Source organism: Elgaria multicarinata, chromosome 9, assembly GCF_023053635.1.
Source record: "Elgaria multicarinata webbii isolate HBS135686 ecotype San Diego chromosome 9, rElgMul1.1.pri, whole genome shotgun sequence".
In the NCBI taxonomy this organism is placed as follows: Eukaryota; Metazoa; Chordata; class Lepidosauria; order Squamata; family Anguidae; genus Elgaria; species Elgaria multicarinata.
The window spans coordinates 4,932,843-4,997,795 of NC_086179.1; the positions used below are offsets into that span (position 1 = coordinate 4,932,843).

The 64,953-nt window shown below is 47.2% G+C and overlaps 1 protein-coding gene across 1 annotated transcript; it reads right to left on the minus strand.

Moving 5' to 3' along the window:
* Positions 1-3,456: 3,456 nt before the first annotated feature.
* IL15RA (interleukin 15 receptor subunit alpha) lies at positions 3,457-48,744 on the minus strand. Its single transcript, XM_063134633.1, has 7 exons — positions 48,710-48,744; positions 34,434-34,619; positions 32,256-32,312; positions 18,399-18,434; positions 17,687-17,741; positions 14,060-14,741; positions 3,457-4,043 (listed from the first exon to the last, which is right to left on the minus strand). Exons 2-6 carry the CDS (start codon positions 34,576-34,578, stop codon positions 14,570-14,572), a joined length of 465 nt encoding a protein of 154 aa, XP_062990703.1. The 5' UTR covers positions 34,579-34,619; positions 48,710-48,744; the 3' UTR covers positions 3,457-4,043; positions 14,060-14,569.
* Between the last annotated feature and the right edge of the window lie 16,209 nt (positions 48,745-64,953).

Genomic DNA, 64,953 nt, shown 5'->3' on the forward strand with positions numbered 1-64,953 from the left:
GGTGCCCTGCGCTCTTTTAAATCTGGTCACTCTAGTATAGCTCCTGCAGCTTTAACTGGTGATGAAGAGGAAATTTCACCAGCTTCTCCATATATACAAATGACACCTGCTGAAATTCTCTTTTCTCTGCAACTGTTAAAGATACAAGACCCCTGTCCTCCTTTTCATAGGGTCACCCTATGCAAGGTTTTACATCAAAAGCAGGGGACAGTGCCTGGGCTGAAACACAGGGCTCAGGCAATTGCCGGGCAGGGGCTGAGGAAGGAGAAACTAAGAAAGCCATGTTCTCTTCCCCCCTTCCTTCCCCTCGTAACTCACAAGACATTTGAGTCGACTTCATGAATCACACACTCTCTCACATGTAACACATTTCATCTTATTTTTCTCTATGCCGGCAAAATAAACTTAACTGCAACATTACATTATAACTCAAACTCCTCGTTTCTGGCCAAACTTCTTCACATTCAAGTTTCATTACTGTGGTTATACTCTAGAACACAGGAATTCCATTTGACATTTTGGACATTTGGGTCACTTCCAATCTAGACCAATTTCTTAAAATGCACTTCAATGGGGTTGGGGTTGAAAGAGGAATTCTTCTTGACCAACTAACTCCCATTTGCAGCTTACACATTAAAGCGAATCTCCTTGGTTTTGCTTTTCCCTTTGATCCAATGCTCTCCAAGGCAACTCACAGGACTGGAACCTGTTCTTGATGCCTGTTGCAAGTGGATCTTTTCACAGCTGCCTCCTTACTACTTTCAGACACTTTGTCTGATTTTTAACCCAGGGTAAAAAGAAAAAACTTACCAGTCTCAGAAGAATTCCTTTCTCCTTGTTGGATTTCAGGCGTGCCCCACCACGCCTGGCTGGATTAAGCTAATTCTCCTGCATACGCCTTTTGTACCCCTTGCTAGCACCAGCGCAGAAATGGACTGATGGATTAACCTCTGATTAAACATTCCAGTGCGCGCTGGCTTTTCACGTCTTCCCAAAACGACACAGGAGCTAGCAAGGTGGACCGGGGGAGGCTACGCGGAACTCAGCGAAGCCGTCCCTTCGTGTTGGTTGCCAAATTGTTGTCCCTTAACCTGGGATTTAAAGGCCCGCTTCCCCGGCGCGTTAATAGCTAATCAAACACATGAGGCTGGAGAATACACTTAATCCATTTACTTCTGATACTGCAGTATGGGGGAGCTCTCCAGTTCCATAAAATGAAGGCGCCCCGAACAAAGGAATCTCACAGTATATATAGGCCCTGACTACAAGAGGGTGTTAGTCTCTTTCTAACCCTTCTGTTGGTCAGTTCTGGATTAGCAAGTTAAATTACATTCAATTTTCAAGTTATGGTGCACAATCTCAACGAGTCCTAGGTTACATTGGATGCTCTGTTGGTTGAAAGTTTTTCCCTTTGTCTGATGTCCACCATTAAGGAATGCAAATCTGGCATATAGCCACATGTAGCCACCCTCTGGCAGAGATGCCATCTTTAACCCTTGGCACATTACATTCATTAGAGAGATGAAACCTCTCCCTGGGGCCATCAATATCATAGTTTAATATGTTTTAATCAGTAAGAATAAAAGAGAATTATTTTAAAATTATATGGAGGTGGTACCTAACCCCGGTTAGATTAAACAAGATTAATAATCAGCATTCAGCAAATTGTTGGAGAGGTTGTGGGGAAAAAGGAACGTATTTACATATGTGGTGGGAATGCAAATATGTACAAAAATTGTGGAAGATGGTGTTTTTGGAGATTGAAGAAATTGTGGGAATGAAGATAGGACGAACACCAAAAGTTGCATTACTGTCACTATTTGAAGATTTAAAATGTAAAAAAGAAAATAAGGAATTAATAACGAATTTGCTGACAGCAGCAAGATTGATTGTAGCTAGGAACTGGAAGATTCAAGGGGAATATTCTATTGAAGAATGGAGCTATTAATTATAAATTGACTTGTAATTTTAAATGGAGAAGAGGTATAGCTAAAACAAGTGATTTTGAAGGAATTTGGAAACAGTTCCTAATATTTGTGTTTTCTAAGGGAAGTGGGAAACCACCAGCAGAAGAAAGTATGAGATTTTGGAATCAGGAATGAGATCCCGAAGTGGGGGGTGCACTTGTATATTAAGTTTATGTTATATAGAGATGATACTGATGTTATTCAACATTTAGATATGATATTATGTATTCAACATTTATTCAACGTTTATGTAGTTGTTATTTCTTTTTTCATTGTAATGCTGTATGTTTAAGTATTGTAGAAAATAAAAAATATATGTTTTAATCAGTTTTATTATCGTATAATATTTTAATGTATTTTATAATATTTTGCATTCTATGTTGTTCCCCGCCGCAATCCAGATGGACAGGTGGGTAAGAAATAAATATATTATTATTTTTTATTATTATTTTGCCACCGGAGGAAAAGGGCGAGATGACCTCGCTGCGTCCGTTCATTCAGGTGTAGGACGTCCTGGGACTGGCAGTTGAATCTTCCTTCTAAAAATAACATTTTTAGATGCATTCACATATTTTAGATTTTTCAATTCGAAATTTCATTATAGCCCCTCTTGAGGTGGATAACCCTCGAAGGTGGGCCTATAAATGAGTAACTAAACAGATACACCAGAACTCTTCGGTCAATATTTCCCCCATTTTTTTGTCCACAGTTTGGTTTTCAGCAGGCCCAAAGCCTGAGCTAGATTTTCATGTTTGTTGATGGTGACAGAAATTTTTGTGATGGTTTTAATTTTTGTGAACCGCCCAGAGAGCTTCAGCTATTGGGTGGTATAAAAATGTAATAAATAAATAAAAATAAATAACACATTTTACGATATTTAAGAGAGCTTCAGCTATTGGGTGGCATACAAATATAATAAATAAATAAATAAATAAATAAATAAATAAATTTCTTCCTTTCTTGCAAGGATTGGCAGCGTTAAATTTGTATATTTTGCGGAAACTGACCCTCTTCACCAGAAAAGGCACATTTAAAAAGACTCTGCAACATACTTAAGTGTAATCAATTTTAGGAATAACTTAAAGACAGTGTGGTGTAGTGGTTGGAGCGTTGGACTGGGAGTCGGGAGATCCGGGTTTTAGTTCCCACTCAGCCGTGGAAACCCACTGGGTGACTTTGGGCCAGTCAAAGACTCTCAGCCCAGCCTACCTCACAGGGTTGTTGTTGTGAGGATAAAATGGAGAGGAGGGATATAAAGGCAATAATAAAAATGCTAGACTGTTCATGGATTTTAAGTCTTTTATTGGTTGACAGGTCTCAAAACAGACTTTCACAAAGATACGGAGATCCCCATGTTGCTTCCTGTAATAAAAAAAAGTAGCCTGAGCCGGATCTACATTATTGCTTTAAAGTGCTTTATAACAGTTTTATAGCACTTTAAAGCAGTAGTGTAGATCCGGCCCTGGTTTTTCCTCCACTGCACTTCGATTCACAGTTGTGTGTAATATATAACTATATATATTGCCCACCTCCTTCCTGGCCTAATTCATGTTTCTGTTGTATCTCATGAAATCTCACACTACACTAAAGCTGATTCGTCTTTAAGGTGCCAAAAGGCTTTTTGGGCACAGCCCGCCGTGATCTTCTTCCCTGGAAGCCCTTTCAACTAAAGGGCTCCTTGGACACGATCGTTTGCAAGCCCGGTGAAGGGCCGAAGGAAGAGGCCAGCTGGCTCAGACCAGCGGCCTGGCCTGTCTGGCATCCTCTTTCTCACAGTCGCCAACCAGATGCCTCCGAGAAGCGGGGCATGAGGACGACAGCCCACTCTTGCTGTCCGTGGTTCCCCGGGGACTGGTATTCAGAGGCATGCTGCGGTCTGGTTCTGGCAATGGCAGGTAGCCATCATGGTAGACTGCAGCCATTTGCTGCTTGACCCGGGACATCTGTTCTGGTCCAGGGGGACGATCACCCCGATGCAGCACGGCTGGTTCATCAGCACCTGTGGTCTCGACACCGCTTCAGACCACGACGTGTCCTTTTATTGCCACCGGACGATGCCCTTCTTACTCATTCCACCTGAAAGAGACCAGACAATGGAGGTCGTAACGCCAAACAGGAGAAACCTTCTGTGGTAGATGGCACCACAGACAACGATGACTTTGCAACGGGGTGGACTTCCGGTTCAGCCCTACGTATATAACCTCAGAAACAAGCCCAGTCTTCCCCAACCTGGTGCCCTCCTGATGTCCCGGACTGCAACTCTCATCATTCGCAGCCAGGGGAATGGTGGGAGTAGTAGGCCAACACATCGGAAGGGCACCAGTTTTGGAAAGGCTGAACGAGACTTGACACCCAGGGAAGTGTGCACGGGACGGCAGCTTTCCGCCTTTACTGAAATCCAAACTCCAATTTTAATTCTATGGTTAAGAATATGGGTCTACTACAGCTGCTTTCATGCAGGGATCTCTATTCGTGTTTCTAATGGTTTCTATCTTTCAAAAGGAACTGAACAAGGTTGTCTCCTATCGACTTTAAGAACATGAGAACATAAGAAGAGCCGTGCTGGAGCCAGGACCGGCCCTACCATAAAGCGGTAGGAAGCGGATGCCGCAGGCGGCAGAGTATGGGAAGGACGGTGCTCTTCCCCTCCAAATGGTCTGCAGTTTCTTGCCTGCCCTGTCTCCCAAACTCGTGCACCTCCCAACACAGCTGACGCTGCCCACCTGGCTGCTGGGCCAGACGGCTTACTTTTCCTGGCACGGACATGTGTGCCTACCTTGCCTGTAAGGACTTTCCAGCCTCAAGAGCCACATGGCGCCTGTGTGAGGTCGGGCAGTCACAAGAAGTGACAGAAGTTCTGGGATCTTTTGCAAAACTTTGCCGGACGTGCAACGCAGCTCCTGAAAGCAGAATGGGCAGGATGCTGGCAAGATTAGGCCTCATCTAGAGTATTGCGTCCAGTTCTGGGCTCCACAATTCAAGAAGGATGCAGACAAGCTGGAGCGTGTTCAGAGGAGGGCAACCAGGATGATCAGGGGTCTGGAAACAAAGCCCTATGAAGAGAGACGGAAAGAACTGGGCATGTTTAGCCTGGAGAAGAGAAGATGGAGGGGAGACATGATAGCACTCTTCAAATCCTTAAAAGGTTGTCACACAGAGGAGGGCCAGGATCTCTTCTCGATCCTCCCAGAGTGCAGGACGCGGAATAACGGGCTCAAGTTAAAGGAAGCCAGATTCCAGCTGGACATCAGGAAAAAACTTCCTGACCGTTAGAGCAGTATGACAATGGAATCAGTTGCCTGGTGAGGTTGTGGCCTCTCCCACACTAGAGGCATTCAAGAGGCAGCTGGACAACCATCTGTCAGGGATGCTTTAGGGTGGATTCCTGCATTGAGCAGGGGGTTGGACTCGATGGCCTTGTAGGCCCCTTCCAACTCTGCTTTTCTATGATTCTATGAAGGTGGGCGCACCTGGCCACGCCAGGAAAAGTAAGCTACCTGGCGGTGGGCAGGCACACAGATCGGAGGGAAGGATGTGCTGGGGGGTGCTGGGCTACACTGGACTCAATTCTTTTGTATACAATATATAACTGGCATTAAAAGACAGATTTTCAAACAACAACATCAGAAAGGATGTTACCAATTTCACTCCACATTTTACAGAGGGGTTATGCCAAACACTCTCCAGTTGTGTCTAAACGACGATAGGCATTTCATTTTTTAAAAAATGACACCGTTTTTAAATACCACTTTTAAACCATGCAACATCGGTGAAGCTCCATTTCGAATGGCGTATCTTCCTCATAGATTTAACTCGTTATAGTTTTATATACATTTTTTTCACAAGCTGATAGGTGCTGGAAGGACAATTTAACATTCTTAGACAGCTGTGTCCTCAGTCACCTGCTCAACCATAAAGACGTAATAGCTTGTTTTTAATGGGACAGAGGTGAGATAAATCCTCTTATCTCTTCAGCTCACCTTTTGCAGGAGGTTAATACTCCTGCTGCCAATTCCTCTGGCTCAGCAGTCAAAATAGCCCTCACTTGTGGCATGTTTTCGTAGAATCATAGAAAAGTAGAGTTGGAAGGGGCCTCCAAGGCCATCGAGTCCAACCCCCTGCTCAATGCAGGACTCCACCCTAAAGCATCCCTGACAGATGGCTGTTCAGCTGCCTCTTGAAGGCCTCTAGTGTGGGACAGGTCACCACCTCCCTAGGTAACTGGTACCATTGTCGTACTGCTCTAACAGTCAGGATGTTTTTCCTGATGTCCAGCCGGAACCTGGCTTCTTGTAACTTGAGCCCGTTATTCCTTGTCCTGCACTCTGGGAGGTTCGAGAAGAGATCTTGGTCCTCCTTTGTGTGACAACCTTTCAAGTATTTGAAGAGTGCTCTCATGTCTCCCCTCCATCTTCTCTTCTCCAGACTAAACATGGTCAGATCATAGAATCATAGAATAGTAGAGTTGGAAGGGGCCTACAAGGCCATTGAGTCCAACCCCCTGCTCAGTGCAGGAATCCACCTCAAATCCTTCCTGACAGATGGTTGTCCAGCTTGGGTAATTATGCAAACACTAGGTGCATGCCCGCAGAGTCAGGGGGAGAATCATAGAATAGCAGAGTTGGAAGGGGCCTACAAGGCCATCGAGTCCAACCCCCTGCTCAATGCAGGAATCCACCCTAAAGCATCCCTGACAGATGGTTGTCCAGCTGCCTCTTGAAGGCCTCTAGTGTGGGAGAGCCCACGGCCTCCCTAGGTAACTGGTTCCATTGTCATACTGCTCTAACAGTGAGGAAGATTTTCCTGATGTCCAGCCAGAATCTGGCTTCCTGTCACTTGAGTCCTTTATTCTGTGTCCTGCACTCTGGGAGGATCAAGAAGAGATCCTGGCCCTCCTCTGTGTGTCAACCTTTCAAATATTTGAAGAGTGCTATCATGTCTTCCCTCAATCTTCTCTTCTCCAGGCTAAACATTTTGCCCGAGGGCACAATCCTAGGTAGACAAAAGGCCTACAATACCCAGCATGCACCAGCCAGCAAATGATTGGAAGTCAGGAGAAACGGGTGGGGCCATTTAGGGAACACCTCTGGCCAAGAGCCATGACCGATTTCAATGGCGAAAGCACAAATAACTTCTAACTCCTTAAACGCACAGCCTGCTGGAATTGATCTCTGCTTGCTTGCATTATTGCGCTCCTCAACCGCCCAAGATCCGCAAAGATCCAGCTCAGTCTGTGAGTCCATGGAAGTGGGATGGAGGACATGGATCCAGTGGAGGCTGGTCGCTCCGATGTCACTGGGGTGGTGAATCCGCTCTGGGTTTTAATCAGAGCCAGGCAAAACTCTAAAGGAGTGCTTCCCTTCCTCATTCTTGCACTGCACCTTGGAGAGCTCTTTTAGAGCTCTGACCGAAACCCGGAGCAGATTCACTGCCCCACTGACATCAGAGCCACCAGCCTCCACTGTATCTGACCACAGGGCTCCTCAGTCAGTGTTGTTTGCCACTGACCTGCATGGCTGAGGTCAGCGGCCAACAAAAACACCAATTGGCCCGTATAATCCCAGTGCATGAATGATTTACAACTTCGCAGATAGGAGCTCTCCAAAACCACATTTTACAAACCTCTGTCAACAACAACAGTTTATTGCAGTCAATAGACCATTCCAACAAAAATCACATACCAAAGGACTGAGCATACAATTAGCTATTAAAAAGACAAGTAATCCTGGAGGATCTAATAGGAATGGCCAAGTTCAAAAACTTGGCCGCTTGCTCGGTGATTGATTTGTCTGAGTTCCGAAGTAAAAGGGACATTAGGAATTCAGTTGGGTGACCAGGAAAAGATTGTAAAATGGGGTTCAGAAGATCATTCCTAGCCCCTTGGTAAAATCTACAGAACAGTAACTCGTGTGAAACGGTTTCCACCTCAGTATTGTTACAGGGACAGCATCTGTTGAGCAGTGGGGTGTTGTTGTATCTGCCACCTGAAAGTTTAGAGGGAAGGACGTTACGTCTGGCTAGTGAGGATGCTCTCCTGCATTTGGGGATTGTTAACCAGCGCAGGTAAGGCATCCCATCTTTACAAAAGGAGACTGGTAGTCCTAGGGCAGCCTTCCTCAACCTGGGGCGCTCCAGATGTGTTGGACTACAACTCCCAGAATGCCCCAGCCAGCTGGCTGGGGCATTCTGGGAGATGCAGTCCAACACATCTGGAGCGCCCCAGGTTGAGGAAGGCTGTCCTAGGGACTGGGGGGAGCAGGGCCCCCGAGCAGCGCTCTGGAGGACTTGCATGTCTATATCAAGCAGTGATTTGGCACTAGCTAGATCCCTTGATAGTAACATAGGGGATGATAGGCCTACTGAGTTCATTTTACTTGTCATGGCCTTTGACCAGGGAGATTCAAAATGGTCCGACAGGATCTTAGATACCAGGGGATTTGTTGGAAGTGCCAACTTGCAGCGAAGCCAGAAATGGATCGCATGGATCCAAGCCGGACAGTTAACAGAATTCAGACCAGCCTCTAACTTAAGGACACCTCCAGAGACACACTTGGGAACACCAAATAACACCCTAAGGAAAGAGGACTGAATGCCCTCGTAGCAGCATTCAGAACACGGGAACCAGATTGGTGCCCCATAGAGAATCTGAGGGATGATTTTGGCCTTGAAGACCTGGACAGCTGCCGGGAAGAATTTCCCTCCCCTTGTGAAAAAGAAGTGGGTAATTGCACCTGCATGTTGTTCAGCTTTAATCTTGGAATGCTTTCCCTGCTCTCTCCATGAAATGGTCATCAATCTCCATTGAGAGGCGCCAGAAAGGATTATGCAACCTGATGACGCAATTTCCAACAGATGCGCCAAGGACCCTGACACAGAGGAGCCTTCTCAGAAAGCGAGTCATTTCAGAAATCGCCAGCAGTGCGGCAAGCGTGCCTGGCTATATTTCTTCATGCCTTTCTTCTACAATGGAACTCAAAGTTGCCCGAGAATTGAGATCTCTTGGAAGAGCCCTCCTTCGCGTCCCACCAACACAAGACATACGCTACGGTGAGACGTGGGAGAGGGCCTTCTCTGTTGTGGCACCCCGGTTGTGGAATGCCCTCCCCTTGAAGGTCTGACTGGTGCCGACACTGACCTCATTTTGGTAGCTTTTAAAGCTCAGCTAAAAACTTTTCTTTTTCCTAAAGCTTTTAAAACCTGATGTTGTTTGGACTATATACTGTTAGTTTTACCCTACCCTGTGCCTGTTTACCCTATCCAGTGCCTGTTTGCATTCTCTTCCCCTCCTTATTGCTTTACTATGATTTTATTAGAATGTAAGCCTATGCGGCAGGGTCTTGCGATTTACTGTTTTACTCTGTACAGCACCATGTACATTGATGGTGCTATATAAATAAATAAATAAATAAATAAATAAATAAATAAATAAAAATAGGTACCAAGTTATTGCACTGGGATTATACCCTCTTTTGCATCTGGTCATGAGGGCAGGGCTCCTGCAGTTTGAACTGTTGTGATGAAGAGGGGATTTTACCTGGTGCTGCATGCATACATATATACAAATGACAGCTGCTGACATTCCCCTTTCAATACAACTGTTAAAGATACAGGAGCCCAGTCCTCTTTTCCACAGGGTCGCCCTACAGCCTGGAACCATTTACACATCTCACAGATTTGCCACGTAAGGTTGGCCTAAAAGTCCTTCATCTGCTCAAAATTGTTTCCTCCCTATAAAGACGGAAAGGTTGTCTTGAACATAAGAACATCAGAAGTGCCCTAATGCGGTATCAGACCAAGGGTCCATCTAGTCCAGCACTCTGTTCATGCAGTGGCCAACCAGCCATCGGCCAGGGATGAACAAGCAGGACATGGTGCAACAGCACCCTCCCACCCATGTTCCCCAGCAACTGGTGCACACAGGCTTATTGCTTCAAATACTGGAGGTAGCACACAACCATCAGGGCTAGTAGCCATTGATAGCTTTCGCCTCCAGGAATTTATCGGACCCCCTTTTAAAGCTTCCAAATGGGTGGCCATCACTACATCCTGTGGTAGTGAGTTCCATAATTTAACTATTTGCTGTGTGAAGAAGTACTTCCTTTTATTTGTCCTGAATCTCCCACCCATCAGTTTCGTGGGATGACCCCCCATTGGGTTCTAGTATTTTGCGAGAGGGAGAAAAATGTCTCCCTCTCCACATTCTTCACGCCAGGCATAATTTTGGCCACCTCTATCATGTCTCCCCATAGCCTCCTTTTTTCCAAGCTGAACAATCCCATTTGATGTAACCTTCCCTCCTAGGGGAGATGCTCCAGCCCCTGAATCATTTTAGTTGCCCTTTTCCGCACTTTTTTCCAGCTCCATAATATCCTTTTTTAGGTGTGGTGACCAGAACTTGACTTGGAGCGACAAGCCCCGGATCACTGAGCATTGGGGAATTTAGAGCTGCAAACAAACAAAAGGCACAAAGCCCACAATTAATTCTGTGGAACTCATGAAAGCCAACTTCGCCAGGTGGCCTGGAGAATAGCCAAGGAGGGAATGCAGAAGTTAGAGACGATTGTTACATAATGGAGCCAGACGTCCCTAAAACCGGGCTTTTCAGGGCTGGAAAAGACATGCTTCCAGGTGGTGGCAGGCCAATGTCATCTGGAGAGAGTCTTGTTACCTTCCCTTCTCCAGGTTCCCCCTGCCACTGCAGTTTTATGAATGGGGAGTAACTAACCCCCAATACTGGCTCCCCAGGACAGCACCCCGCTGGCACAAATAACCCACCCTGAACCCAATTAACATGGTTCCCAACTCTGGAGCTATGCAGCTCTGAAGCTAACACCAAATCACAGAAGCAAATTAACAGAGTTCCTTTGTAACTCTGGAGCTGCGCAGCTCTGAAGCTAACACCAAATCACAGAAGCAAATTAACAGAGTTCCTTTGTAACTCTGGAGCTGCGCAGCTCCGGAGCTAACACCAAATCACAGAAGCAAATTAACACAGTCCCTTCGCAACTCTGGAGCTGCGCAGCTCCGGAGCTAACAACACATCACAGAAGCAAATTAACACAGTCCCTTCGCAACTCTGGAGCTGCGCAGCTCTGGAGCTAACAACACATCACAGAAGCAAATTAACACAGTCCCTTCGCAACTCTGGAGCTGCGCAGCTCTGAAGCTAACACCAAATCACAGAAGCAAATTAACACAGTCCCTTTGCAACTCTGGAGCTGCGCAGCTCCGGAGCTAACAACACATCACAGAAGCAAATTAACACAGTCCCTTCGCAACTCTGGAGCTGCACAGCTCCGGAGCTAACAACACATCACAGAAGCAAATTAACACAGTCCCTTTGCAACTCTGAAGCTGCACAGCTCTGAAGCTAACACCAAATCACAGAAGCAAATTAACACAGTCCCTTTGCAACTCTGGAGCTGCACAGCTCTGAAGCTAACAACACATCACAGAAGTGAATTTACACAGTCCCTTTGCAACTCTGGAGCTGCGCAGCTCGAGCTAACAACACATCAAAGAAGCGAATTAACAAAGTTCCGGAGTTAATTAACACAGGAAGTGCATAGACGTCTCTCAATGGAAACGCTAGGAGTGAATGGGGGAAGGGAGAGCCCATGTCACAGCCAGGTCACAGGCATGCCCAGGGTTTAAAGCAGAGGCACGGGAGCACATAGCAGATCAAGTGCCTGGGAGACACTTTAACTAAAAAGAATGGAATAAACGATTCTCCGATACTGTGGCTTTTCCAGGAGGAAGCGGCTGGTTGGAAGCACACTGGCTATGACGTCACATGCCGAAAAGGACCTCACAACACAGCCAAGCCACAGGAAGACAGCCTCCTGTGTTTGTATCAATAAAGGAAGGAAATGGGTGCAAATATTATTTCTTTATTATTCATAAATGCATGAATTCAGTAGAACGACCAACGGTAGCCTTAATAGGAAGCTCCATAGCTCAGTGGCAGAGGCTCTGCTTCGGGCGCAGAATGTCCCAGGTCCAGTCCTGGCAGTTCTAGCTAGGCCTGGGAAAGACCCTTGTGCAAAGCCCTAAAAACACACACACAGCACATCCCACAAGCATGAAGTCTTTCTTCCCCTAGGGTAGATCACTGATGATAGTGCACACTTTTGAAGCAGTTTTAGCTGGTAGCGGCTGTACAGCATAGAAACATAGCAGTCATGAACGTTTGGTCCTGCCATTTACAACAGTGGTTCCCAAACTTTTTCAGGTCACCGCCCCCTTGGTTCCACGAACTCATGCCCAGTGCCCCCTACCCTACCCTATAAAAATCATTATAGGGCATCTACCTTTCAACGACCCACTAAGGAAGATAATAATAATAAAATTCAAAACAGTAACAATTTATTGAATATTTATTCAAAATCCAATTACATCTTAGAATCATAGAATAGCAGAGTTGGAAGGGGCCTTCAAGGCCATCGAGTCCAACCCCCTGCTCAATGCAGGAATCCACCCTAAAGCATCCCCGACAGATGCTTTAGGGTGATCGCAGATCTTTTCCCTCCCTCCCTCAGCAAGCCTGGGGCGGGTGCTTCCCATTTAAAGGGGCCGCGCTCCTTTGGATCCTGCCTGTCTGGGCTCCTGGGTTGAGCAGCGGCGGTGGCAGCTGGGTGCAGGAGCTGAGCTGAGGAGCTGAGAATGAAAAAGGGGCCGCACTGCGCACGGCCCCTTTAAATGGAGGCACCCAGCGCAGGCTTGCCAAGGGAGGGAAAAGAGAGCGAACGCCTCTGTTTTGCAGCCAGCGTGGCAGGGCACACCAAGCAGGGTATGTCTCTTCATTAGCGTTTTGGAGCTTTTGAAACATTTCAATTCACCGTTAAAAGGACTCTTCTTAAACAGTATTAATACATGTGTGGATTCTTCCCCTATATGGTTTGGGACCAAACTACCTTCTCCCATAAAAATGTCCCTGGGTTTTAAGACCTTCTGGAGAGGCGCTTCTCGGAAAAGACCACCTCAAGTGCCCCCTTTGCCTCTTAGCGCCCCCCTACCGCTCCCTTGCCTCTTAATGCCCCCCTATGCAATCCCACCCACCCCAAGGGGGCAGTACTGCCCACTTTGGGAACCACTGATTTACAATCTCTCTCTCTCTCTCTGATATAATCTGGCAATTGAAGATCTACATGTGTCAAACAAAACGGGTTCTAATATAAGCCACGGATCGTTTATGCCAAAATAAATCTTCCAAAGGATTAAGAGTTCCTCTAAAGGAGCAATTCATTGCATCCTCATGACTGGCCACTCACTGAAGTTTTCAGGTCCATTACATGACATCGTCAACGACCAGGGTGTCTCCTGCAGTATCCCCTGGAAATTCCAGTATGAAAAGAACCACTTTTAATGTGGCAATATCTGGGGGAAAACTGGAACTTCTGCCACTAGGTGGCTGTAAAGTTGGGCTCTTTAAGGGTTCCATGGAAATAGGTTCAAAATAATCAAGGCTCCCATACAGCAAAGAATCGGTTTATTTCTTCAATCCGAATTCAAGTCGAAACAGGAGCAGCATACTCTCTGTACTAGGATCTAACTAACCCCCAAACCTTGATTAGTTAAATACTCTTCAGCTGTGCTGGAAAACAGTTTATCTTAAAGAGACATTACACCACAGTGGCGTTGTCCCAACAGCAGTGAATGGGGAAGTATTCAATTCAAGCCATGTACTTGCCCCTCTCTGCCCGCGTAATGCAGCCCATAACAATCAAACCAAAGAACTAGGAAGCACAAAGCCCCAGATAAGCAGCACAGCATGATTTCCTCTTAATGTAGAGACACTCTTATTTATGTCTGCTGCAATAGATTAACACAGCTACCCCTCTGGATGGTCAAAATCATGCGGAAGATGGAATTTTAGCAGTTGTAGTTTTACCTTACCTCTGTAAGCTGAGCTGAAATTCTTGAACCACCTCTTCTCCGCTATGCAACTCCTAAAAGTACAGCAGCTACCCAATTTTCCTCTATTGTATTGAGCCACCTAACTTCTAGGCAACTCTTAAAGGTACATCTCTGTTGGTGGGAAGTTAAGGAGCGCACATCAATTAAATCAGCAATGGGGTTATATTTCAGCTCACCTTTCTCTCTCCAAGCTCCAAATGGATCCAAATGAAGGTTCCTCTTCAATCGCTTCCCTGCTGTCTCTTTTTCTTCAAATGTGGTGCGCTTCTTTCGAACGTTGGAGGAAGTTGTTCTCCCAGGTTTTCAACTCCCGATTCCAGGTGTCCTCCCTCGCTCTGCCTCTGGCACCCTCCCGCACTTTGAAACGGAGCTGACCTTCTCAAGAAAAAGACGGCAGAGGCAGGCCCAGAGAGGTAGGAGCTCTCGTACCGATTCATCCACTTCGTTCTCAACCCAGGCAAGGAAATGGGACAGCCAGAGCGGCGGCAGCTGTACGCTTCGGAAATTAACTCTCTAGAACTCCTTTCAAATGTTTCACGATGGGAAATTGCCTCCACGCCCAACCCAATGCTGAGGATCAGGTATCTGGCAACGTACGGCTCTGCTGTTCCGCCGGTCTCCTAAGATGGCCTCCCCCTCTCAATGTTTTGAGGATGTCTTAGGGTGTTTTTGCCAAGTGGTGTTTTTCAGCTGGTAGAGGTGGCACCGTGTGCTGATAAAATGGCAGCCCCTTCGTTGCCGGCTCCTGTATCACTCAGGTCACTGGCTGATGGGATATTCTGGCTTCCTCCTCCTCCTTCTGACCCCAAGGAAGCCATCTCTTCTTCGTGGGGAACTTCTGTCTGTCTCAGAAAATAGCTGTGGAACAAAAGGGCAACAAGGATGATCAGGGGTCTGGAAACAAAGCCCTAAGAAGAGAGACTGAAAGAACTGGGCATGTTGAGCCTGGAGAAGAGAAGATGGAGGGGAGACATGAGAGCACTCTTCAAGTCCTTGAAAGGTTGTCACACAGAGGAGGGCCAGGATCTCTTCTCGATCCTCCCAGAGTGCAGGACACGGAATCATGGGCTCAAATTACAGGAAGCCAGATTGTGGCTGGACATCTGGAAAAACTTCATTTATTTTATTTATTTATTTATTATACTTATATACCGCTCCCATAGCCAGGGCTCTCTGGGCGGTTTACAACGGTTCATGACTGTTAGAGCAGTGCGACAATGGAGCCAGTTACCTAGGGAGGTCGTGGGCTCTCCCACACTAGAGGCCTTCAAGAGGCAGCTGGACAGCCATCGGTCAGGGATGCTTTAAGGTGGATTCCTGCAATGAGCAGGGGGTTGGACTTGATGGCCTTATAGGCCCCTTCCAACTCTACTATTCTATGATTCTAGGATTCCTCTTGTGACTGTAAGCTCCCTGGGGCAGAGACATGCTTATTCTATGATTCTATGAAAAGCACATGTATGAGTTGTTGTCGGATGACGAGGGCTCAGCACACCACGGAACCTGGCACTACAGCTGAAGGGTGTTTAGGCTGTAATTGTGTTTTTACTCATTCTTATAAGACTAAAAGCAACGACCACACCCAAAGCCCAAACAAGAAATAATAGCCTGTTTCACCTTGTTCTATTGATTATATTTGTATACAGCCCTGTAGCTGAAACTCCCTGGGCGGTTCACAGAAATTAAAACAAAACAAAACTTTAAAATATTTTATTTATTTATTTATTTACATTTTTATACCGCCCAATAGCCAGAGCTCTTGTATAAAACCATTCACGTAAAGACAGATTACTCTAAAAGTGGACGTTTTTTTTTACGCGGCTGCCATAAGCCAACGGAAATTGATGCTGAAGCGTTTTATTGCTGAACAATAACGTTTTAGATTCAGGCTGAGACTGCTGTGTTTTTATGTATTATTACTGATGATGTTTTCTGCTGTCCTGGTCCATGACCAAAATAAATAAACTAAACTGGACATTAAGCAAATAGCACGCACAAAGACCTATATCTAAAACAATTTAAAAATCATCAGCCGGAGACAATCCAACACCTGATCAAAAAGACTCGTTAGGTCCACCAGTTTTAATTTGGTGCCAAAAAGGGACAATGTCGGTGCCAGGTGGACCTCATTAGGGAGATCATTCCATAAAGGGGGGCCATCACCGGGAAGGCCCTCTCCCTTGTTGCCGTGTTTCGTTACCTTTCTTTCCCCGACCATACCAGTTTCCAGACTTCTCTTGTTTTAATATCTGTTCCAACTATATATAATCTCACACACAGTTCATGTGGACTAAAGCAACACACTATACATGCAGCTGCTCTTGAAAAAAATCCAGTAACTTCCATCAGTCCAAAATGTTACTGCAAACTGTCATCAAGGGTGGGTTAGCCAATTCTGGGTCTTGTTTGACCTTCATTGGCTGTCCATTGATTTCCAGGCTCCACTGTACCTTTAAAACAGTGCTGCCCAACGCCCCCCCTCTGTCACCCCCCCCCCCCCCAGCTTGTGATCAGAACTTGGAAGTGAAAGGTTAATGTTATCCCTCTCTTATGGTGCAGTCATCTTGAAAATCTGGCAATTAATCTCTTTTTAAAACTGCAGCTGACACCAGTGGAAGTTTTTATAAAAACCTACGGGCCTTCAGCGTGGTGGCCCCCTTCCTCCGGAACGCCCTGCCTCTGGAGGTCAGGCTTCGCATTCCTTCTGGCGTCTCCTGAAAACGACGTTGTTCCAGGAAGCCTTCCCTTAACCACCAGCCATGGTTTATTTTGCACTTTTGTTTCTTTTAAAATGTACCTTTAATGTCTTTTTATTGTTTTTATTTTATTTTGTCCACCGCTCCGAAATTTTGAATGGGGATTGGTGTATAAGTAGTGTATAAATACTGAGCCAGGATGGTGTAGTAGCTAAAGTGTTGGACTGGAGTCGGGAGATCCGGGTTCTAGTCCCCACTCGGCCACGGAAACCCACTGGGTGACTTTGGGCCAGTCACAGCCTCTCAGCCCAACCTACCTCACAGGGTTGTTGTTGTGAGGATAACATGGAGAGGGGAAGGAGTATGTATGCCACCTTGGGTTCCTTGGAGGAAAAAAGGTGGGATATAAATGTAAATAATAATAATAATAATAATAATAATAATAATAATAATAATAATAATAATGATGATGAATAAATGAATAAATAAATGCTGAAGAGGTGTGGTGTGCAGTTTTGGCAGGCAGTGGTAGCTATAGTATAGGAAAGAAAGGAAAGGAAAGGAACCTCTCGTGCAAGCACTGAGTCATTACTGACTCTTGGTGGGACGCCAGCTTTCACTGACGTTTTCTTGGCAGGCCTTATAGCGGGGTGGTTTGCCGTTGCCTTCCCCGGCCGTTATTACCTTTCCCCCAGCTATCTGGGTACTCATTTTACCAACCTCGGGAGGATAGAAGGCTGAGTCGACCCGAGCCGGCTGCCTGAAACCAGCTTCCGCTGGGATCGAACTCAGGCCATGGGGAGAGTTTCAGCTGCAGAAACTGCTGCTTTACCGCTCTGCGCCACACGAGGCTCATTAGCTATAGTATAGAGGGAATGGTTAACCCTCGCCTTTCCATGTGCTGTGACACCATTTCCCCGCCCCCTGCCCATCTTCCTAGTAGAACAGATGGTCTGCATGGAGAGGTTCGATCTCCATGAAAAACTCCTGTCTGAAACCCTGGAGAGCTGCTGCCAGCCCATGTTGACAATACTGGGCTAGCTGGAGCGAGGGTCAGACTCTGCATAAAGCAATGTCCAATGATGTTATGTTAAAAAGAAAACTTACCCTTGTCTTCTACAGCGGTTCCACAATACGGCACCTACGATGAACACCAGTACTACTAAATGAGAAAGACAATTAAAGTTAATTGTTAGGTGTATGACAGTCTTCCTACACAGAATTCCCCAAGCAGGCATCCTCCTGATGAATTGGATTACAAGTCTACAACTCCCGGGCATAGTACATGAAAAATGAGTGGTCGTGGTTGGGTCACTCATGGAAGTTTGCGGGTCTTTTACATGACTTTGTCAAACTTCCAAAGTGTCTCCAATGCTCTTTCAGCTTTATTCCGCTTTTAAAACAATCGGAGATAAGGCGATAAGAAAGGTCAATGCGAGATGTCGGCAGTATGAAATGATGGCACTGAGCCTCTAGATGGCGCTGTATAATAAAACAGATAGAACAGTGCAGAGAAAGGAAGTTCTCAATTCAATTCCAATGTGTAAAAGAGCCCATCGTAATCCCAGAAAGAAACCAGAAGCAGGAAGCCCCGGTAAGAAGGTGGGATTTCAGCCTTGTGTGATTAACCTCTATCTCCTGTAGTGGAGGTAGCATATAGCTATCCAGGACTAGTAGCCATGGATAGCTTTCTCCTCCAGGAATTTCTCCGTTCCCCTTTTAAAGCCATCCAAATTGGTGGCCATCACTACATCTTGTGGTAGTGAGTTCCAAGATCAGATGACTTTGTACAATGCATACACTCGGAAGAATTCCTTACCTAGGATGGTGGGTACAATCCCGCCGTAAAGAGCGTCTGCACAAAAAGGAAAACAACAACGACGAATATTAAATATATAAAACATGTTGGGTCGTTCTTTTAGCGAGTAGGCATGCATAAACCCCAGCGGGTGTGTATTCTCTAGCTCCCAAGCATGTGCAAACATTTGGCATGGAGCACAGAAGTTGGTTTTGTGAGGTATCACTGTTGTTTGTTTTTTAAAAAATGAAGTTTCTAGCCCTTGTGGTTAGAAAATAGGTCTAAGGGTATATGAGAAATAAAATCTCAAAAGCCAGAGAGAAGTGGTCAGAAGCTAGCGACAGGGCTCTGCTGCACTGCTCGCTACTCCCTAGAATTCACACTTACATAATCAACTATGCAAAACATGCAAATATGCTTCATTTGCATAATTTATGTCATTGCAGCTGCTCTCTTGGATAAGATTTTTTTAAAAAAAGGATGTGTTTTTCATTTGAGTTCTGAGTTTAGACAGTTGTACACCCTCCTCCTACTCCACACAACTGCTTTGCTTCTAGAGTAGTGTTCCCCAACCTGGTGCCCTCCACATGGGTTGGACTACAACTCCCACAATCCCCCAGCCAGATTATGAGAGCTGCAGTCCAACACATCTGGAAATGTGCTAGGGAGCTGTTCCATTCACAGCCTGTTGCATGGAGAAGGCCGCACAGCAAGACCAGAAATGCAACCGCTTTATCGCAAAAACGCTTCTCTCTGCTCCGAGAAGTCTGCTCTTGTGAGTTTTACAAACGGAATCTGAACGGCAGTCAAAATAGCCATCCCCAGAGGTTTCGCACGATCCAAGAGGTGCACCCTAAGGCCTCGTGCAAGGTCACACGGGATGACAGAGGGCACTTGCTCTGTTTGCAAACCAGTTTCAATCCTGTTTCACTGTTGCAGCAGGAATGCAGATTTAAGGGTGTAAAACACAAAGGGATTGTGAAGAGCTCCAAAGGGGTCTCTCCAAGCTGGGAGAGTGAGCGTCCAAAGGGCAGATGGGGTTCAATGGAAGCAAGTGTAAGGTGATGCACGCTGGGGCAAAAAAACCCTACTTCAAGTATAACCTAATGGGATCTGAGCTGGTGGTGACCGAACAAGAAAGAGATCTTGGGATTGTGGTGGAAAAGCTCGACGAAAACGTCCACCCAGTGTGCGGCCGCTGTAAAGAAGGCAAACTCCATGTTAGGCATTATAAGAAAAGAAATGGAGAATAAAACGGCCAGTATCATACTGCCCTTATACAAATCTATGGTGCGACCACACTTCGAATACTGGGGTCTCTCTCTCAAAATACTGGAACCCGGTAGGGTCATCCCACGAAACTGATGGGTGGGAGATCCAGGACAAATAAAAGGAAGGACTTCTTCACACAGCGCATAGTTAAATTATGGAACTCACTACCACAAGATGTAGTGATGGCCACCAATTTGGATGGCTTCAAAAGGGGGTTGGATCAATTCCTGGAGGCAAAGGCTATCCATGGCTAATAGCCCTGATGGTTGTGTGCTGCCTCCAGTATTTGAGGCAGTATGCCTGTGTGCACCAGTTGCTGGGGAACATGGGTGGGAGGGTGCTGTTGCACCACGTCCTGCCTTGTTCATCCCTGGCCGATGGGTAGTTGGCCACTGTGTGAACAGAGTGCTGGACTAGATGGACCCTTGGTCTGATCCAGCATCAGGGCACTTCTTATATTCCTTGAAGCTTTCAAGGTCTGCTCCCAGCCTGCACATATGATTCCATGTGAGATGAATCACCCGGGGACCGATTCTGTATCAGGCCATTTCAGACTGCCCCAATCTGTACGAGATTCCAGCTGGACATCAGGAAAAACTTCCTGACTGTTAGAGCAGTACGACAATGGAATCAGTGACCTAGGGAGGTTGTGGGCTCTCCCACACTAGCGGCCTTCCAGAGGCAGCTGGACAACCATCTGTCAGGGATGCTTGAGGGTGGATTCCTGCACTGAGCAGGGGGTTGGACTCGATGGCCTTGTAGGCCCCTTCCAACTCTGCTATTCTATGATTCTATGATCTGTGCCACTTAGTGAGCCCAGTGACCTTGCAAAGGAGTCTGGGGTGCACCTCTGACTACACAGCCCTTCACCCGTTAACACAACCACCCCGGCAACTAACTGTGCCATCCCCAGTAGCAGCCCATATCGTAATGCTGCTGCAAAAAAGGCGGATATGATTATTGCAGCGCGACAGGTGCTGCGAACGACGACGACAATTGACAGTCAAGGCACAGATATGGGGCGCAGGCAGCGGGGAGCCAAACGGAAGCAGATGGGGAAGCTGTGACGGAGGGCAGCAGAAGCAGAAAGAGACATTCAGAAAATGGGGAAGGAAGGAAGGGATTGAGTGCTGAACAGACAGGAATCAAGGAGATCTGACGGGAAAGGAAAGGGGCGGCATGAGGTGGCGGTAATCTAACACAGGAGACTGATTCAACTTTTCCAGAGAATTGAAGTGGTGTAATAGAGGCACTGTGGCCTCTGGTGTCCTTTCCCCTCTCACTATTCCTTTTGTCATTTCATTGCGTTATATCATTGAGCGGGGGGTTGGACTTGATGACCTCATAGGCCCCTTCCAACTCTACTAATCTATGATTCTAGGGGGTGTAGAACCGGGGGCCAAAACTGCCCCCTCCCCAGGTGGCCCTATGCCTCTTTCTCTTCACCCCACCCCCCTTTCCCCAGACAACAAGTCATCGAAGCATAGAATAGTAGAGTTGGAAGGGGCCTATAAGGCCATCAAGTCCAACCCCCTGCTCATTGGGTCGTTTCCTGAAAGGCTTCCTTCCTGGCAGCCATAGGCGTGCGCAGCACATTACATTAGGGTGGTTAAAAGTGATCATTTATTGAATACTCAATCACTGTGCTCTACATCTAAGGCCCTCCTCCGAAGGAAGCTCGGAGGATGGCAACAAGGGAGAGGGCCTTTTCAGTGGTGGCCCCCCAATTATGGAACGATCTCCCCGACGAGGCTCGCCTGGCGCCAACGTTGTTATCTTTTCACCACCAGGTTAAGACCTTTCTCTTCTCCAAGGCATTTAACAACATGAGCCGGGTTTGTTTGTTTTTAATGGACCCCAGAATAGCTGTTTTTATAAGGGTACTGTGTTTTTAGGCTTTTTATGTTTTTAAAGTTTGTATATTTGTTTTTAATGTTTACTGTTTTTAACTTTTGTAAGCCGCCCAGAGAGCTTTGGCTATGGGGCGGTATATAAATGCAATAAATAAATAAATGAATAAAGGACATTATTTTTATTCATCTATTTATTAAACACTGACGCCCTAATCTGCGTTCGGCTTGCCTGACTGCAGGAGGGCCGTTGCAGGCGGGGCGGGAATGAGACGACGCTTCTCAAGCCTCAGCACCGGTGAGGCTTCGTGGTGACACTGGTCGGAGGAAGGGCTTACGAGGTGATTAGCCTTTGGGGGCCCTCATCCTGGCCTCTTTGAAGCACGGCGCGCACCAGGGGTGGTGGAAATGGAGCAGCCATAGGGCAGCTGGAAGACCATTCCTGCTGTGTCTGGATCCCCACTCAATGCCCCCCTCAATTTGGTGCTTATTGCGTGAGACATTAGGGTGTGCCCGGGCACACCTAGCACACCCCTTGGGCACACCTATGCCTGGCAGTAAGAACTTTATTTATTTATTACATTTCTATACCGCCCAAAAGCCGGAGCTCTCTGGGCAGTTCACAAAATCTACTGGCATTTGGGGTATTTTCGCCCAGCACTTTCTGCTTTTGGCCTCGCCCTTCCCTGGCAGGTCATCCCTGAAGATGCAATTCATCTCGGGTCTCAAGGTGTCGTACCCTGGGTTCCAAAGCCTCCCATCCAGGCACTTGACCAGAGCCAGACTTGCTTAGCTTCCAGACGGTGCATCAAGCACCTTTGGACCATGTCTTCAGACCATCTTCTGTGTTCCCAGGTTGTGCATGGTTATTTGGTGCGTCTGTGTCCACAGAAACGGCCCGACCGGAGGCAACCACAGGACAAATGGCACAGGGCTGTATGCTACCGGCTACGATGCCTCTTCTCATATTACGTTTGACTCACTTGGGACGCGATTGTCTGTCTCTGGCCTAAATGACACATTCAAAGCGGGATTCGCTGCTATGCAAAGGTTATCTGTCTCCGGGGGTGGGCAGGTGTCAGGATTATGGAATCTACTTTGGTTCTTTTTTCTTTTTAAATAGAAAACCGGCCAAGAGCCTTTCACTGGAGCCTGGTACAAAAGACGTACACTTGGAATTCAAGAATGTTCCGTCCAGGAATGCCAATACATGAACTGAATGGGATTTGGAGTCTTTCTACACCAAAACTCCATTTCAGGTTATCACTAAGTGTTTCCCCCCCTCTTTATTTCAGCATTTAGGGAGGGAATACATTAATACATTAGTGAGACCACATCACGCCAGTCCTTCTACAATTACATATAAAAATGTAATAAATAAATAAATAAATAAATACATTGGCTGCCAGTCCAGGTCCGGGCCCGATTCAAAGTGCTGGTATTGACATTCAAAGCCCTAAACGGCTTGGGGCCAGGTTATCTGAAGGAACGCCTCCTCCCTTATGTACCTGCCCGGACCCTAAGGTCATCCTCAGGGGTCCTTCTCCGTGAGCCCCTGCCAAAGGAAGTGAGGCAGGTGGCTACCAGGAGGAGGGCCTTCTCCGCTGTGGCACCCCGGCTGTGGAATGAGCTCCCCAGAAAGGTCCGCCTGGTGCCTACACTGTACTCCTTTCGTCGCTAGCTGAAGACCTTTTTATTTTCTCAGTATATTAACACCTAATTTAACTTAAATTTAAACTTTGCTGTTTTAATTCCATATTTTATCATTTTTTGCTGTGTGGTTTTATCCTGGTTGTGCTTTTTATATGGTATTTTGTATTTGTGTTTTTAGATGGTTGGTTGTTTTTATGCTCTTCATGGTTGTAATTTTTGTGAACCGCCCAGACAGCTTCGGCTATCGGGCGGTATAAAAATGTAATAAACAAATAAATAAATTTGTGGCTGCTATTATTAAACAGCTAGGAGTCAGAAATCCTTGCTCAATGATTATGAAAACCAAACATACCCTCTGCTCACCTCTTGCTGACCTTAACTACAAAGCTGCTGCATGACATTAGTTTATCTAGTTCAGTATTAGCTACACCAGGCGTGGGCAGAAGACAGATCTCCAGATGTTGGGGGCGTCAGCTCCCAGAAGCCCCTGCTGCATGGCCAATCATCAGGAATGCTGGGAGTTGAAGTCCGAAATAGCTGCAGATCTACTGTCTGCACAACCCCAAGTCTACTGAGCCATCCCACACCAGATGCTCTCCAGATGTGTTAGAGGGAGCTGTAGTCCAACACATCTGAAGGGCACCCGAGGTGGAGGGGAAGACTGGTCTGCATTGACATCGGGATGGCAGACATCTGAACCTACGTATGTCCAGTTTCTGCTAGGGTGATAAATCCTGATCTTTACCACTACAGACTATAAGAGGTGTGTTTGTATGACAAGAGTGAATGCTTATCCATATAGGTTTCCCCCCCTGCTTATAGAAAACTAGCATCTCCAGGAAAAGAGGTTCTAGTCTAGCTTCTCCCTGACACTCTCATTTTCTACATGCAGGGATTTTAATTTTTTTTTTTTGCATGGGGGAACATTTGATTGTACAAGCTCTTCCTGTCGGATGAAATTATCTAGCTGAGACCCATGGTGACTACTTCAGGGACAAAAAAAGTCTTGCTCTGAACGAAATTGACAGGTCTGACGTCTGAGACGTGATTATGATCAGGCTGCAGATGTTGCATTCTCCACCCCACCCAATCTTTTGAGAGGGAATCAGTTCAGAGGAGAAGGGCAAAGATATCACCGTGTTTGAAAGGCTGACGAACTGAGGAAAATAAGCAAGGAATGTCTTTTCCTAGAGAAAAGGCCGTACGGCAAACGGGGCTCTGGATGCATTTTGAAATATCTGAGATGCTGCCCAGAAGGATATGGGAAACAGATGTTACTGGGGTCCGGCCAAGGGGACATCATTGGAGCGGTAGGTGGGTGTCCCACAGTTTAATGCACCAGAGGATGAAAAAATAATGGGATTCTTGAGAGCATCTCTGGCTGGCTCTCAGTTGGAAAACAACGCTAGGACTAGATCGAACTTTGGTTTGATCTAGATCATGCTGAGGCTAGTTTCCTATGACGTTTAAGAACAGTTTCATAAGCTCCCTGGGACATTAACTCCAGAGTTTTGGGAATAGTCCAGACGTATCTGTCTGAGGTCACCAGGCACTTTGCTTCTGTGTGCGTGATGCCAAGTCAGGTTGCCAACTTCTGAATCGCAGGGATGCAGAAATACGGCCCTCCCCTTACGCACTAAACCATCCTGCTGTTCTCCTGACGGGCTGGACTGCGATTCCCAGCGTCCCTCAATCAGCAGGTTTCAGTGGGAAAGTGGCCTAGAAATATTTTAGATTTAAAAAGGGATTCTGAGAATTTAGTCTACCAGCAGAAGCTTAAAACCCTGCCTCTGTCACAATTCCTAATGAAGGTCTTCCCACCTTGGTTTCTTTTCTTTTTGTATGGAGTTGGGGAAGAAAAGCACAGATACCCGGCGCAACTGCACTGTTACAGGTGTGACATACAACAAAATGTTGCAACATAACAGCCTCATCTAATAGAAGCACTTCTGTTCAAGTAGGGTGACCCTATGGAAAGGAGGGCAGGGCTCCTGCATCTTTAACAGCCGTATAGAAAAGGGAATTTCAGCAGGTGCTGCAGGCGTACAAATGACACCTGCTGAGATTCCCTTTTCTACCCAACTGTTAAAGGTGCAGGAGCCCTGCCCTCCTTTCCATAGGGTCACTTAGTTCAAGGTTCCAGCCAGCCAGATCATTTCCTGCGGGATATTATAAGCTGTAAAGGGCCTTAAGCAAGCGTAGCCACTCCGCTACTGCCTGCCCCATTTTTCTTTTCCAACTGACACTCAAGATACTGTGGTCTCGGAAACCACTGAGCGTGCTCAATTCTCACTGGGCTGCTGTTCTTGCTTTTGGAGAAAGGGTTGCCTTTTCAGGTTTGTCTTCTTGAAAGACATTTTCTTTTATTTCTGCAAACCTCAGAGCCCTCTCACGCATGCTGAAACCTCCCTTTTGGTTCTCGGTGTCCCCATTTTGTTTTCAACGCTATCGGCACGGGAGCACCGAGTTCAGTATTAGCAGGTCCTGATGGATTGGGGAGAAAAGGGAAAAAAATATACTCCCCAAGTATATGAATCTGGCAGAAGAAAAGCATATGTATGTGGGAAATGCAGGACTATGGAGTCCGGAATAGTGCAGGAAATGTAATGAAATTAGGGCTGTGCAGGTCACCTTGGAGGCTGATCTGGAGCCCCTGAAACAGCCCCGATCCGCCTTGGGGGTTCCTGACTGGCCTCAGCGCCAAAGCCAAGGTGAAATTTGGACCCTCCAAGGCGACGTGGGAGTTTTTTGTCCCCACTTAACTAGTGCCTCTGCCGTCCATTGCCGCGGATGGTGGAGGCACCAGGTAAGCCCCCCTCCCCCCATTCCCCATTTACCTGCTCCACCGTCATCCTTGCATCCAGCGGCTTCCACTGCCACCGTTGCATAAGACCGGAAGTAAGCCGCGTGGCCTACTACCCATCTTATGCATTGGCGGCAGTGGAAGCCGCTGGACCCAAGGGCGGTGGACGGTGGAGGCAGGTAAGGAGACTGGTGGGCGGGTGGAGCTGCCTCCAAAGTGCCCCGAATCTTCAGAGCCAATTGGCTTCGGGCCACCTCGGACTTCGCCCGATCCGAATCATCCCGATCTGCTTTGGATTCGGGGTTTGGACCCGAGGCGGTGCACAGCCCTAAATGAAATGTGGCAAAAGAGTGTTAACGTGGACGTGCATGGGGGATAAGCAGGGCTTGATGGATGGTGGAGAAAGGGAAAAAAAAATATTCCCCAAGTATACGAATCTGGCAGAAGAAAAGCACATGTATACGGGAAATGCAGGACTCTGGACTCTAGAAGATTTTGGGACGACACATAACGTAATGTGACCAAAGAGTGTTAATGAGGACATGTCCTCAGAAGGCCGCAGCGATGACCGTAGTTGCTGGACTACGCCTGAAGACAAACCTGTTCGTTTCTGCAGAACGCTTGTATTGGATGGCGGTGTGGCATTCACTGTGGCGCCCGTAGGTGACACAGCCGTCGATCTGTTTCCTGCTGTAGGGACCGCGCTAGTCTGGGCCTGTGAGGCTTGTGGGCTGCCTCTTTGGGGCAGTGTTTGGCTTTCGGTGGCCGAGACAACGGAAGAAGTGCCAACCTCGGTAGCTGCAGTTGGTGGCACGGCAGGTGTACCCGACGACGGTTTGGCAGTCCCGTACGGTGCCCTGGCAGGGCCTGCGGCTGGTTGTGAGGTGGCCTCGCTTCCGTATGGGTGTAGGGAGACCACGGATGGGTTTACACCAGTAGCCTTTGGAGTTTCTGGTGTGGAGGTCTCTGCTTCTACAACATGGTAAGTACAATTTCTTAGGCAAATGGCAGGGACGTGCTTGGAAGTTGTTTTGAGTTTAGTTACTGAATCAAGATATCAGCATCCTGGGGGGGATCCGCACGTCGTTCCCAGAGCGGTTCTATGCGACCCCAGAGCACCCCGAAAACGATAGTCTGACTTCCCTGTAAAAGAAACGAGGAAGAGCCATCCATGCCGCCGCCGCCGAGGAGAGTTCTCCGCCGGAGAGGAGAGCTCGGCAAAAAAAGGCGGGGTAGAGAGCTTCTTCCGCTCTTCACCCCACCTTCTTTTGCCGAGCTCTCCTCTCCGGCGGAGAGCTCTCCTCGTCGGCGGCAGCGGTGGCATGGACGGCTCTTCCTCGTTTCTTTTACAGGGAAGTCAGACTATTGTTTTCGGGGTGCTCTGGGGTCGCATAGAAGCGCTCCGGGAGCGACGTGCGGATCCCTCCTTGGTCCTCAAACTGTCCCTATCAGTACATGTTCTACTGAACATCAGGCCCAAATGCAGACACCCACACCCAGAGGTTTTGCTTGGACATATCTATCAAAGCATCACGCTGTTATTATGATTATTTTTTTAAAAAGGATGACCTTGTAACCACCAAACTTTGAATTTATTTATTACATTTATATACCACGGCACCCCATAGCCGAAGCTCTCTGAGCAGCTTGCAAAGGTTAAAAACAGTGAACATTAAAACCAAATATACAAAATTTTTAAACCATCAAAAGCATAAAAACCACAAACTTTGGTCATCCTTTTAAAACATTTTTTAGCATGATGCTTTAATATGCCCTCCAACGTTTCTTTACTGTCTTTCTTGTGCTGTGTCTTCTGCCGTACTTTTGTAAGAATTACAAATGAAAATTAAAATCAAGTCAAACACTTCCTCCTGTAATCCTTAATCCTGACCTACTGTATTATTATTATTGTTGTTGTTGTTGTTGTTGCATTTATATCCCACCTTTTTTCCTCCAAGGCGGTGTACATAATGCTCTTCCTCCTCTCCATTTTATCCTCACAACAACAACCCTGTGAGGTAGGTTGGGCTGAGAGTCTGTGACTGGCCCAAAGTCACCCAGTGGATTTCCAGGGTCAAGTGGAGACTAGAACCCGGATCTCCCAACTCCCAGTCCAACACTTTAGCCACCACACCACACTGGCTCTGTATTGATACCGACAGGAATCTGTGGACTTTCCATTCACACACACACACACACGCCACCCCTGGAAGATGCACAGAGCCTGCAGTTTCCACTGGTTTCTAGTCCTTCGATTTATTTATTTTTGTTAGTGTGTTATTGGACCCATTCAGAAGACACCTTAAACCATGATGGTTAAGCCAGAAAGCCAGACCGTGTTCAGAAGACATCTTAAACCATGGCTTTACTACGGTGAATAAGTTTTTTTCCTTTATTCACCGTGGTTAAAGCCATGGTTTAAGGTGTCTTCTGAACACAGCCTGGCTTTCTGGCTTAACCACCGTGGTTAAAGCCAAGGTTTAAGGTGTCTTCTGAATGGGGCCATTGTGTTTTGGGGACCTTTACACGGCTGCTGGCTTTGACCCTGGTTTTTCCTTTTGGTTTTATTCTGTTTTCCACTTTCAAAGGCTTTCTAGGATGCCTGGCCGTGTTGAGTTTTAAATTTTGCGAACTGCCCAGAGAGCTTTGGTTATTGGGAGTTATAGAAATGTCACAAATAAATAAATCAATCAATAAATAACGTTCTCACCGGCGAATGGGTCGTTTTGCTGTACAGGAGGACAGACAAAAAGAACAACTTCTCTACACAAAGCACAATTAACTTGTGGGTCTCTCTTCTGCCCCATTGCGACAGAGTCCTTGCACGTGTGAGGAGAAATGTGTGAGGGGAACTGAACGGGGCTCATTACGAGATTTTGCAGTGTACCTAGTAGGGTTGTTTTTTTCCTTTTAGTTTAATTTATTAGATTTATAAACCACAGCTTCTGCCTACCAGGTAGCCTGTCGTTTGAGTCCTGGGAGGTCCGTTTGCATGCAAAGCACCGATAAGCAAATGAGTCAGAATTAAGCGAGTCCCACGACTACGGTGGTGCCTCGTGTGGCGCAGAGCAGTAAAGCAGCAGTTTCTGCAGCCAAAACTCTCCCCATGGCCTGAGTTCGATCCCAGCGGAAGCTGGTTTCAGGCAGCCGGCTCGGGTCGACTCAGCCTTCCATCCTCCCGAGGTCGGTAAAATGAGTACCCAGTTAGCTGGGGAAAGGTGATAACGGCCGGGGAAGGCAACGGCAAACCACCCCGCTATAAGGCCTGCCAAGAAAACATCAGCGAAAGCTGGCGTCCCTCCAAGAGTCAGCAGTGACTCAGTGCTTGCACGAGAGGTTCCTTTCCTTTCCTTCCACAACTACGGCTGACAGAGGGCCCCGAGTTCAAATCATACATGCTGTTAAAACCACCCTCACGTTTGGTCCTCAAAGGGGCCAATACCCCAGGCTGTTACCTCTAACCGGAGATGTGGACTAAGGTGTCATCAATATGCAGATGATACCCAGCTTTACCTTTCCTTTTCATCAAAGCCAGGTGAGGCAGTGGCTGTTCTGAACCTGTGCCTGGGCCCAGTGATGGACTGGATGAGGGCTAACAAACTGAGACTCAATCCAGACAAGATGGAGGTGCTGTTAGCGGGTGGTTCATCTGTCCGGCGAGGTGATGTTTGCCCTGTCCTGGACGGGGTTGCACTCCCCCTAAAGGATCGAGTCCGTAGTTTGGGGGTGCTCTTGGATCCAGAACTGTCACTTGAGGCACAGGTGAACTCAGTGGTAAAGAGCACCTTTTATCAGCTGAGGTTGATATACCAACTGTGCCCTTATCTGGACAGAGATAGCCTAGCTACAGTGATCCATGCTCTGATAACCTCTCGTTTGGATTACTGCAATGCATTATATGTGGGGCTGCCTTTGAAAACGGTCCGGAAACTTCAACTGGTACAAAACAGGGCAGCACGGTTACTAACAGGGACTGGCCAACGAGACCACATCACGCCAGTCCTTTTCCAGCTTCATTGGCTGCCAGTCCAGGTCCGGGCCCGATTCAAAGTGCTGGTACTAACATTTAAAGCCCTAAACGGCTATCTGAAGGAACACCTCCTCCCGTATGTACCTGCCTGGACCCTACGGTCATCTTCAGGGGTCCTTCTCCGTGAGCCCCTGCCAAAGGAAGTGAGGCAGGTGGCTACCAGGAGGAGGGCCTTCTCTGCTGTGGCACCCCGGCTGTGGAATGAGCTCCCTAAGGAGGTTCGCTTGGCACCTACATTATATGCTTTTAGATGCCAGGTGAAGACCTTTTTATTCTCCCAGCATTTTAACAGTCTATAAATAAATTTTAACTTTGTGTTTTAAATTTGTAATTTTGCACTGCTGCTGTTTTTATCTGGTTGAGCTTTTATATTGTATTTTATATTATGGTTTTATACTGTTTGTTTTATATTTTGAATGTTTTTAATTTTTGTGAACCGCCCAGGGAGCTCCGGCTATTGGGCGGTATAGAAATGAAATGAAATAAATAAATAAATAAATAACAGGAACAAGAACCTGTGACCTGCTAGCCCCAGATAGTGTAGGGGAAAGCAGGACGGCTCTGGGCAAGAGCCAATGACAGGGGTGCTGAACCTCTTTTGGCCCGAGGGCCGATTTCAACTTCAGGGAAGCTCCAGTGGGCCGCATGCTCTGGGTGGGCGGGGCCAGAGGCAAAAGGGGCGGACCAAAAGGACCAGCATATCTCAGCTTAAAGCTGTTTCTGCCAGTAACTGAGCCTTAGAAGCGGCGTTTTGACCTTCACACATGGGGAGGAAAGCTACACCAAAGCCATACTAGGTAGTTGAGGGGAAGGGGGTGAGGCTAGAAGAAAGGGCGTGGCCTCCTGGGGAGCTCTGGAGGGCTGGATTGGAACGCCGGGCCATGAGTATCTACGTCACCGCTTATGACGTAGTGCTGGTATTGACATTCAAAGCCCTAAACAGTTTGGGGCCAGATTATTTGAAGGAACGCCTCCTCCCATATGTACCTGCCCGGACCTTGAGATCATCTACAGGGGCCCTTCTCCGTGAGCCCCTGCCAAAGGAAGTGAGGCAGGTGGCTACTAGGAGGAGGGCCTTCTCTGCTGTGGCACCCCGGCTGTGGAACGAGCTCCCCAGAGAGGTCCGCCTGGCGCCTACACTGTACTCCTTCCGTTGCCTGCTGAAGACCTTTTTATTCTCTCAGTATTTTAGCACTTAATTTTAACTTAAATTTAAATTTTACTGTTCTAACTCTGTATTTTAATCTTATATCAATTTTTGCTGCGTGGTTTTATCCTGGTTGTGCTTTTGATACTGTATTTTGTATTTGTGTTTTTAGACTGTTGGTTGTTTTATTGTGGTTTTAATTTTTGTGAACCGCCCAGAGAGCTTCGGCTATTGGGTGGTATAAAAATGTAATAAATAAATAAATAAATAAATATGAGAAGAATTGAGGCAGGCAGGGCGAAGGGCTGGGCTTTGCCACATACCTCCAGAGGAGGACAGAAGGCCTCAGCTGAGCACTTTGGAGCGGGTGAAGCGGTCTGGAATAACAGCTTCTGAAGCCGGCATGGACCTCCCCCCCCCCCGCCCTCCGCAGTCATTGTTCCAAGGTTCAGTTCAGAGATGGGTCACACAGGCTGTATGTGGGGGCCCCTGTCTGTTTTGGTACCACTTGCCATGTTGTTTGCTACTGCAGCGAAAAAAATCACAGCGATTTTTGCAAGGAAACAAGGCGTGTGGGGAATGCAAGCAGAACAGGCCTGCCGGAAACCTCCTGGAAGCATCACTGCCCTTCCCCCGGGCAGATTGTTTAGGGTGACCGTTTGGAAAGGAGGACCGGGCTCCTGTATCTTTAACAGGTGCATAGAAAAGTGAATTTCAGCAGGTGTCATTCGTACGCATGCAGCACCTGCTGAAGTTCCCTCTCCATCACAACAGTTCAAGCTGCAGGAGCCCTGCCCTATTTTGTATCTGGTCACTCAGGGCAGGGCTCCTGCAGCTTGAAGTGTTGTGAGGAAAAGGGAATTTCACCAGGTGCTGCGTGCATAACAATGACACCTGCGGAAATTCTCTGCTCCATACAACTGTTAAAGATGCAAGAGCCCGGTCCTCCTTTCCATGTGGTCACCCTAACCTTGTTCCTCTGCTAAATCGGTGTGATTTTTTGCCAACGCCAACTTTTCTGGGGCAAATGTTTAAGGAAAATTTAGTATTTGAATTACTTTTAAAAAATATGTTTGTCAACGCTCCCTAGTCCTGGCAGAGACAAGAAGCCAAGCGGTCCTACCTCTTCTGGAATCTTCCGTTGTGGTTTCAGGCTGAGGAATGGGCCGTGACGGATCTCCTTGTTGGGAAAGAAAAGAGAGAATGGGAGAGATTTGGAGAGAAATAAAGCAGGAATTGGCTGGCCATCACAAGCTTAGATGCTAGGGCATCATTTCCTTGGGGTTTTTTTGGCCACAATTTAAAATGCTGGTTACCACTAAATGTAGATATTTATTTATTCAGTACTTTTATATCCTGCTCTTCAAAGATATATCCTCTCAAAGCGGCTTGCAGCCTATAAAGGCATTGGTCACAAGCCAATCTAAACAACAAAAAAGCACCCTCGAAGTTGAGGAAGTTGTCAAGAGCACAACACACGTATTCACATATTCAAATGAAATAAATAAATAAATAATAATTATTATTATTCACTACATACTCAGAGAAGACCAGTTTGAAAAAATATAGTTTGAAAACTTTCTTAACCACTGAGGGAGTTTATTATATTCAGTGGTATACAAGTGTCACTAAATAAATAAAGAATTAAATGGAATCATAGAATAGTCGAGTTGGAAAGGGCCTATAAGGCCATGGAGTCCAACCCCCTGCTCGATGCAGGAATCCACCCTAAAGCATCCCTGACAGGTGGTTGTCCAGCTGCCTCTTGAAGGCCTCTAGTGTGGGAGAGCCCACAACCTTCCTAGGGAACTGGTTCCATTGTCGTACTGCTCTAACAGTCAGGAAGTTTTTCCTGATGTCCAGCTGGAATCTGGCTGTTTAAATAAATAAACAGCTGGGATTGTTCTACTTGGAAAAAAGGAGGCTGAGGGGAGACCTGATAGAGGTGTATAAAATCATGCATGGTGTGGAGAATGTGGACAGGGAGACATTTTTCTCCCTCTCCCATAATATTATAACTTCAGCGGAGTCATCCCTTGAAGCTGATTGGTGGGAGATTCAGGAAAGAGAAAAGGACTTCTTCACACAGGGCATAGTTAAACTATGGAACTCGCTACCACAAGATGTGGTGACGGCCACCAATTTGGATGGCTTTAAAAGAGGGTTGGACAAATTCATGGAGGAGCAGCTATCGAAGGCCACTCATCCTGATGGCTGTGTGCTTCCTCCAGTATCAGAAGCAATATGCCTACATACATCAGGGTGCTGTTACACCTATGTCCCGCTTGTGGGGCAGCTGGTTGTCCACTGCGTGAACTGAACGCTGGCCCCGATGAACCCTCGGTCTGAACCAGCCGGGCTGTTCTGACGTTCTTATGTCCCAATGAGACATGATTTTGAGGCACCCAGGAGGACTTCTGTTGATGATCTCTAATAGGGCTGTGCTCCGCTTCTCCTCGGGCCGGAGAAGCAGAAGCGGATCGGGGTGCTTCGCCTCCCCTTAAGGTGGAGGTGAAGAGGATTGGGGGAGCAGCAGCGCATCACGGAGCGTCTCGAGGTGAAGGCGGATCCTTCGCCTCGATCTGGAGCTACGCAAAAAAGGTAAGGGGGGTTTACTTGGCCCTGCCGCTGCCACCGCCGCACGTGTGGCAATGGCGGCAGAGCCAGGTAAGGGGGCAAGGGGGAGGGTTTTTTAACCTGCATCCATCCACGGTCCCACGGCTGCTTCAACTGAGCCCGAGGACTCAAACAGGAAGACCAGGCCACGGGACCGCGGACGGACACAGGTAAGGGGGAGGAGGGGGGGGTTACCTGGCCCTGCCGCCCCTCGCCACCCATGCGGCGACAGCAGCAGAGCCAGGTAAGGGGGCAAGGGCGAGGGGGGTCTTACCTGCGTCTGTTGCGGCCCATCTCAGGTTTCACTAGAGCCTGCAGCTCAACCCGGAAGTGTAGGCCGCAAGCGGGGCCTACAGTTCCTGGTTGAGGCGCGGGCTTTAGTGAAGCTGGCGGCGGGCCGGGCCGGACGCAGGTAAGGGGGAGGAGGGAGGGAGGCCTTACCTGGCGCTGCCCCCCGCCGCTGCGGAGCTCCGATTCGGAGCCGGAGCTCCGCAGCGGACCCTAGGCGGATCAAGGCGGAGTGGAGCGAGCCCGATTCGCAATGTGCGAATCTGGAAGAGAAGAGGATCCGGGGTGGGGTGAGGGGTCCGTGCACAGCCCTAATCTCTAATGGTCAAGCAGGTTCACAGTGGAGAAGGCCATCATGGGATGACCGAGAGTTACACCATACAGAGAAGGGACTTACTAATACAGCTTAGCTGTGCCTTGGTCCATCGAAACTCTTTTGTGTTTTCATCTTGCTTGCATACGATGAGACTGGACGTTCCCGCTTTCCTCTTGTAATTCTTGGCACATGAGTATCTCAGTTTGGTGCTGGTGCTTCCTTCCATGATTTCTGCATTTTCTATCGGGTTGGGCACACCGCACTTACCTAACATGATACGAAGAGACAAATTAGCTCACACCAACTACACGGATCTTAAACCTTTGACATCCTCTGGACTTTTGCAACAGGGAGACTTCCCAAGTACGTTTCCTTTTCACCGCTATTTTCTCTTTATTTATTTATCTGCAGTGTTTTTTTAAGAAGTACAAAGATTTTATATACTTTGAGTGCACGTATCCAGAATAAACAAATAAGTGTTCAAATATATTACTTTACACAAAAATCTGTGCCTGTGTGTGTCGGCACCGTCTAGATATGCTTCTGTGATGTCTTCATCATCATCTCTGAATATGTATTTTCAAATGTTCTTCTCAATCCTGTATTTTTTTCTCAGATCTATTACTGCACATCATATACTGGGGGCACCTGGGATATATATAATAAAGGTTGGCCAGACGGTGGGAGACAGAATGTTGCATCAGATGGACCTTTAGGTAGGGTGACCCTATGGAAAGGAGGACAGGGCTCCTGTATCTTTAACAGTTGCATAGAAAAGGGAATTTCAGCAGGTGTCATTTTTATGCATGCAGTATTAGGGTGACCATATGAAAAGGAGGACAGGGCTCCTGTACCTTTAACAGTTGCATAGAAAAGGGAATTTCAGCAGGTGTCATTTGTATGCATGTCTCACCTGGTGAAATTTCCTCTTCATCATAACAGTTAAAGCTGCAGAAGCTATACTGCAGCTATACTGTGATCAGATTTAAAAGAGGACAGGGCACCTGCAGCTTTAACTGTTGTGATGAAGAGGAAATTTCACCAGGTTCTCTCTATATACAAATGACCCCTGCTGAAATTCCCTTTTCAATACAACTGTTAAAGATACAGGAGCCCTGTCCTCCTTTTCATAGCGTCACCCTATGCAGTATAGCTGTATCTTTAACAGGTACAGGAATTTCAGCAGGTGTCATTTTTATGCATGCAGCACCTGGTGACGTTCCCTCTCCATCACAACAGTTAAAGCTGCAGGAGCCCTGCCTAGCGTGAACAGCTGCAAAAGAGGGCAGGGCTCTTTTGGGGTGAATGACTTGGAGGAGGAGCTTATTTTGAGGGAACCTGAGGCAGATTGGGGGAATCCTGGGCCCTCAGGGAAGACAACATCTGGATCTTTCCCTCCAGATGTGGAAAGCTCCTTCTCTGATTCAGGGGCAGAAACCAAGCTATGAGTGGAGCTTTAGGTGGCTGACAGGTGAAGAAATCCCTACCTGGGGAATAAAGACTCCTTGTGAGTAAAGCGTTACTCAAACGTAAGTTTCTCTTCATGAGTAAGACCTTTCTTTAGGTGACTGAGTTTGTTTGTTTTTAACAGACCCCAGAATAGCTGACTTAAAAGGATATAGTTGTTTTTATGTTTTTGATGGTTTAAAATTTTGTGTATTTGTTTTTAATGTTTACTGTTTTTAACTTTTCTAAACTTCCCAGAGAGCTTTGGCTATGGGCAGGGTGACCATATGAAAAGGAGGACAGGGCTCCTGTATCTTTAACAGTTGCATAGAAAAGGGAATTTCAGCAGGTGTCATTTGTAGATATGGAGAACCTGGTGAAATTCCCTCTTCATCACCACAGTTAAAGCTGCAGGAGCTATACTGCAGCTATACTGTGATCAGATTTAAAAGAGGGCAAGGCACCTGCAGCTTTAACTGTTGTGATGAAGAAGGAATTTCACCAGGTTCTCTATATATACAAATGACACCTGCTGAAATTCCCTTTTCTATACAACTGTTAAAGATACAGGAGCCCTGTCCTCCTTTTCATATGGTAACCCTAGCTCTGGGGCAGTATATAAATGTAATAAATAAATAAATAAATAAAATAAATAAAATAAATAAATAAATGGCCAGCAGCAGCGCCTGGCTGGGGCTCTGAATATTAAGACTTAAAAGACTTCAATTCCCAGTAGAGAGTTATTTGGAACAATGTCTGTTCTCCAAAAAGTCTTGCATTTCCAGGACCCGGCACACTCGCCTCACGTTTCTCTTTCTGATGTTTGCTGGTTTTGTAACTCCTGAAGCACCACAGACATTTCCTTCTGGGAAAGAGATTCCCCCAAATATATTGCTCACATGAGTCTAGGGGTAACGTCATTGCTTAAAAATGAGCTTAACAGTCCCTGAGCGTATAACATCATTCACATCTGCAAATAGTACTTCATTTTCTTCTTTCTTATCCTGTTATATATATAATAAAGGGTGGCCAGACGGTGGGAGACAGAATGTTGCATCAGATGGACCTTTAGGTAGGGTGACCCTATGGAAAGGAGGACAGGGCTCCTGTATCTTTAGCAGGTACAGGAATTTCAGCAGGTGTCATTTTTATGCATGCAGTATTAGGGTGACCATATGAAAAGGAGGACAGGGCTCCTGTATCTTTAACAGTTGCATAGAAAAGGGAATTTCAGCAGGTGTCATTTGTACGCATGTCTCACCTAGTGAAATTTCCTCTTCATCATAACAGTTAAAGCTGCAGAAGCTATACTGCAGCTATACTGTGATCAGATTTAAAAGAGGACAGGGCACCTGCAGCTTTAACTGTTGGGATGAAGAGGAAATTTCACCAGGTTCTCTATATATACAAATGACACCTGCTGAAATTCCCTTTTCAATACAACTGTTAAAGATACAGGATCCAGTCTGTGTAAAGTCACAAACCGTGACTTCAAAATAGTTTATTAGCCAACGAGCAAACTATAGTATGTGTGTGTGTGAGTAACTGATAAAACCAGTAGTTTAGAAACAAAACAAGTAGGAGCACAATAAAGATTTAGCCAACAATCAATAGGGTGACCATATGGAAAGAAGGACTGGGAATCTCAGCAGATGCCATTTGCATGCATGCAGCACCTGGTGAAATTCCCTCTCCATCACAACAGTTAAAGCTGCAGGAGCCCTGCCTCCTTTTGTATCTGGTCAAGAGGACAGGGCTCCTGTGGCTTTAACTGTTGTGATGAAGAGGGAATTTCACCAGGTGCTGCGCGCATGCAAATGACACCTGCTGAGATTTCCTTTCCAATTCAACTGTTAAAGATACAGCAGCCCTGTCCTCCTTTTCATATGGTCACCCTAGTTTACTGCAATTTATATATAAAGTAAGTATTTGTAACGTTTTAATGATTGTTGCTGTTTAGGAGGTAAGTGCTGTTTGGACGTGGGATGGTAAGTGATTCATGCCGTTGGGAGGGGGAGCAAGTGTAATGAATGTGAAGTGAATGCTGATTGGCTGGTGGTTCAAAGGTTTGGATTGGCAGTTAGCAGTGAGAGGGAGGAGTTAGAAAAGAGAAATAGCTGGTGGGTTCGGAGAGAGAGAGGAGAAGAGTCTGGGTTTGCCTGTGAAAGGGGTCAGAACAGTGACCATAAGGAAAGGAGGACCGGGCTCCTGTATCTTTAACAGTTGTATTGAAAAGGGAATTTCAGCAGGTGTCATCTGTATGCATACAGCACCTGGTGAAGATCCCTCTTCATCACAACACTTCAAGCTGCAGGAGCCCTGCCCTCTTTTGTAACTGGTCACAGGAGCAGGGTTAATTTTGGGCATGTGCTTTGTTTGAAGTGCATTGATCAGCTATAGGTAGTTCATTGGCAGCCAAACGCTTGGCGATAGATGCCATCCCTGATAATGGCCATTGGAATGCCTTGGGATGGGTTCGATTCTGCACTCCGAAAACTTAAGAGCTCTGCTGGATCAGATCGAGGGTCCATTTAGTCCAACACTCTATTCACACAGTGGCCTACCAGCTGTCGACCAAGAACCCACAAACAGGACACAATGCAACAGCACCTTCCCACCCATGTTCCCCAGCAACTGGTGTCCACATGCTTACTGCATCTGTTCCTGGAGGTAGCACACAGCCATCAGGGCTAGTAGCCATTGATAGCCTTCTCCTCCAGGAATTTATCAGGCCCTCTTTTAAAGCCATCCAAATTGGTGGCCATCGCCACATCTTGTGGTAGTGAGTTCCATAGTTTAACTAAGCCCTGTGTGAAGAACTCCTTTTCTCTGTCCTGAATCTTCCACCCGTCAGCTTCATGGGGTGACCCCAGGTTCTAGTATTAAGGGAGAGGGACAAAAATGTCTCTGAACAACTCGGAATAAAAAGCAATCAATCCGTTGCTCGGTCCTCCTGTATGACCCCACCACAAGCTGGACAACCATCTGTCAGGGATGCTTCAGGGTGGATTCCTGCATTGAGCAGGGGGTTGGCCTCGATGGCCTTGTAGGCCCCTTCCAACTCTGCTATTCTATGATTCTATGATTCTATGAGATAGCTGTGGTGGGTCCCAGACAACAAAAATACAAGCAAAGTCTACAGAAGACACTTCCTTCATTAAGACCAACCAAAATGTCCCAAAATTGCAAGCACGTTCCCATATCCTCTTTAAGTTGGATGTTAAGCAAAAGGGGACTGTGGTGGAGAGCAAGCCTACGTGACATTAAGAGTCCACACAGCCTGCACTTACGAAATCCTTGAAGAGTTTTCATGGTTCAATTGGATTACTGAGATTTCCTCAATAATAATAAAAGCTGGGATCAAGGAGTTGTAATAATTTAATCATCCCTAGGATGGGATGTACCTTTTTCACAGCTGTCTCCTTCGCTGTAAGTTTTGGTTTCATTTTTCAAAAAACAACAACCCCCAAATGTAATCTGAAATCTTAATATAGGATTTCCTCTAAGAAAGAAAGAAAGAGAGAAAGAGAGAGAGAGAGACATGTTCCATTCTGGTTGGGCATCTCAGAAAAATGTTGGAATAAAGACAATAAAGATGCAAGAAAGGGCGCATCTTCTAAAATGATTGACAGGGCAGGATAAGAAGGACCCTTAAAGAAATTTATTGCAGTTGTGTGTGTTGAAGGACAGGGAGGACCATAGACAGATGTCTTGAGTGGAAAAGGTGACAGTTATGTAAGTGATTTGGCAGGAGTAAAACGTTTCGTTTTCATGAGAACTGGGGTGGGTGGAGAAGGTTCCCTTCCGTGAAATGAACTGGTTTTAAGAGAAAACGGAAGGAAAACCTTGTGCAACATTCACAGGGCAATCCTATGGAAGTTTAATTCGAAGGGAAGTGTTCATGAGATTGAAGAGGGGGTTATGAAAGGACACAGGCGTAGAATTCCAACTCAAGTGGAAAAGGCCAACCAGAGATGATACGAGGGCATCGCTATCCAGCTATACCAGTGGTTCCCAAACTTTTTCAGGTAACCACCCCCTTGGTTCCACGAACTCATGCCCAGTGCCCCCTGCCCTACACTATAAAAATCATTATTCAGAATAGCGGTTTTCAACGACCCACTAAGGAAGATAATAGCAATAAAATTCAAAACACTAACATTTAATGGAATACTTTATTCAAAATACAATTACATCTTTTCCCTCCCTCGGCAAGCCCGTGGCGGGTGCCTCCCATTCAAAGGGGCTGCGCTCCTCTGGATCCTGCTGGTCTGGGTGGCCTGGCTGAGCTGAGAATGAAAAAGGGGCCATACTGCATGCGGCCCCTTCAAATGGGAAGCACCCGCCACAGGCTTGCCGAGGGAGGGAGGGAAAAGACAGCAAACGCCTCTGTTTTGCAGCCAGCATGGCGGGGCACACCAAGCAGGGTATGTCTCTTCATTAGCACTTTGGTGCTTTTGAAACATTTCAATTCACCGTTAAAAGGACTCTTCTTAAACAGTATTAATACATGTGTGGATTCTTCCCCTACATGGCTTGGGACCAAACTACCTTCTCCCATAAAAATGTCCCTGGGTTTTAAGACCTTCTGGAGAGGCGCTTCTCGGAAAAGACCACCTTGAGCACCCCCTGCCGCCCCTTTGCCTGTTAGCGCCCCCCTGCCGCCTCCTTGCCTCTTAACGCCCCCCCCATGCAATCCCACTGCCCCCAGGGGGGTGGTACCGCCCACTTTGGGAACCACTGATCTATACTATTATCCGGGCAATGCACCACAAGAATCAGAAATATGCAAAAAGACAACTCACAAAACATATAAGTATGGCCTATTGTCAAGGAATTAAGCAACTGCAAACTGGATAAACTTTTAACCGATTTTTAGATAACAGCCTAGTAAACAAGCATTTTACAGTTGCAGTACAGTACTGAAATTACATTTTCTTAATATTCCTATTATTTCCTGTTTAGCTAACGCAAGCAGTGTTTTAAGATTAGGTTGGCGTGTTTCCCCTTTAAAATGCCTAAAAAGCAACAGTCCGTCTGGGCCTTCCATTAATTTATATTATTTATTTATTTACAATACTTATATACCGCTCCCTATTCAATATTTCGGAGCGGTGTACAAGATAAAATTAAATCAGAATAAAACACTTTAAAACAGATTTTAAAAGAAGCAAAGTGTACAGTGAACCGTGGCTGGTCATTAAGGAAAGTCTTCCTGGAATAATGATGTTTTCAGGAGGCGCCGAAAAGAATACAAAATTGACTCCAGAGGCAGGGAATTCCACAGGAGGGGCGCCACCACGCTGAAGGCTCTGCCCCTGGTGGACTCCAATCGGAGGATGGGTCTATGTGGAACCACCAGGAACATGCCCTCGGATGACCTCAGTGACCGGGCAGGGAGAAGGAGCTCTCTCAGGTATCCTGGTCCCAAGTTGTTTAGGGCTTTGCATACAAGTACAAGAGCCTTAAACCTGGCCCGGTAGTGAATAGGAGATACATGCTGGAGTTTCCTCTTTAAAATGCTTAGAAAGCAAAAGTCCATCTGGGCCTTCCATTAATGCCGCCACTGGCAGCGAGAGACCAAGAACCAAAAGAAACATAACTTTAAATGTGGGTCTAGTCACTACATCTTTTCATTTTTACTCTAGAGTAGGCCCAGGGCCTATTCTAAAATGCAATAAATAAATAAATAGCCTGGATTGGGACCATAGCGTGGAAAATAGAGGAGCTTTTAAGACCTGGATTGGGGGCCCTGTGCCTACACTGGAATAAAAATGAAAAGAAGGCATAACTGCTAGATGCACATTTAAAGGAAAGGGAGGTCAAGTGTCCTGTGACAGCCCTGCAGTGTAGTCCAGCGTTATCACGGGATTGGTCTTGGACAGGTGTCTGAGTCCACTGAGTCCCCGTAGAGCAGATTTGGGAAAGGGGGCCGGTTTGTTATCCTGCAGCAGAACCAGAGTGATTTACAGAGTTTTTATGTGCTTGAAAGAATATTGGATTATAATTAATAGGAGAACAGCCATGAATGTTCCTTTGTTCCTATAGCCCGAAACCAGTAATCTGCCTAGTTCCCAGCATAGGCAAATCAAGTCATCACAACTCTTCTTGTGTGGCATGTTTTATTTATTTATTTATTTATTAATTACATTTCTATACCAGCCAATAGCCGGAGCTCTCTGGGCGGTTCACAAAAACGTTGAGACGGGTACAAACTGCAGATGGTGTATCTTTAATGCCATGCCCTACATTTCCCTGCTTCCCCGCCCAGCGAAATCCCACCTTTAGGTTTAGTGTCCAACTATGGAGGCTTTTGCAACATGCTCATGGCTGTGCAATATTTCGGTTGGCCTTAATAAAGCTTGCGGCTTCTGGATTGATCGATGTAGCTCAGCGCGATGATCTCATGTTGCAAATAATGGGGTTAAAAGCAGGACTATTGAACCTCTTCTAGAATGGGTCGGACGGTAGGTGGGGACGATTGCACAGAAGTTAGAATTATTATTATTTATTTATTTATTTATATAGCACCAACAATGTACTTGGTGCTGTACAAAATATACAAATAAAACAGTGATACCCTGCCTAGTGGCTTAAAATCTAAAATCACACTAGGAAACACCAATAATTAATTAATGATAAATTAACGTGTTGTATTAAAGTTAAAAGAGGCTTATTGAATCAAAATGATTTTGAAGAGATGTGGAGATTATTTGTAGAGTTCGTCTTAATAAAGGGGAAGGGATGTACACCGTCACAAGAGTCATTACAATTTTGGAAAGTAGAATAATGGTCCCGGGGGTGGGGTGCACTTATTATTAATATCATTTACTGTTATTATTTTGTGTTTATGTGTAAGATTTATTTATTTATTATTTATTTAGAGTATTTTTATCCCGCACCTCAGCCTAAAAGGCTCCCAGAGTGGCTTACAATTGATCAGTAAAGAAAACAGTCCCTGCCCTCAGGCTTACATTCTAAAAAGAATGTAAGATTAATTTGATGTCTGTTATATAATGTTAAAATTTAAACTATATACACACACACCAAGCTATCACGGCCCACAGGCCTGAGATACAACACCCCTGAGTTATAGGAAGATTGTCTTTTGACAACCCTGCAGTGTAATCCACTGTTAGTATGAAGGGAGAGCGGAGACTGACCATGTCTTCTGGCAACCTTGTGATGTAGTCCACTGTTATTATTCTAAATTGCAGAGGTTTAGTGCTAAAACAGAGTGAAATAGGCCAGGCTGCTGAATGTATCTATTTGATTATTTTATTGATGGATTTTTGCTGAATTTCACACAACTTTGCTTTTTAAATGCTGCTAGCTGAGTCTTAGAGCTCCATCCGACGAGCGTTTTATTGCACGCTCGTTACTGGGCACTCACGGATTTTCACGGGTCCCTCCCACGACGTCGTCTGTCTCCCGCACGCCTCCCGTCCTTTCTAGCCTTCTTCGTGACACACAAAAACACCCTGGTAAGTCCGCTTTATTTCAAACACGGAAGTTGCCGCTATCCCCTGCTGTATGCAGGAGAAGCAGTGGGATCAAAAGGGCCCACCGAATGGGCCACGAGCACGGTGTTTACTCCCTCTTTCAAAAGAGGAAGTAATGAGGGACAAATGCGTGGGCAGAGAAGCGACGGTAAGCAAATGCGATTTCCCCCTGGTGTTCTTAGACTAAGAAACCAATTAAATATATTTAAATTAGTAAATGAAGTATGACAACTGGGTAATGTAGTACAGCGGTATTATCCCCTAGAAACCAAATGCACAGTTACAAGATGGGGGACACTTGGCTCAGCAATACTACAAACGAGAAAGATCTTGGAATTGTTGTAGATCACAAGCTGAATATGAGCCAACAGTGCGATATGGCTGCAAGAAAGGCAAATGCTATTTTGGGCTGCATTAATAGAAGTATAGCTTCCAAATCACGTGAGGTACTGGTTCCTCTCTATTCGGCCCTGGTTAGGCCTCATCTAGAGTATTGCGTCCAGTTCTGGGCTCCACAATTCAAGAAGGACGCAGACAAGCTGGAGCGTGTTCAGAAGAGGGCAACGAGGATGATCAGAGGTCTAGAAACAAAGCCCTATGAAGAGAGACTGAAAGAACTGGGCATGTTTAGCCTGGAGAAGAGAAGATTGAGGGGAGACATGATAGCACTCTTCAAATACTTAAAAGGTTGTCACACAGAGGAGGGCCAGGATCTCTTCTCGATTCTCCCAGAGTGCAGGACACGGAATAACGGGCTCAAGTTAAAGGAAGCCAGATTCCGGCTGGACATCAGGAAAAACTTCCTGACTGTTAGAGCAGTGCGACAGTGGAATCAGCTACCTAGGGAGGTTGTGGGCTCTCCCACACTAGAGGCATTCAAGAGGCAGCTGGACAACCATCTGTCAGGGATGCTTTAGGGTGGATTCCTGCATTGAGCAGGGGGTTGGACTCGATGGCCTTGTAGGCCCCTTCCAACTCTGCTATTCTATGATTCTATGATTCTATGATTCCATATTGGAGAAAGAGTGTTGAGGGAGGTTTACGACAGTCCTAAGACACTGTTAATAACTCCATATTACAGAGTCACCGTGGAGTCTGACCCTGACAGAGAGTGATGGACAACAACGTAGTCCAGTGTTCAATTATCCCAAGATTACAGATTGGGAGGGTGGCGGTGACTGAGGCTGAAACATAAGCAGTGTCATGCTGGATCAGACCGAGGGTCCATCTAGTCCAGCACTCTGTTCACACAGCGGCCAACCAGCTGTCCACCCACAAACAGGATATGGGTGCAACAGCACCCTCCCACCCATGTTCCCCAGCAACTGGTGCACACAGGTTTATTGCCTCTGCTACCAGAAGTAGCACATAGCCATCGGGAATAGTGGCCACTGATAGCCTTCTCCTTCAGGAAGTTATCCACCCCCCTTTTAACACCATCCAAATTAGTGGCCTTCACTACATCTTGGGGTAGTGAGTTCCATAGTTATGCACTGCGTGAAGAAGTCTTTCTTTTTCTCCATCCTGAATCTCCCCTCAATCAGCTTCATGAGATGACCCCACTGGGTTCTAGTATTATGAGAGAGGGAGAAAAATGTCTCCCTATCCAAATTCTACTTTTTCCCCAAGCTAAACTGTCCCAGTTGTTGTAGATGCTCAAGGCCCCCGATCATTTTAGTTGCCCTTTGCTGCGCATCAACAGCTACTATTTGTGATGGCTGTATGCTACTAGTACCACCAATATCAGAGGCAGTGGGCCTACTGTACACCACTTGGAGGGGGACATAGGAGGGAGTGTGCTGTTGTTCTCATGTCTTACTTGTGGGTTTCCTGCAGGCAGCTGGTTGGCCACTGTGAGAACAGAATGTTGGACTAGATGGACCCTTGGCCTGGTCTAGAATCACAGAATAGCAGAGTTGGAAGGGGCCTCCAAGGCCATCAAGTCCAACCCCCTGCTCAATGCAGGAATTCTCTTCTGAAGCCTAATCCACCATCTCTCCCCGCCTCTCTGTCTGCCAATGACTTTGCCTCTTTCTTCAATGCTAAAATCCAAACTATTCGCTCCGATCTAGCCAGCTCTACTCCACTTCCAGCTCCTGTCCCTCACCTGTCAGTTCCTCCTGCAACTCTCTCGGCGTTCCCTTCGGTCTCAGCTGATGAACTGTCTAAAATACTGCGCTCGTCGAAGCCTTCCACTTGTTCCCGTGATCCGATTCCCTCTCGCGTCTTTATTAATCTTATCCCCGCTATCCTCCCGTCCTTGCTTCACATCATTAATTCTTCTCTGTCCTCTGGTTCATTTCCTTCTGCTTTTAAACATGCTACAGTCTCTCCCATTCTCAAAAAACCCACTCTTGATCGACTATCCCTGTCTAACTACCGACCTGTCTCCCTCTTGCCCTTTGTCTCAAAGATCCTGGAACGTCTGGTCTACTCTCGTTGTCTTGACTTTCTAATAACTCTGCTCTGGATCCCTTTCAATCTGGATTCCGTCCTTTGCATTCCACTGAAACAGCCCTTACCAAGATCACCAACGATCTTCTTACTGCCAAGTCTAAAGGCCATTATTCCGTTCTTATTCTCCTTGATCTAACCGCAGCCTTTGACACGGTTGATCACGATCTTCTCTTAGATTCCCTCCATGACCTTGGACTCTGTGGCTCTGTCTATAACTGGTTCACCTCCTATCTAGAGGGTCGCTCTTTCAGCGTGTCGGCTAACGGCAGCTCGTCCTCCTCTTTTCCCCTTTCAGTTGGGGTTCCGCAAGGCTCGGTGCTTGGCCCGTTGTTGTTCTCTCTATACATGCTGCCCTTGGGTAAGCTTATTCAATCTCACGGCCTCCAATATCACCTGTATGCCGACGATACACAATTATATCTCTCATCTCCGGAACTTTCTCCTGATGTTCACGATCGTATCTCGGCATGTCTCTCAGATATCTCAGCCTGGCTGCTTCATCATCGTTTGAAACTTAATATGGCAAAAACTGAACTGCTTGTTTTTCCTCCTAAACCTTCTCCTCACCTCTCATTCTCTCTTACTGTCAACGATGTCACGCTTACTCCGGTCAAGGAAGCTCGTAGTCTTGGCTTTATATTTGACTCCTCGCTCTCCTTTACTCCTCACATCGAGGCAGTAGCTAAATCCTGTCGTTTCTTCCTGTATAATATTGCCAGGATTCGACCATTTTTGTCTGTCTCTTCTGCCAAGACTCTCGTTCACGCACTGGTTATCTCTCGGTTGGACTACTGCAACCTTCTTCTCTCTGGCCTTCCTTCGTCTCACATCAGTCCGCTGGTCTCTGTCCACCACTCTGCCGCTAAGATCATCTTCTTGGCCCGCCGCTCTGACCAGGTCACTCCACTTCTGAAATCTCTTCATTGGCTTCCAATTCACTCCAGAATCCAATATAAACTTCTCCTGCTGACCTTCAAAGCTCTTCACGGTCTAGCTCCTGCCTATCTCTCCTCTCTCATCTCACACTATCGCCCCGCTCGTGCTCTCCGCTCCTCTGATGCCATGTTTCTCACCTGCCCAAGGGTCTCTACTTCCCTTACTCGGCTCCGTCCTTTTTCTTCTGCTGCCCCTTACGCCTGGAACGCTCTTCCAGATCACTTGAGAACTACAAACTCAATCACTGCTTTTAAAACTCAGCTAAAAACTTTTCTTTTCCCTATAGCCTTCAAATATTGAGTTTGTTCCGACTCTATACTGTTAGCTTCACCCTACCCGGTGCATGTTTACACTTCCCTGTGCCTGTTTGCATTCTCCTTCCCTCTTTATTGTTTACTACAACTTATTAGATTGTAAGCCTATGCGGCAGGGTCTTGCTATTTACTGTGTTATCTGTACAGCACCATGTACATTGATGGTGCTATATAAATAATTAATAATAATAATAATAATAATAGGAATCCACCCTAAAGCATCCCTGACAGATGGTTGTCCAGCTGCCTCTTGAAGGCCTCTAGTGTGGGAGAGCCCACCACCTCCCTAGGTAACTGATTCCATTGTCGTACTGCTCTAACAGTCAGGAAGTTTTTCCTGACGTCCAGCTGGAATCTGGCTTCCTTTAACTTGAGCCTGTTATTCCATGTCCTGCACTCTGGGAGGATCGAGAAGAGATCCTGGTCCTCCTCTCTGTGTGACAACCTTTTAAGTATTTGAAGAGCGCTCTCATGTCTCCCCTCAATCTTCTCTTCTCGAGGCTAAACATGCACAGTTCTTTTAATCTCTCTTCATAGGGCTTTGACTCAGCATGACTCTTCTTACATTCATGACAACCCTGCAATGCAGTCCACTATTAATATGCAAACTGCCTTGGATGCACTGCTAAAGGACAGTATACAGATATTTAAATAATTAAGTCCCCATAACTCAGACAGATTGGGGGAAGAGAGAGGAGTAAGGCAGGTTAAGACTTCCCTCTTTGCCCAGGCATATGGCGGCACATCTTAATCACCCACGTTTTGTTTTTTAAACGGTTTTTAATGCTTTATGTGCGCATGTTCTGTGTTTTAAATTTTTTAATTTTGTATACTTGTTTTTATCTCAATTTTAGAATTTCTGTAAACCGCCCAGGGAGCTCTGGCTATGGGGGGGGGGGTAATATAAGTGTAACAAATAAATAAATAAATAAATAAATTCGAGAGGGCGAACAATGTCCCCTGCCACACTCCCCCATCCATCACCGCCATTCCATGCTTTACAACTGCTTCTACATTCCAGATACGTTAGAACCACAAGGCAGGCCGTTTGCCGAGCCAGAACAACCACAAAAAGAGCCCTCTGAACATGTGCAGATTTTTCATTTGACTTATTCCGATGCATGTCTAGAGACAGAAATAAACCCTACATTCCGATGCATGTCTAGAGACAGAAATAAACCCTACATTGGGGGTGGGGTGGGGTGGGGATGCTGGGAGTGGTAGGATTTGGGGGTTGGTGTCTTAACTTGCACAGGATCGCTGAAATCCTAATGACACCACGACTGCTGGAGAAAAATGGAGTTTGCTTTTGCTGCCCTGGTCACCTACTGCTCTAGTACATTTGCCCCCCCCCCTCCCTCCCGCTGCAGGCCCCACGGACTTCGGCCTCCTTCCCGGAGAAGCAGCAAGGCGCGCTATGAGCGAGGGGGCGCTTCCCGACAGCCCTGCAGTGTAGCACCGCGGCTTCGTGAGCGCGCAAAAGCGCGACTTGGGTGGGCTGGGCTCCAAGCCAACGTTTCGGATCGGGGGCTTCCAGATCGCAAACGAGCCCGGGGACCAGAGGGCAATCGGGGGCGTGCGTGTGCGTGTGCGTGTGCGTGCGCGCGCCTCTCCCGCGGGCTGCGGCTAGCCTGGCACGCCACCCCGCCCGCCCGCCCGCAAAGCGAAGCGAAGGAGCCGGAGCCACCCTGGAGGGACCTACCGTTCTGGAACGCCGATGGGGCTGCAGCGCCGAGCACCGCGCTCAGCAGCAGCAGCAGCAGCAGCAGCGGCAGCGGACGGGCCATGAGACCGAGTGGGCGGCGCGCCACGGTGGACCCGCGGCGCCTCTAAGCCCCGGGCAGCAGCCGCGGCGGACGCGCCGAGTAGCGCCGGGACTCCGGGCACGGCCCAGCCATCGACACGGCGGGAGCCGAGGCGGTTTCGCTTTCACTTTTCGCCGCCGGAATGGCCACCCGAGGAAGGAGGGGAAAGAGAGCGGGGATGGATGGAAGTGCCCGGTGGGTCGGGGCCAGGGCTTGGGCGCTTCCTCCGGGGGGGGGGGGCACTTCAAACTGCCCCACCCCACGCCTCCCCCGGGATTTGGCTCTGTCCGTCCTGGAAGCAACAGTGTTCCTGAGCATGGGCAGAGCGCCCGGCAGGGAATTCTTCCGCGTCGGCCTCCTTAATTGGGAAATGGGCAGGAGGCTCGGCAACGTTGCGTTGATATTGGCCGGACGCGCCAGATTTTTGCGCCCAAATTAATTGATGATTAACCACCATCCTCTGGCTTTTTTTTTTTTAAAAAAAACCCTTATTATTGCTAAGTATAAAGATTATACTTCTACTCAGGTGTGCATATGCGCAGGGCCGGTGCCAGACTATTTTGCACCCTAGGCAAGGTGAGCTACTATCTCACACACACACACCCAAAAAACGTCAACTTTGATTTTTAAGAACTTATGTTTCCTGGAAAAAATAAGAAGCACAGAACTTGAAACTGCTAAATTTATTTTAAAGTGCAAGAAATACGTCATGCCAATTATAGCAAACAAATTGGAAAGGAACGGCTACGGGTCTAAAATGCATTATTTATTAGGAATATCACCTCCAAATCACCCCCCCAACTCACACGCTCGCGCGCACACACACACTCAGCATCACTCACTCCAAACAAACACAGCATTCACTCAAAGACCCCCTGCACCCCATTCACCCATACACTCTCTCTCTTTCTCTCTTCCGGGAACGTTCCGGAAGTCCGAACATGGAGCCACCCCACCCCAGCATCCCTGGCTTCGCTTCGGCTGGGCGGGCGCCTGCCCAGGCCCAGCTGAATCCTCAGGCCGGGCCGTCTCACAGCCAACGCGCATGAGTGCTGCTCTGCGCTCGGCGCCCCTCTTAGCTTGGTGTTCTAGGCAGCCACCTGAGTGGCCTCTATGGTAGCACTGGCCCTGTTGGGCGCATGTGCCTGGCAGAGCGTTTCCTCCGGGGGCACTTTAAACTGCCCCACCCCACGCCTCCCCCGGGATTTGGCTCTGTCCATCCTGGAAGCAACAGTGTTCCTGAGCATGGGCAGAGCGCCCGGCAGGGAATTCTTCCGCGTCGGCCTCCTTAATTGGGAAATGGGCAGGAGGCTCGGCAACGTTGCGTTAATATTGGCCAGACGCGCCAAATTTTTGCACCCAAATTAATTGGTGATTAACCACCATCCTCTGCCTTTAAAAAAAAAACAAACTTCTTATTGCTAAGTATAAAGATTATACTTCTACTCAGAAACAGGTTTGGGGAGGTGTGCATATGCACAGGGCCGGTGCCAGACTATTTTGCGCCCTAGGCAGGTCAGCTGCTTTCACCCCCACCCCCACCCCAGCGTACCTGGGCGCGGGGCGCCATCTCGCCTGCCCAGCCGAAGCGAAGCCAGGACCCTGGGGTGGGGTGGGGGTGGCTTCGGAACGGCGCACCCGGCCGGAAGCCGCTCTTGGAGAGCAACTTCCAGGAGCACCTTTCCGAAGCCGTCCCCCCCGCCCCCCCACCTCAGCGTTCTGGCTTTGCTTTGGCGCCCACCCAGCCAAAGCGAAGCCAAGACGCTGGAGTGGGGCGTGGCGGGCATGGCTTCGCTTCGGCTGGGTGGACACTGGGGCGGGGCTTTGGAACAGTGCGCCCGGAAGCCACCCTCTTAGAGCCGCTGTGGGAGAGTGGCTTCCGGATGCAGCGTTCGGCGCCCCCCTTACCTTGGCGCTCTAGGCGGCCGCCTGAGTGGCCTCTATAGTAGCACTGGCCCTGCGTATGCGTGTGCATTTGGTACCTTATTCTCTACCATTTTACCCCACAATCAGAGCACCACACAAATAGACACCACAGTCCTATGCTTGTTTAGGAAAGGAAAGGAACCTCTCGTGCAAGCACTTGAGTCATTGCTGACTCCTAGAGAGACGCCTGCTTTCGCTGACGTTTTCTTGGCAGACTTTATAGCGGGGTGGTTTGCTGTTGCCTTCCCCAGTCATGGCTACCTTTCCCCCAGGTAGCTGGGTACTCATTTTACCAACCTCGGGAGGATGGAAGGCTGAGTCGACCTGAGCCGGCTGCCGGAGAACCAGCTTCCACTGGGATCGAACTCAGGCCGTGGGGAGAATTTCGGCTGCAGTTTACACAGAAAAAAAAAGTCCTACAATTCCCAGCATTAAGTTCTATTCAAGTTAAATTTCACCTACTAGGGAGAACTGTATGTATATATATATTTAATATTCACTGTTTTTAACTTCTGTAAACCACCCAGAGAGCTTCAGCTATGGGGCGGTATATAAATGTAATAAATAATAATAATAATAATAATAATAACAACAACAACAACAACAACAACAACAACAACAACTGGATGTTCACCCTATTAACCTCACTCTCCTTTATTCATTCATTCATTAGCCATAACATACAAAAGGTGGTAGCTGTATGAAGGGACATTATAAAACACGTTGTTTTAACAAATAGATAATTGTGGTGGGGGGGGAAAGCATTTTAATGATTTATATCCCACCTTTTGATTAAATAATGGTCAAAGCGGCTTACAATCTATTGTAATAATAAATATGCATAATACTAGAACCTGGGGACATCCCATGAAGTTGATTGGTGGAAAATTCAGGACAGATAAAAGGACTTCTTCAAACAGCGTATAGATGAATTATGGAATCTACTCTCACAAGATGTGGTGATGGCCACCAATTTGGATGGTTTTAAAAGGGGGTTGGACGAATTCCTGGAGAAGAAGGCTATCAAGGGCTACTAGCCCTGATGGTTGTGTGCTATCTCCAGTATCAGTGGCAGTAAGCCTGTGTGCACCAGTTGCTGGGGAACATGGATGGGAGAGTGCTGTTGCACCATGTCCTGCTTGTGGGCTCCTGATGGACAGCTGGTTGGCCCCTGTGTGAACAGAGTGCTGGACTAGATGGACCTTCAGTCTGATCCAGCATCAGGGCTCTTCTTATGTTCGTATCTACAATGGCATAGAATCCTAGAGTGGTAAGGTGCCATTTGGGCCGCCCTGAGATCCCAGAGATATAGGGCAAAATACAAATGTTTTAATGAATGCCAATAAATAAATAATAAAATCTCGTCCAACCCCCTGCTCAGTGCAGGAATCCAGTTTAAAGCACTACTGACAGTTGACTGTCCAGTCTCTACTGGAATCCCTCCAGTGATGCAGAGAGCCCACCACCTCCCCAGGCAACTGTATGACCGCTATGACCATGAGGGATTTCTTCCCCTGATGTTCAACCAAAATCTGCCTTCCTGTAACTGAAAAGCGTTATTTGGTGACCTACAGTCTGGAATGGCAGAGAGCAAGTGGCCATCTTCTGTGTGACTACTCTTTAGGCTGACTGGGGGATTCTGGGAATTGTAGACTGACAATTCTACAATTGGACTAGGGGGTTGGACTCGATGGCCTTGTAGGCCCCTTCCAACTCTGCTATTCTATGATTCTATGACACATCTGTAGGATGCCAGGTTGGATGCCCTCCAGATGTGCAGCCCTTGAACCCTGGCTAATGGATGGGGCCGGAGTGTGCCTCCCTTCAGCTCCGCAGTCCTGGGGGAACCACTGTCTCCCTCCCTTACCCCAGTTATATACCCCTCTGAATGAAAGCCATCCACATCTGGATGGTGTCATCTCAAGAACAAATTTATACTGTTAGTTTTACCCTACCCTGTGCCTGCTTACCCTACCCTGTGCCTGTTTGCATTCTCTTCCCCTCCTTATTGTTTTACTATGATTTTATTAGATTGTAAGCCTATGCGGCAGAGTCTTGCTATTTACTGTTTTACTCTGTACAGCACCATGTACATTGATGGTGCTTTATAAATAAATAAATAATAATAATAATAATAAATTAAGATTGACTACAATCAGAATAGTAGATGAGATTATTGGGAACCAGATTTGATTTTGACTCATTGATTTTTATTTCGAATGACAGGCGGGGGAGAGGTAAAAGGATTTCATTTTTCTTTGCCTAGCCACAGAGATGTAAAGCCTCCATAGAACCATGGACTTTCAGAGTTGGCAGAAACCTTGGAGGTCATTTAGTCCACCCCCAATGTTTCTACATTGCAACGTAGAAACTTGCAACTATGTCCCTGCAAGATGGCCCTCTGCCCAGTGGAGGCTGGTGGTTCTGAAATCAGTGGGGCAGTGAATCGGCTCTGGGTTTCAAACAGAACCGGTCAGAACTGTAAAGGAGCTTTCCAAGGTGTTTCGCCCCACTGAAATCGGAGCCACCAGCCTGCACCGTGTCTGCCTTTGCTTAAATATGTCCAGCGAAGGAGAGCTCCCCTGCCTCCCGAAATGGATGTCCCGTTGTCAAACACCACTTGCCTCTCAGATGTTTCTTCTTAAAGTTCAGACAAAACATATTTACACTCGATTTCACCCGACCATCTGCATCTGCTTAAGTTTTGTAAATGTCTTGCCTTCATGCGAGGGCGTTGAAATTGTGTTTGCTTACAGAAAAACAATAAAAACAGAGTCGAAAGGGGTGTGATATAGTATATGGGAAGGAATAATTAATCCAAGGTAAAATAACAGAGTTCACTGGCACCTGAACAAATGACACTCATAAGCGTAAAAGCTGGAAGGAAGTAGGTATTGTTATCACTCCTTCACCATTTTAGCTGTCTTCTGTTTAAGCTATTAGTCATGATAGTTAGATATTCCATTATCAGGGTCAATCTGTCTGTATACACTAGCTGCTGAAAACGTGGGTGGAATAGTGCTGTTGCACTCATGCACTGCTTCTGTACTTCCCGTGGGTTTTTCTTTACCCACGCTGAAAACAGAATCCGGGGGGGGGGGGATCTACACTACTGCTTTAAAGCACTTTAAAGCGCTTTATAACAGTTTTGACAATTGTTGGGGCCCAGAACACACTGCATAGTTCAAGTTTCACATGCAGTTGCTAATGAAAAGGAGGACAGGGCTCCTGTATCTTTAAAAGTTTCATAGTAAAGGGAATTTCAGCAGGTGTCAGTTGTATATATGGGGAACCTGGTGAAATTCCCTCTTCATCACACCAGTTAAAGCTGCAGGTGCCCTGCCCTCTTTTAAATCTGGTCACTCTAGTATAGCATCTGCAGCTTTAACTGTTGTGATGAAGAGGGAATTTCACCAGATTCTCCATATATACAAATGGAAAAAAAGGAAAGGAACCTCTGGTGCAAGCACTGAGTCATTACTGACTCTTGGAGGGACGCCAGCTTTCGCTGACGTTTTCTTGGCAGGCCTTATAGCGGGGTGGTTTGCCATTGCCTTCCCCGGCCGTTATTACCTTTCCCCCAGCTAACTGGGTACTCATTTTACCGACCTTGGGAGGATGGAAGGCTGAGTCGACCCAAGCCGGCTGCCTGAAACCAGCTTCCGCTGGGATCGAACTCAGGCCGTGGGGAGAGTTTCCGCTGCAGAAACTGCTGCTTATGAAGAGGGGATTTCACCAGGTTGTCCATATATACAAATGACACCTGCTGAAGTTCCCTTTTCAATGCAACTGTTAAAGATGCAGGAGCCCTGTCCTCCTTTCCATAGGGTCACCCTAGAGAAGGGGGAAGATGATCTCTGGGCCTGGGCCTTCTGTTTGATGAACTTCTGGAGCCACACCAAGCATGATCAAAGTGGTATGAAAGCAGTGCATATGGTCTGTGTCAATGGGCCCCAGGAGTTGTCATTGGACTTCAATACTGCTATAAAGCAGCAGTGCAGCTCCTGCCTTTTATATACCGCTTTCACACCGCTTTCATAGTTCAGTATCCTGCTTGGTGTAGATTAGGCCCTTGTTTGCCATGTTCCCTTGGCTGGGCCGGGAGAACCCTTGATCTTTATAGTTAGATCCGGGCACAAAACACAAGTCAACATTCATGAACCAGAGTCCGCTTTGTTCAGGTGCACTAACTCCATCAAACCGTTCCGGGGCAAAAGCGAAGGAGGTTAGCAAAGGGTTCGAACAGATCTAATCTCTTGTTATCGTTACATGTGCTAGAAATGTAGTTGAATATTAACATAAGCGTTCCGACAGAGGCTGAAAGCAGACTGTGTGAGACTGTAAGTTCAGGAAAGAGTGGAGAAGCCAGAGAAGACATCTAGGGCATGTCTACACCTATGGGTGTAGAGGGCCAGAGAGGGGGCGGTCCCAGAGTTACCTACTTCCGCGATCATCGCCCTCTGTCTACACGTGGCACGCCCGTCCCAAGAGGACAGAGGACGTTGCACCCACCATTTTTTTTTTATTGAAAAAGAGTACAGGAGCACTCCTGTGCAAAGTTAAGGGGGTTTTAAATTAAAAAATAGTCCCGCTGCATCCACCCTACCCCTGATGGGCACTGAGCTCTGTGCCCCTTGCCCTCTTCCTGGCTCCTTGTGGTTACTCGCAAGGAGCCGGGATGAAAACGGGATGCCTGGCCACACGTCCTGTGGTCTCGGGATCATCCCGGGACTGTGGGAAAAGTCGGGATAGAACTGTAGGGCGCTATCCCAGGGAACGGGAGGGATCAAACTTCCCTGCTCCTTGGATCCCCTGTGCGTCATGTGGATGCACATGGATGATCCTGGGGCGATCCCCAGGATATCGCCCCATCTAGCCATGCCCCTGGAACGTTTTCATGGGGGGTGGGGGAATCACATTTCCTTGCCATTGCTTTGCTGCCTTCTTCTCTTCCAAAACAGGGACAAACAGAATCACACGGGGAAGAAAGAGGATGCAAGCAGCAACCACGTGGCCCGCTCTGTAGACGTTTTTATTGCACAACCTCTCCTGCACATGGTAGGAAATAGCACCAATTATTATTATAGCCGAGAAGAATCAGATTTTCCTGGTCTTATTTTGTAGTGGGGAAAACAGCAAAAGGTGCAGGGGATGCACAGGAGGACCACTGTGTCATCAAAACAACCCGCAAAGATCTATGTGTGGCCAGTCAAGAGTGTGCTATAAAACACTTGTCTCAAGATGCTCTTAGTATGCCCTGGGGTTTATTTATGGAATTCCAATATGCAAACAAAAGGAACTTGGTTGGGTATGAATGTATCTGGGATGACTTCCGTTGACATTTATGAGTAAACCTATTGAGATCTGAGAAGCTCAAGGAATCGGATTCCCAGGAAGACACTGCTATTCTGGGAAATCAGAGCATGGCTGTTGGGTTTGGCGAAAATGTCTGAGGGTGTCGTGCTATTTCCACGTTGTTAATCAATAAATTCTCCACGTTTGGGGAATATTCGGCGTGGAAAGGACTCCCAGTATTTGGGAGACTTCAAACTTTTCTTGCGGAAACTGTGTGTGTGTGTGTGTGTGTGTGTGTGTGTGTGTGAATGTAAACAACAGTTCACCATGTGAATTTGGGGAAAGTAGATTACAGGGAGCATACAACTCCCCTGTCAAAACAGCTCCACTGGCTTCCAGTCTGTTTCTGGGCACAATTCAAAGTGCTGGTGATGACCTATAAAGCCCTATATGGCTCGGGTCCAGGTTATTTGAAAGACCGTATTCTCCCTTATGAGCCTGCCCATGCTTTCAGATCTTCTGGAGAGGCCCTTCTTTCAGTCCCACCTTCTTCACAGGCACGCTTGGTGGGGACGTGGGAGAGGGCCTTCTCGGTGGCTGCTCCAGTGCTCTGGAATTCTCTTCCCGGGGAAGCTAGGCTGGCTCCCTCCTCGATGGGCTTTCGGAAGCAGGCGAAAACTTGTTTGTTCCAGCAGGCCTTTGGAGAATAATCTGGTCCTCCATCTATATTAATGACTTCTAAAATTGTCGTGTATTTTAAACGTTTGTTTTAATAATGTATTTTTTTTTAAAAAAATTGTAATTTCTTTTAAAATGTTTATGTTTTAAACTTTGTAATACCGCCATGAGGCCCAGTATTGGGAAAAAGGCGGGATACAAATAATAATAATAATAATAATAATAATAATAATAATAATAATAGATGTTTGTGGCAGGGAGGGATGTGGGGAGGATGCCACGACATTCTGGAATTTATCTTCCTTCCCTCTTTTTATATAAAAAGGGCCAGAGGAGGGCCAGGATCTCTTCTCGATCCTCCCAGAGTGCAGGACACGGAATAACGGGCTCAAGTTACAGGAAGCCAGATTCCAGCTGGACATCAGGAAAAACTTCCTGACTGTTGGAGGAGTACAACAATGTTATCAGTTACCTAGGGAGGTTGTGGGCTCTCCCACACTAGAGGCCTTCAAGAGGCAGCTGGACAACCATCTGTTAGGGATGCTTAAAGATAGATTCCTGCATTGAGCAGGGGGTTGGACTTGATGGCCTTGTAGGCCCCTTCCAACTCTGCTATTCTATGATTCTATGATAAAACAGGTGCAAAGACCTGGAGGTCTTTCACCCATTGATCCACCTCAGGGAGATTTGGTGCCTTTCTCTTAAAAGCAGCGTACACCGTATAAAGTGAACACAATAAAAATCAATAAATACCTATTCAAAGTGCTATAAAAAACAGAATTATATCAATAAAACAAACAACTCAAGTCTCTACGGGAAGGGCAGCTGAACCAGGTGGGTCTTCAAAGCTTTCCTCAAGACCTGCAAAGAAGGGGCCTGATGACCCCCTGATGGAAGCGGTGTCCCTGTTGTCTCTTAACCAGGGATTTAAAGGACCACTTCCCCGGCACGTTAAAAGCCAATCAAACACATGAGGCTGGAGAATACACTTAATCCATTTACTTCTGAAACTGCAGTATGGGGGAGCTCTCCAGTTCCATAAAATGGAGGCGCCCCAAACAAAGGAATCTCACAGTATATATAGGCCCTGACTACAAGAGGGTGTTAGTCTCTTTCTAACCCTTCTATTGGTCAGTTCTGGATTTAGCAAGTTAAGTTACATTCAATTTTCGAGTCAAGGTGCACAATCTCAATCATAGAATCATAGAATAGCAGAGTTGGAAGGGGCCTACAAGGCCATCCAGTCCAACCCCCTGCTCAAGGCAGGAATCCACCCTAAAGCATCCCTGACAGATGGTTGTCCAGCTGCCTCTTGAAGGCCTCTAGTGTGGGAGAGCCCACAACTTCACCAGGCAACTGATTCCATTGTCGCACTGCTCTAACAGTCAGGAAGTTTTTTCCTGACGTCCAGCTGGAATCTGGCTTCCTTTAACTTGAGCCCATTATTCCATGTCCTGCATTCTGGGAGGATCGAGAAGAGATCCTGGCCCTCCTCTGCGTGAGAACCTTTTAAGTATTTGAAGAGTGCTATCATGTCTCCCCTCCATCTTCTCTTCTCCAGGCTAAACATGCCCAGTTCTTTCAGTCTCTCTTCATAGGGCTTTGTTTCCAGACCCCTGATCATCCTGGTTGCCCTCCTCTGAACACGCTCCAGCTTGTCTGCATCCTTCTTGAATTGTGGAGCCCATATGAGTCATAGGTTACATTCGACGCTCTATTGGTCGAAAGTTTTCCCCTTTGTCTGCTAGGACATGATGTCCACCATTAAGGGATGCAAATCTGGCCTGTAGCCACCCTTTGGCAGAGAAGCCATCTTTTAACCCCTGGCACATTACATTCATCAGAGAGAGGAAATCTCTCCCTGGGGCTAACACCTCCACCAATAAATCCGTTGTACTCACCCAAACCCACCCCAGACTGCCCTTGGTGATTGACAAGAGAGATGGGCCTCTGTTGATGACTTCAGGTGATGTCCCTCTCCCACACATTTACTGAACATAAAGGTTCCCTATTCCGAGCACGGAACCTTGCAGCACTTCTCGTAACCATCTCAACTGTCACCCATGACGCCGGTTTGAATGTCCAGGTGCGGCAGTGACATCAGCTGCCCGCCAATGAAACATCTCCCTTGTTGGATGCTTTGGTGTGTATTGGCACTGAAAATGCCTACAGAGGCACACAGAGCTCTGACTCACGGGCTTCCCAACGTTCTGCGACAAGCAACCACGTTCTACTGCTTAGCCGACGGAAGCTGCCCTGCCACGGTAGGCTGCTGCAACCCAGCGCCCACGTCTCCAGGTGACTCTTGAAGTTGTTACTGTGTGATGTAATGCTAGGGTGACCCTATGAAAAGGAGGACCGGGCTCCTGTATCTTTAACAGTTGTATATCAAAAGGGGATTTCAGCAGGTGTTATTTGTATTCATGGGGAACCTGGTGAAATTCCCTCTTCATCACAGCAGTTAAAGCTGCAGGTGCCCTGCCCTCTTTTGTATCGGGTCGCTCTAGTATAACTCCTGCAGCTTTAACTGTTGTGATGAATTTCACCAGGTTCTCCATATATATAAATGACATCTGCTGAAATTCCCTTTCCTATGCAACTGTTAAAGATACAGGAGCCCTGTCCTCCTTTTCATAGGGTCACCCTAATGGATGTTGACTGGTAGTGGGATATTTCAAGCCATACAAAAAGGAGGACAGGGCTCCTGTATCTTTAACAGTTGTATTGAAAAGGGAATTTCAGCAGGTGTCGTTTGTATACATGGGGAACCTGGTGAAATTCCCTCTTCATCACAACAGTTAAAGCTGCAGGTGCCCTGCCCTCTTTTAAATCGGGTCACTCTAGTCTAGCTCCTGCAGCTTTAACTGTAGTGATGAAGAGGGAATTTCACCAGGTTGAAACGCAACCGTTTCAACAGCAAAAGGATGGTTTTGAAAGGTCGTTGTACTAAACAGAAAGCAAATTAATTCCTCAAGCATGGTCAATTTGGGCACATCTCCACCAAGCAGGATATTCCACTATGAAAGCAGTATATAAAAGGCAGGAGCCACACGACTGCTTTATAGCGGTACTGAAGTGCACTGTCCTCTGTTGGGGCCCATTGAGATCATAGAATCATAGAATAGCAGAGTTGGAAGGGGCCTATAAGGCCATCGAGTCCAACCCCCTGCTCAAGGCAGGAATCCACCCTAAAGCATCCCTGCCAGATGGTTGTCCAGCTGCCTCTTGAAGGACTCTAGTGTGGGAGAGCCCACAACCTCACCAGGCAACTGATTCCATTGTCGTACTGCTCTAACAGTCAGGAAGTTTTTCCTGATGTCCAGCTGGAATCTGGCTTCCTTTAACTTGAGCCCGTTATTCCGTGTCCAGTAGATATACTATATACTGCTTTCATACCACTATATCCTGCTTGGTGTGGCTCCTGCCTTTTATATACCGCTTTCATAGTGCAATATCCTGCTTGGTGTAGATGAGCCCTGTGTCTTCATGGAATATTTGACCTACCTATTTATTTATTTATTTATTTATTTATTTATTTATTTATTTACCTATCTATTTATTAGTGATACTTATATACCGTTTAATTATACGCCACAGTTTTCCCAAGACATTTTGGCACCTGAATCAAGGGACAAGATGGCGCCTTTCTCCCATTCCATGTGCAGAAACTGATCAGATAGGCAGCTAAATCTTACTTTAGCACTTGTGAAGGGGCAGTGTCTTTCAATGCATTAGGGGGCAGCAGGCTGGCTTAGGGGGTACCGGGCAGGGCATGTGGTATACACATCTCTCCTCCCAACAGCTTGCTTCTTCTCCTACCGCCCCCCCCCCTGCAACTGCTGCCTGAAGCAGCTGCCTCACTCTGCCTCATGGTAGTGCCGGCCGTGGGAACAGCGCCCAGGGTCACTCATAGAATCATAGAATAGTAGAGTTGCAAGGGGTCTCTAAGGCCATCGAGTCCAACTCCCTGCTCAGTGCAGGAACTCGTGGGCTGGAGGCCAAACTTCCCAAGAGCATTCAGAAATTTCATCTGGTTCCGAAATTCAGCTGAAAAATCCGACTGATGGCACTTTGGAACTTTGGTTACCTCCATTTTAACTCATCTTCACTGACTGCCAGCCCATTTCCAGGCAAAATGCTGCTGGTAATTACCTTTAAAGAGAGAGCTCCGGCTATTGGGCGGTATAGAAATGTAATAAATAAATAAATAAATAAAGCCATTAAGCTGCCTTCCTCAACCTGGGGGGGATCCGCACGTCGTACCCAGAGCGCTTCTAAGCGACCCCAGTGCGACGTGAAAGCGATCGTCTAACTTGCCTGTAAAAGAAACGAGGAAGAGACGTCCATGCTGCCGCCACCGCTGCCGCCACCGCCGGCCGGCGAGGAGAGCTCGGCGAAAGAAGGCGGGGTGGAGAGACGCTCTCCACCCCGCCTTCTTCCCCCGAGCTCTCCGTCCCAGCCGGCGAGGAGGTCTGTGGGTGGCGGCAGCGGCGGCGGCATGGACGTCTCTTCCTCGTTTCTTTTACAGGCAAGTTAGACGATTGCTTTCACGGTGCACTGGGGTCGCTTAGAAGCGCTCTGGGTACGACGTGCGGATCCCCTCCTGGTGTCCTCCAGTTATGTTGGACTGCAGGTCCCACCGTTCTCAGACAGCGTAGCTGTCAGTTTGAGGAAGGCCAGCTTAAACCATTGGCCTTCCCTGGTGGGAAGAGGGAATTTCACCAGGTTGAAACGCAACCGTTTCAACAGCAAAAGGATGGTTTTGAAAGGTTGTTGTACTAAACACAAAGCAGATTACAGGATCAGATGACAGCAGATTACAGGACCATCTGTCAGGGATGCTTTAGGGTGGATTCCTGCATTGAGCAGGGGGTTGGATGCGATGGCCTTTTAGGACCCTTCCAACTCTACTGTTCTATGATTCTATGATCCACTATTGCAGGGGTGAGGGGGGTGTCGTTCCCCAGAGGTTGGGTGAACAGTGTGTGAACAAGAGTGCTGGACTAGATGGACCCTTGATCTGATCCAACAGGGCTCTTCCTATGATCTTGTGTGTTCTTAAGCATAGTCAATGCTAAGGGATGATGTGGTGATGGCCACCAATTTGGATGGCTTTTAAAGGGGGGTGGATAAATTCCTGGAGGAGAAGGCTATGAATGGCTACTAGTCCTACTGGCTATGTGCTACCTTCAGTATCAGAGGCAGTAAGCCTGTGTGCACCAGTTGCTGGGGACCATGGGCGGGAGGGTGCTGTTGCACCGTGTCCTGCTTGTTGGTCCCTGGCCGACAGCTGGTTGGCCACGGTGTGAACAGAGTGCTGGACGAGATGGACCTTTGCTCCAATCCACCAGGGCTCTTCTTATGTTTTTACGTTCTTAAAAGGGACAACTCGCCTCTGTCAAGAGCTAGATTAAAATTTGATGTGTTTGTTTTCTGTTTGTCAAGCCAGAACAAATGAACCACAAAAGCGAATTGCTAAGCTAATATAATCCTTTATAAGGCTGATGGCACTAGTATAAATCAAAGTGTATTTGTAAACACACAGAAATTGTTCTAGAATATACACACACGTCAAGCTGTCCAAATAGAGTGAATGAAATCAATACCACAGGCGTTTCAATTCCAATGGTCATACATGGAAACGAACAGTGCAATGGTTTTATCAGAGCAATTAAGAATATAAGAAGATAAGAAGTGCCCGGATGCTGGATCAGACCAAGGGTCCATCTAGTCCAGCACTCTGTTCACACAGGGGCCAACTAGCCATCGGCCAGAGACCAACAAGGCAGGACATGGTGCAATAGCACCCTCCCACCCAAGTTCCTCACCAACTGGTGCACACAGGCTTACTGGCTTTTCAGCACGAACGGTGAAACAGAGGCCATTTCTACACCAGCCTGGTGTAGAGGGAGGGAGGGGGGAGGATCTCACAAGATCCTGATCACCAGAGCCTCCCTTTAGTCTGCATGCGGGCGTGACATCCTGGCACCCGCCATTTTTAAAATTTATTTTTTAAAGAAGCTGAGCGCATGTGCGCTCCAACGAAAAGTGAGGGCTTTAAAAAAAAAGAAAAAAGAAGAAGAAGCCCTACCCCGGTCCCCCCACCCCCAATTCCTCCCGGCCCGGCTCCTTTCTACTGCTCCCCGCTACTTGCGAGGAGGAGGGAAGAAGCTGAGACAGGCGGCCACACCTCCTGCAGTCTCGATATGATCCTGAGACTGTGGGAAGAATCTGGTTTTCCCAGGGATTATTGATGCTTGGGAAAACCTGTGCTCGTACCCGCTTCACCCTGGGAGTCTCTGTGTGTCATTTGGACGCACAGGGACTCTGTCGTGACCAGCCCGCATTTTCAGGCTGGTGTAGAAACGGCCATAGAAGTTAACAGTACAATGGTGAATACAATGATTTTATAACTTACAATTAGTTTATAATGGCGGCAACTCGGGAATGTGTTGCCTTTTCTACTCGTCTTCAGAAAACCATTCTATGTGGGAACTGATTGTTTGATTTCAATACATAGCCACACTGTGTCCATGCAGAATGGGTTATAAAATGAAAAACAGGGCAGGGAATATGAGTAATTTTCACAGAGGTCAGGGCTGATACTATATTGATGAAGTGTTATCTAAGTGTTACCCAGTTAGCTGGGGGAAAGAGAATCATGGCCAGGGAAGGCAACGGCAAACCACCCCGCTATAAGGCCTGCCAAGAAAACGTCAGCGAAAGCTGGCGTCCCTCAAAGAGTCAGTAATGACTCAGTGCTTGCATGAGAGGTTCCTTTCCTTGAGCCTCGTGTGGCGCAGAGTGGTAAAGCAGCAGTTTCTGCAGCTGAAACTCTCCCCACGGCCTGAGTTCGATCCCAGCGGAAGCTGGTTCTCAGGCAGCCGGCTCGAATTGACTCAGCCTTCCATCCTCCCGAGGTCGGTAAAATGAGTACCCAGATAGCTGGGGGAAAGGTAATAGTAACGGCCGGGGAAGGCAACGGCAAACCACCCCGCTATAAGGCCGGCCAAGAAAACGTCAGCAAAAGCTGGCGTCCCTCCAAGAGTCAGTAATAACTCAGTGCTTGCACGAGAAGTTCCTTTCCCTTTCCCTATCTAAGGACATTTCCTGAGAAACGTGGAAGGAATTAATAAATCGGAATGCTTTAAAGAAGCTCATTCCCTCTCCACCGCAAACACGTCTTGTGTTGCCCTAAATGCTAAGACGACGAGGTAAGTATATAAAACACTTTACCAAAACAATCAGTGCAAGAATGCTGATAATTAGCCTGTAAGATATTCTAGCTCCCCTAATGATTTCCCAGATGAGTCATATTGCTAAATGCCCACGCCGAGGCGTGCGGGAGGTATGTTGTGGCTTGAGCGAAAGAAAACGCCCAGGAACGAGTTTATATAGGACAGTCGGAAGCAGCTGCAACGACGTGAAAGAATCATGAAAGGGAGTGGTTTCTGTTTGTTCTGCTTTGACACTTCCGTGGGGAGGGGGGAAGTTTCCCCTCTCATCTTCTTTGTTTTCTGTTTGTCAGCATAAATTAATTAATTAAATAAATAAGTAAATAACCACCACAACATTGGCTGGCTGGCTGGCTGGCTGGCGGCGGTGGGCAGAGGTTAGAGAAAGAAAGTGCATTTGTGGAGGGAGGGAGAGAGACAGTTTTTCCCTGTACATAGTTTTTCCCTGGGGTCGTCCCTGTGCATCCAAATGACACACAGGGGATCCCAGGGTCAACCGGGGATGACCCCGGGGAAACCCCAGGGAAACAGAAAATGGGAATTTCCCGGTTTTTCTGCAGTACCGGGGCTGCAAGGCATGTGTGGGCGTCTGCCCCTGCTTCGTCCTGCCTCTTTGTGAGTAAACACGAGGAGGTAGGAAACGGGCACGGGGCACAGAGCTCTTTAGGCGCTCCGTGCCCATTGGCGGTGGAGGGGAGTGGGGGTGGATTTTTTGTTGGGAGCACAATTGCACTCATCTCCCCTATTAAATTATTTTTTAAAAATGGCAGGCACAACATCCCTTCTTCCTCCTGCGTATGGATCCAGGGGGAGGATCTCGTGAGCAGAATATCGCGAGATCCTCCCCACTCCCTCCCGGAAGGCTGGGAGGTGTAGAAAGGGCCAGGGAAAACTGAAGGCTGAAAAAAACATCTTGACATGCTGGGTAGAATCTGATGTGAGGAAGTAGATCGACAGTTTGCTAGGAGTTGCTTAAGCTGTTTGCATCCATTGATGCTCCAATCGTA

What these genes read in the sequence shown, in the direction of transcription:
- IL15RA (XM_063134633.1), bottom strand. Translation starts at nt 34,578, where the DNA reads ATGGAAGGAAGCACCAGCACCAAACTGAGATACTCATGTGCCAAGAAT. An exon ending in GGCACAGCTAAGCTGTATTA is followed by an intron (nt 32,313 to 34,433) that starts GTAAGTCCCTTC and finishes TTTCCCAACAAG; the next exon opens with GAGATCCGTCACGGCCCATT. An exon ending in GATTGTACCCACCATCCTAG is followed by an intron (nt 17,742 to 18,398) that starts GTAAGGAATTCT and finishes TTTCTCATTTAG; the next exon opens with TAGTACTGGTGTTCATCGTA.